This window comes from Pezoporus wallicus, unplaced genomic scaffold (assembly GCF_028554395.1).
Source record: "Pezoporus wallicus isolate ANWC-B61680 ecotype Strahan unplaced genomic scaffold, APGP_CSIRO_Pwel_v1 contig_8542, whole genome shotgun sequence".
In the NCBI taxonomy this organism is placed as follows: Eukaryota; Metazoa; Chordata; class Aves; order Psittaciformes; family Psittacidae; genus Pezoporus; species Pezoporus wallicus.
The window spans coordinates 2,896,824-2,954,530 of NW_026640148.1; the positions used below are offsets into that span (position 1 = coordinate 2,896,824).

A 57,707-nucleotide genomic window follows, 5' to 3' on the forward strand; every position below is an offset into this window, starting at 1 on the left:
ATAGGAGTTACACCTTGCCTGTCATTAAAACATTTTAATGAATCCTCAGACATTTGTATTCAAGTAACAATAGTCCCTAAAATTTCTTATCACCCTGAGAACTTTATTTATGATGCATACATTACTCAGGGACACCACCTGACTAAACGAGAGCCATTCACAGCATTAACAATAGCCACTTTAATGATCTTGGGGGGCATGGGAGTAGGCACAGGAGTAACCTCATTGATACAACAAAGCCAAGAATTCAAAGCACTGAAGATAGCAGTAGAGGAAGACCTCGTAAGAATTGAACAATCAATAACGGCTTTAGAAAAATCCATTAGATAGCTGTCAGAAGTGGTCTTACAAAACCGAAGAGGACAACAAGGAGGGGTATGTGCGGCGCTTAAGGAAGAGTGCTGTGTATATGCAGATCACACAGGGGTGGTACGGGATACTATGACCAAATTACGAGAAGGATTGGAAAAAAAGACGAAAAGAATGAGAGGCACAACGCCATTGGTATGAATCTTGGTTTAGTCAGTCCTCCTGGCTTATAACCTTACTGTCAACAATAGCAGGTCCCCTGATACTAATTATATTGGGATTAACATTTGGACCATGTATTTTTATAAAAATATTAGAAATCGCACGAGGTAGACTCGAAGCAGCTCACCTAATGCTGATAGGAAGGAAATATGGACCTGTAGAACAAGAAAATTCATTGCTGTTAAGCCAAGATGTGTTACAATGATTTGATGAACAAAAATGATGAAAAGAAAAAAGGGGGGAATTGTAATGCGTGGGGTTTGTTCATCAAGAAGTTTTTGGGGAGGGAGGCTCTCTGTGGCTGTCGTTATGTGAAACAGTACTCCTTTTTGACTCTATCTATTGTACTTTGTAAATAATGGGGGGGAGGTCAGTTGTATTGTTGCACAGGATTGCGAGAGAGAAAAGGGCTGGGTGGATTGAAGTGGTGTCTTGTTGCAACGCTGGAGGGGAGGGGGCTGCGACGGTGAGGATGCTTCTCGAAGCCTCTGGGAGCTTCTTGAAACTCCTGAAACTTCTTGGTAATGAGATCCCTGCAACAAAGGGAACCAATGGGGAAGAGCCGTGTCAACATCCGAGTGAGGAGGGGCGACAGGATTGGCTGGGGCCTTGAACCGAAAAAGATAAAGGACCACCTCCCAGGGACCGCGTGTGCGCATCTTGGGCAGAGCGGAGGGCTCCCCAGTGCACCCAGAGGTGTTTTATCTGCTCTCGCTTACTCAGTTTAATAAAACTTATACTTTAAACCAAAATTGGCTACAATATTGATAACACAATGGGTTAGGAGTAGGCAGAAACAGGTTAGAAATGGAAAAAAAAAAAAGTCTTTAAACATCTTGTAAATGGGAAAAGGGGGTTAGAAATGGGCAAAAAAGGCTTAAAATGGGTTAGAAGTTTGTAGGAAAGGGTTAGAAATGGAAAGAAATCCATAGAAATTGCCAAAACTGGCTTAAAATGGGATAGAAATGGGCAAAATTAACTTAAATACAGGTTAAAAATGGGGAAAAAAAGGCATACATTGTTTTCAAAATGGCCAAAAATGTTTTAAAACAGCTTAGAAGAGGGCAAACCTGGGTTAGAAATGGCCAATATTGGCTTAAAACATGTTAGAAATGCTCGAAAATGAGTCAGAAATGACCAGAAATGGCTTAAAATGGGTTGAAATGGCCAAAACCGGGTTAGAAATCTGCTAAGATGGCTTAAAATGTATTAGAAATGGGGAAAATGGGTAAGAAATGGCCAAAAAATGGTTTAGGAGGGACAAAATGGCTTAAAATTGGTTAGAAATAGACAAAAATTGCCTGAAACAGGTTAGAATTGGGCAAAACTGGGTTAGAAATTGCCAGAAATGGCTTTAAATGGGTTAGAAATTGGAAAGAAAAAAGTGTTAGAAAAGCTCAAAAATGGCTTAAGAAGGGTTAGAAATTGGGAAAAAAAAAAGCATAAAATGTCTTCGAAATGGACAAAAATGGGTTAAACCGGATTACAAGTGGAAAAATCAGGTGAGAAATGGCAAATAAAATGGCTTAAAACTGGTTAGAAATCAGAAAAAAAGGTAAGGAACAGCCCAAAATGTCTTAAAAAGGGTTAGAAATTGAAAAAAAAAGCATAGAACGTGTTAGAAATGGACAAAAATGGCTTAAAATGGGTTTGAAGTGGGCAAAAGTGGGTTAGAAATAGCCAAAAATGGCTTAAAACATGTTAGAAATAAGAAAAAAATGTGTTAGAAATGTCCAAAAATGGATTTGAAATGGCCAAAATGGCTTCAAACAGGTTAGAAATGGGCAAAACTGGGTTCGAAATGGAAAAAAAATGCTTCAAGCCTGTTTAAAATCGGGAAAAAAAAAGGTTAGAAATGGCCAGAAATGGTTTAGAAATGGCTAAAATGGCTTTAAAGGGGTTAGAAATGGGCAAAAATGGGGGTACAGGCAGCGGGTTGCTGTGCATTCAGCAGGCGGTGGTATAGTGTTGCAGGGGGCTGGATCAGCCAAGGTCACGTCCTTTCTGCTCTATGGGGGCTATGTGGTCATAGGCATGGGAGTGGGGTGAATATGGGATGTCAGTGGGGGATATAGATCCTTATGGGGAGCTGTTGGAGGCTATAGGGTGTCATGGGGGTATATGGGGTGTCGATGGGAAAGTTATGGGTGGCTATGGGGTGTTTGTGGGGGGATATGGGGTGATAGGAGTATCATAAGGATGGAAATGGGGGCTCTGTGTGTCTCTGTGGTGGGTCTATGGGGCGTTACAGGTGTCTATGGGTCTTTATGGATTCATATGGGTCCCTATGGGGCTCTGTGGAGCACTCACCCGTTGATGGCTGCTCTAACCGCTGACACTTTCCCTGCCAGCGCCATTGGGAGCACTTGGAGCCACTGCCCCACAGCAGCCTCTGCCCTGGGAGGGCAATGGGGGGTCTTGGGGGGGGGGGCAGAGGATAATGGGAGGCAATGGGGGGGAGGGGGGTAATAGGGAGTTAATAGAGGGGAATGGGGGGGGGGAATGGGGGTTAATGGGGGGCAATGGGGAGGGGTAATAGGGTGTTAACAGGATCTGTCCACTGGGTTGGACAGATCTGAGCTAGTCTAAATGGGGCTGGACTGGGCTGAATTGGAGTAAATTTTTCTGGGCTGGGCTGAACTGGGCTAAACTGGGCTTGAACTGGCTGATCAGGTCTTGGCTTGGCTGGGCTGAGCCAAACCGGGCTGAATTCTGCTAAACTGGGCCTAATCAGGCTGAGCTGGAGTGGGCTGGGCTGTAAACTGGGCTGAACTGGGTTAAATTGGGCTGGGATAAACTGGACTGAGCTAAACTGGGCTGGGCTGAGCTGGCCTAAACTGTGCTACATTGGGCTGGGAAGGGCTAAAGTGGGCTGAACTGTCCTGGGCTGGGCTAAATTTGGTTTAACTGTGCTAAACTGGTCTGGACAGATGTGAATTGAGCTAAAGTAGGCTGAACTGGTCTAAACTGTACTGGCCTGGGCTGAAGTGGGCTCAAGAGGGCTATGGTGTGCTGGACTGGACTGCATTGGGCTAAACCCTGCTGAACTGTGCTAAATTGGTTTGGACAGGTCCAAATTGGGCTGAGCTGGGCTGGGCTAAACTGGGCTGAAGTGGGCTAAACTGGGCTTGAATTGGCTGATCAGGTCTTGGCTGGGCTGAGCTGAACCCACAAGATCTGGGTTATGAATCAAACACTCCTCACAACTAAGAGAGGTAATGTTCCGGGACACGGTGCTCTCAACTCTCTAACCTTAGAGCAAGTTTGTGTGATTCCAGCAGCACAAGTGGAAGGTGAAAATAGATTGAGAAACTTCAGTCAGCTTCAGTTTAATCATCAACTCATTTCTAAACTGTTTTACTTAATACTATAGCACATACAGTTACTAGACTAGGATTTGTAGGTAGAAAAGTGCTCATTTTCTGCCTTTGAGCACTTGGTTTATTCATTTTTGTAGTTTCCCCTCGTTTCCTTCTGCTGATTGTGTTGGTTTTTCATACAAGAAAAATACTTTCAAACATACTGTGTTCATGGGGGGGGGGGGGGGGGGGGGGTGTGTGAGAAAAAGCGGGTTACTCCCTCCCTGCCTAATTGAGCCCAGTTTTGTTCGCTGATCTCAGCAGTGGCTACAGCTGGTTGAAAGTCAGCAGTTCTCTCGTAAATCATTACTCTCTATAGAAAGAAGCCAGCAACAGAAAGTAGCAAGAAAATGTGGTTGGGGGAGCAAAATAGTGGTTGGGGGAGCAAAATAGAGTAAAGGGTTTGAAAAATAAATGTTATTTTCTTCAGATGCTTTTTTTGCTATCTGTTATCTGTAGGCAAGAGTAAGCTTCCCTGAAGCAGTCCTTTCTGGGTTATTGTCTGGAAGTTGAGGTAAGGGAGGTTGTATCTTATTTTATGTTAAATATTTTAGGGCCTGGCTAAAGAGTGTTCTGAATTTCACTGCTAATTCTGATATTACAAAATACCCATTACCATGGAGCTTTGTCTAGCAAAAGAAGGTAGGTCATTGTATCTGATGTTGTATCATAGAATCCTAGAGGAGCATTTGGCTAAACAATATCTAAATGTTTTAAAATACAATATTCTGCCAAAATCATGAGTGCTGCATAAAGAAAAGGGTAGAGATATTATCCAGTTGCAGTTGATGTAGGTGACAAACCTGGAGCTTACTACTCATTGTTGACTGTTCTAGTTGGTTATTTTATCTAGCATGGAAAATAATCTAGTAAACCTATACAAGTAGATTGGATGTACGGAGGAAATTCTTTCCTGTTAGGGTGGTGAGGCACTGGAATGGGATGCCCAGGGAGGTTGTGAATGCTCCATCCCTGGCAGTGTTCAAGGCCAGGTTGGACAAGGCCTTGGGTGATATGATTTAGTGTGAGGTGTCCCTGCCCATGGTAGGGGGCTTGGAACTAGATGATCTTAAGGTCCTTTCCAACCCTAACTAGTCTGTGATTCTAAGTAGGATACGTGCTTAACAGTAAAAGTAATGATGTATTTTTAGTGTTAAACAGAATCACTTATGACAAACACAGTGAGATTCTGCTCTGTCATACTGAAATTTAATGAGGAGAGCTTGCCGCAGTGTGCTCATTTGTGCATTGCAAGGAAATTAACAGCACTAGTTTTAAGTATTACTTAAAGAGCATTCGTTGTAAGTGTTGTCCCTTCATCTGGTGTTTCTAGCATTTGAGCAGCATCTTCAGTGCATCTTCAGACCTAGACAACATGAGGGAGTGTTGAGAGGCACAAGAGCTCCTAGGCAAATGTGGATGGGAGCCAGGTTTAGAGCTGGGGTGAGTGTGCAGAGAAAGGTGCAGCAGCAGAGGCTGCATTGGTGCTGGCAGCATGTGAATCCACGCATTAACCCAGCTTGCTGCAGTGGTTTCGGCTGAGGAGAGCAGCCAGGATAAAATACTACCTTCACAGTCTTTATCTGGAGTAACTCCAATGTTCCTGGTATCTCAGCCTATATAGCCCAAATGATCGACAATAACAGGAAAGTGCAGTTTTTGTGAAGCTCTTCTCGAGGTCCAGCAGTTTGACAGGCCTTCCCAAAACTACTTGATTATTTTTTGATGTGTGCAGGATGTTTCTCATCACACACCAGAGTTTTTGCAGAAGTCAAACACATTGGTTTTCCTCTCTTCCCCCAACAAAGGGGAAGTTTGTGGCTGGTTGCAGTGATAGCACATGGAGAGGTGTGGCCCTGAAACAGGATGAAATGGCTGCATCCTTCCAGAAGGCTGTTTCCAAAAGGAGAATTGCCATGTGAGCTGGAGAGGTGCCCCTGCAGTGAGTGCCCATCCCCAGAGAGGGGTAGGGAGCTGGGGACTTGGCACCTTCCTGCCTATCACCAGGGATGGAAAAATGTCATGATATGAAATGGTTTGGGTTGGAAGGGACCTTAAAGCTTGTCCAGTTCCAACCCCTGCCTTGGGCAGGGACACCTTCCACTAGGGCAGGTTGCTGCAAGCCCCTGTGTCCAACCTGGCCTTGAACACTGCCAGGGATGGGGCAGCCACAGCTTCTCTGGGCACCCTGTGCCAGCGCCTCAGCACCCTCACAGGGAAGAATTTCTTCCTAATGTCTAATCTCAGTTTCCCTTTGGCCAGTTTAAAGCCATTCCCCTTGTCCAAAGTCCCTCTCCAGGTTTCTTGTAGCCCCTATAGGCACTGGAGCTGCTCTAAGGTCTCCCCTTAAGGAGCCTTCTCTTCTCCAGGCTGACCCAGCCCAGCTCTCTCAGCCCAGCTCCAGAGCAGAGCTGCTCCAGCCCTCGCAGCATTGCCATGACTGTGAGAATTGTTCTTCTGAGCCCTCTGCAGCTAAATAGGAATTCCACTGAAAAAAAGACATTTCTTGTTTAAATAAGTCCCTGCTTCCTATCCCGCCCCTATGGAAGTGACCCGAGTAAGAACATGAATACTAGTTATTTCAGTGGAGCTGAAGGCATTTCAAAAGTACCAGAACTGACACTCATGGTTAGTTTGCCTCACTCCTGTTTCTTTCCTCCCTCCCTTTCATTTAACCCCAGTTTGTGTTTCCTTCCTCCTCCATCCCTCTTGTGTGGCTTCGAGTTGAGCTGAGGTCCGGTTTCACTCTAGTGGTTTGACACTTTCTGTGCAGCCCTGAAGTCAAGCAGAGCTTGGGCCTTTTGAGGTTCCAGAGCAATCTCGACAGCAGGGGAAAACGCTTGGGCCTCTGTTTTGGGCCAGACTTGGATCCTGCAGCTAGGAGTTACGCGAGCTGTTACAACCAGGCGATAATGGAAAAGGGATGCCTAAACCCAGCTCTTATCCATTCCCTGTATAGTGGTGCTCAGGAGAAGGCAGCCAGCATCCTTGCAGCTCAGAATGCTTTTGGAGATACTCATCAAAAGGACAGCTGTCCTCTTCTTCATTCCTGAGCTGTCTGTGCATCATTTCTCATTAGTGATCAGAGCAGTCATTGACACATCTCTTACTAGTTTTAGCTGCCACTGAATAATGTCCTTGGTGGTAGCATTTGGTGGTCTGCAGCAAGAACCGGAGTCAGGGGTCTGCACGCTGCCTTTCAAGCGTTACAGCTTCTGCCACAGTTCCAGGCTCACCAGTGCCGTGGCAGAAAATGTGACTAGCAGCCATGTGAAATAAAGAGGAGAGCTGTGTCTGGTCTACTGAGTGATTTGATCACCCTGGATCTAAGGTCAGTATTCTGTTTGCCCTCCTGTTTTGGAGGAGTTAATGCAGGAGTATATTCCAGGTGCAATTGTTCATGGACAGAAAAGACCTGGGAGGTCTGAGATGTCTTTGGTTTTTCCCTGCAAGGGGAGCATGGCTCGGTGGGTGCAGGTTCCTGGGGCTCAAAAGCATCCTGAGCAGGCAAACCGTAGGACAGTGCTGCAGCATCTGTGTGCATCTGCAACTCTTGGCTAGCTTTGAAAACAGTGCTGCTGCAGGAATCAGGCCAGGAGACCAGGTGAGGGAATCATGCCATTCCCTCCAGGTGAGGGAATGTGTAACAGCCAATACCTGCGGCAGCTCTGTGATTTGGACACAAGGAGGAAGTTAAGAGCCCAGAAGATACAAGAATCGACCACAACAGGCAACAGGGAGAACTAGCAAAGGCTGGGACAAGCCTTAAGTGTACAAAACATGTCTAATGGGGCCAGTATCAAAATGAGTCTTTGAAAATACACCAGCTCCAGCCCTCTCTGTTTCTCCACCACAGCTGGGGAGAGGCAGTGCCTTGCAGAGCTCCAATAACCAGGTCAGCACATAGCCAGGAATTACCTGCTCACTCGCTGCCCTTGGAGAGAGTGAATGTTCCTCCTCACCAGATGTGGTGATGTGCAGGCACCATGAGCCCTTCTAAGCAGTGCTCCTGGTACATGACCAGCAAGGTGTCCTGCAACGTCCATTTGCTGGTGGCTGTGAGAGCAGTGGTGCTGGTCAAGGAAGCACTCCTGCTCCTCCTCAATGCATTTCCCTGCAGTTGAGCTTCCTCTGCCACCAGTAGCATGGCTGAGGAGCCTGCAATAGTGAGGTGAAATGCTCATCTGCTGTGCAGCCCTGCAGCAGTTGGCTGCCCAGGAATCAGCAAGAAGAGGTGATCTTCTGCCACTGAGTTAATGTGAGTGGCAAAATGCTTACTCTGATTGCCAAAAAGACCAAGAGATAACTGGGGATGAAGCTTGGATTTATATTTCCTCCTGATTGACTGGGAAAAAATATCTTGGATCACCAAACTTCTACAAAAAGGATCAAAGAAACTGTTTAAGAAACAAGAAGCATTAAATCTTGATTAGGACCAAGTCAATACAGGCTTCAGTTGAGATGCACTGATTTACCTCATTGCACAAACTAACCTCTCGAGTCTCAAACTCTGAAATGCTTTTAGAATTAATTGCATAATAAATTAACCCTCTATCTGTAAATGCAACAATTTTGCCTATAGAGGAAATCAGATTATTTTATTAAGTAGAATTATTTGAAGTGTTTAAGGGTTAAACGAAAGGATTTTATCCAGTCTGCAGACATGTGTTCATATGGTGTTTAAGCAGCCCTGCAAGTGAAATGTCACTATTGCATAAGAAGGGTGGGGAGCACTCTAGCAACATGGTTATTAAATGCAGCTTTTATATGAACTATATGTTACAGATTTTTTGACTGAAATGGGTTGCCACATAACAGAATCCCTTCTTCAAAATCCCTTTGTTTTGTGGGTTCACAGTGGGACAACAGTTCCACCCAAGTGAAAATACAACCTTCCCCAAAAGCGGGTATTTTACATATACATCCAACAACCATATTTGAAGTTACGGCTGTCACTTTACAGAGCTACTTCCTTCTCACACTTGAAGAGAAAATAAATCTCTGCTATTTAACCCAAACCAGATTTTATTCTCACAAGCAATAAAATACATGAAAGCAGGAGGTCTTGGTGAAACACCTTGTACCTGACTCAAGCACACAAAGCATCTTTATGTGCCACAAAGAGCAGCAACTTTGGCATTCCCAAAATTGCTGCAGCTGCTCCACCCAGCTTTTCAAAAACCAAGTATTTTCTCCATTTGAAACCCCAACTATGAAAGATTAACAAGTTTTCTCCAAGTGCTTTATTGAAATAACCCCCCAGGTTGCCCTCTAAGAGAGCCACCCTCCCTGCCTGCACTCTAGATTGAGGATGTATCATCTCCTCCCAGGTATTTTCAGCCATGCACTTTTTCCCAAAAGATAAATTCATACACAGTTGAAAGTCTCACCTGAGCAACTCTTTCTCCATCACTGTGCAACGATACAACTGGAATTGGCTTGAGAAATTAACATCTTGTGTTGGTGCTTGGGGCTGGAAGCACCAGGCCAGGCGGGGAATTGTGCTGCTCCACTGCTGCAGTTTTGGGTGTAGAAAACGTTTTCTGACAACCTGCTTGTGAGGGTGAGGGAACAGAGGCACATGTGCAAAAACAGGGGACCTCCAGGATACTGGGGCCTCTAAAAGGACCATCCTCAGATGCAGATGCTCCTCTGCTTCAGTGGAGCAGCTCCCATTGCAGCGCTCATGTCCACTGTGCCAGCATGCAGGCACACCTGCAGAAGGTTAGAGACTGGAATTATTGCCCTTCAGAGGGTCATTTGCTTCTCCTTTGCTGCCTGCATACCTGCACAGCCAGCCCAGTTTCTTACAGGGCAAAGGTATGCCCCACATTCCCACAGTGCTGCTGTCAGCCTTTCTCCTCTCTTCATCCCCTTCTAGCGAGCCTCAAAACATCCAGCCATCTGCTTCCCACTGCCCAGGCAGACAGAAGCCGGGATGCTCCGCTGCCTGCTCTCAGAAAATGTGAGGAAGCCCCGGCAAAGTCTGGCTGTTTTCTTCAGGAAGCAAATACACCAGATCCAACTTTCCCCAAGGAAAACCGGAGCCGTGGCCGGGCAGAATATGCTTCCGGGACCGGTTCTCTCTAGATGGTGCTGTCGGTCCGGGAACGGAGCTCACTGCTGGAAGGCAGCAGCACCGTCCTTGTGCTGCTTATGATAACCAAACCTTTTTCTGCTCGTAGCTCTCCTGAGCGACTTGCTTCCCTACATGCAACCTCAATGCCATGGAATTATCATGGAAAAAGTAACCAAGCGCATAAATCTGCTCCATGCTTCAAAGAATTACAGTGAAATACTCCTTGCTTTGAAAGTTTTGCAGTGCTCATCCATAACCACATCAGGGCTGTCTGCCCTCTGCAGAGGTTTAGGTAACACACCTGACATTGCTCAGGGATGCAGGTACAGACAGAGGATGTGCAGCCCTCCTGACTTATGGAGCAAGTCAGAACCCCGAGTCCTCATGTCTGTGTAGAAAAACACATAACATGTGAAAGTTTGGCTTCTTTCTGAACTAAAACAAGCCCTCTAGACTCCAGGAAAAGAAAATGTCAGTCATATTTAGGCTTTTCACTTTGTATTATGTAAAGTACAAAATACTGTACTCTGAAATGGAAAACTGTTTCTAAATCAAGGTTTGAAATATTTTGATAGCATCAAAATTCCCCATGTCCAGCTCTACAGTCTCCCATACTCTATTGATCCAAAACAAAGTTCTAGTTAAATTATTCCAATTTGATGAAATATTTAAGGCTGGCATATCTATTACCAGCATTTGCTTTTTTATTCAAAGCTCTGAGGAGCACATCTGTTCTTCAGTCACCTTTATGAACTATTCTTTTCAACTACTTTAAAGACTCTACAAAAGCTTTTAAAGAATAAAGACTATTTCATAAAAGTGCTACACAGCAGAAAGTTCAAACTCTTAGTCCTTACTCTGAATATACTCAATTTCTAGAGCTCCTGCACCAACCACCATCTCATTTAAACTGTTCAACATAAAGTTGGAGGGCTTACATCTGGTTTCCCCACCACCACAACTTTGTTTTCTGAACCAAGTAAAAAAACACCTAATCATTAGGTTTAGGATTAATATAACACGGTAGTTGGTATCAGCTCATTTGTTATAGTCCATCAATGACATTTTAAGGAAGGAAGAGCCATAGCCATGTCCCTGAAACATGCTTTGAACACTGGGGACTGACAGTGCTGAGGATGCCCAAAGTCTTCCCTGGAAGGCGGTGGTGATGCAGCCCAGCTCCAAAAGGTGCAAACCATCATCACTCCTCCTGCCTCTGGTCAAGATGTGATAGCTCAGCAGCACTGGAAACCATGCCAATAGTGTAGATTGACAAAAAAAGCAGTATTTGGCCCTGAGTCCCTCCAATATTTGTTTTTACTATAAAAGGAGAATTGGACTGCAGATGACACATGGGTTAGCTGATTTAGTTATACAAGTAACTGGGAAAGCAGAGCGTTATGTTTTCAAATGCCCTTTTCTGCTTTTGACAGTTCAAATTCTTTTTAAGCTTCACCTCAGGCTACACAAGTTGTTCTGTCCCCAGACCTGTAGCTATGTTGTTTTAAGCACTAATAAGCACAGCCTCGCTACCAGGCATTGCTCATCTCAGAGCATCTCCAATCCGACAACTGCCTTGAAGAGCTTGTCAGTAAACCCAGAGCTTGGGTCTTCTGCACACTTAAAAATACTATTCTTCCTAAAGGAACAAAGCCATTCTTGCAGCCACCTAGGTTTGGAAAGGAAGCCCCATGGGGTCTGACAGACCTGTGGCTGCCCCATCCCTGGCACTGTTCAAGGCCAGGTTGGACGGAGCTTGGAGTAACCAGGACTAGTGGACTGCCCATGACAGGGGGTTGGTCTTCAAGATACCTCTCAACCCAAACCAGTCCATGATTTCCCTCCTGATTTGCATGCTGCAAGGACACCACCAATCCCAGTAATCCAGGTTAACACCTTTCTCCTCTTCTTCTCCTGGATTTCCCAGGGTGGACACTTTGCCATCAAGTTTCTGCTTCTTAATGACAATCTGAAGGCCAGTAGCACTGAAGAGAAAACTGGAAGCTATTGCAGCAGATTCCAGCTCTGCTTCCAGTGTTAGGCTCAAAGCCTCAGAGTGTTACTGTTTTTATTTTCATTTTACAGCCATTTTACACAGATTACCAAGCAATAAAAACATACAGCCTCAAAAGCAATAGCAGTAAAAGCAGGATGGCTTAGAGTTTAATCCAAAGTAGCAGAGAGCAATCCACGAGCTTTGCCTCAGCTCCAGCCACTTTATGAACTCCTATCCAAACTGCAAGATGCGTGAGGTGGGCTCCCAAACAGAAACCTGAAGCTGCCTGGAGCTGCAGGCAAGTAACAAATACCCTTATTATGATAAAAGATAATGGGAGAGCCAGGGGGAAGCACTTGCAGTGAAGATGCTGGAAGTGAAAGAGATGGACCCTCAGCAGCCATGCAGCCCTGGCACCATCACTTGCTCTCCACAGGATGCAAGCAAACCTTGGACATGGGAACTCACACCACACACCTGAGCAGCACAGTTCTGCTGTGACTGCACTTACAAGCCTCACCCAGTCCCTAAAAGGAACATCAACACTTCCTGCTCCTCCTGTGCTTGTGGGTTTATTTAACGCCACATTTACTAGGGAAAGGAAGGATTTTCTGCCAGTGTAAGACCCACCTGAGATTTAACATTTGTTGTTAGCCTTGGCTTTGCACTTGCAGATCAGTGCAGCTCAGAGGCTGTTCTCGTCCTTTGCATATGGAGCAGACACTGCTCCCTCATCCAAAACAGGAGCTGTGTCTCATCAAAGAAAAGGAACTTCAGTGTCTGGTGAGAAAGCCTCAGAAGCACAATTTCCCATGTGTCATGTACCTGCATTTCACTTCACTTAGCATAGCAAGAGGGCTCCCATTCAGCTTTACAAGTGCCATACATCTCTATCACCATTCAGCCCCATGAGCTCAACCTCCAACAAGGAGGACCGTCACCACCCTCCATCCTCACCACTGGTCCTGTTCCTCCTAACACCCGACTCTTCCCCAGCACATTTAACCCTGTTATATTCTGCCTTGCTCGTAACAGATGTGCAAGTAGACAGAGTGACCTCTTTCTCCCATGCACCAGTCCTCAAAGCATTCGCACAATGTCACTGGCAAAATATTGAGCTCAAAATGTCAAAATGGGATTTTTGATTGCTCTTCTTTGGTGGGGGAAGGGCATTTGCAGCCAAGAACATGGCAAGACAGACATGGGCACACAAAATATTCACATGTGTATTTATATTTGTCTGGGAAAATCTGTTGGAAAATGTTGCCCTTCTGCTTATAACCGCTGTGTCCTGAGGATGAATAATTTTGGCTTTTTCCAAGAAAGGGCTCCAAATCTACAATAACAGCAGGGCTTCAGGCTACGTTTTACCACCAAGGGACAAGGGCTGGTCGATCTTCCTACTGACTCCTGCTGACGCTCCTTCAGGAAGGGCAGCTCAGCCAAGGAGGTGACTGTGGGCATCCCTGGACTTCTCAGCTGTCTACTACCAAGCTGAGCTGTTGAATCCCAGCTCACTGAGTTGGCCTTTGCCAGAACAAGGACTCACCTGCCCCTTTCAGCAAGGAGACATAGCATCACCTCTCCAAGGCACAAGGGCCCCTGCACAGCTCTCCACCAGCTGCATTGTGACACTTTGGATGCTCTGACATGCTTGGCTTGTTTTCTTCAGGGATGTGCAACTTTCCTCTCTCCATATCTATGTAACAGAGTTCAAGCGATGGAAGATGTCAGTCTTTAAAGTGATAAAGTTTTCTCACCAAATTCTTTCTCTTGTTATAAAAACAAGGGAAAGAATAACATTTATTTAATCACATGGCTATTACAGCGTCTATTTTTCTGGACTCTGGCACTGCTTGCCCTAAAGACTGAGCATTTTCTTCATGAAATACCAGTGAGTCTTGGGGCATGACTTTAGAGAACACCAGAAATAGTGTATGGAAGGAGAAAAGCAGTATTTCTTTCTTCCACATATGGATACCAGTTCCAATGAGGGATTTGCACAAATATAATCCCTTTTGATCCTGACTTAGCTGGGATCTTGTTAAACTCCCTTCTACTTTTTCCTTCCATCTATTATATACTTGTCTACTCATTTTCTTGTACTCTCTATTTTTGGCCACCTTTTGCCTTAACTTCAGTGTGGCTCGCTCACAGCTGCTTCTTGAGCCCTCGCAAGCACCCCCATTCTTCCTTCCTTGTCCAGCACAAACAGCCCCAAGGTGGACACATTTCCACATCCCTGCAACCCAGCCACGTCCAGGTATCACCACTCCTCTTGGAAGCCCTCACAAAGCAGTGGCTCTTCTGCATTGGACCTGCCTAACGTGCACTACAGTAAAGGCAATTAAACTGTCCTTCGCCTTCACTGCTGCCAACCTTCTCCCTTCATCCTTTGTCATGTCAAAGGTGGTCAGCCCTATCATAGTCCAGGCAGGGTCTTGGTGGCAATTTGTACCCACTCCACTGCGCTCAGTGGCCATGCGACTGTGGTGGGCTGGCCACAGAGCCAACGTACACTTGTACTTAATAGCTGTCTTCATGCCACTTCGCATAACAACCTCTAGATTTGAAGTCAGCCTCAAAGATCACTTTGTGATGCCTGGAAAGCCACTCGGGTCCAGATTCAATAGCCCAGAAGTCTCTTGTCTGCTGATGATCCCCATTGACCAGCTGCCACCAGAGCTCAAGAGATGAAGGGTCACCTTAACTACCGAGGCATGCACCAAGGACTGTAATCACTGTGATCGGCACAGACCTGCTCTGTCACTGCTGAAGGCAGTGGCAGCACTCTTCAGAAACCTTACGTTTGTGCACAATGACAGTCCAGCCCCATCTAAGCCATGCTGTGGTTTGAACAAGGGACACCGTCACAGCCATTCATGATTTACATTGTATAGTCTGGAGGCATCTATGAATATTAACTCATTTACTTCTGCTGTCGCAAATAGCCCTAGCCAGCCAACACCCACAAAAATACAAGCAGCCCAGTGTTAACTGTTTGGAAGCTTCAGCATTCAAACTGAGCAGGCACACAGATCACCATATAGGCTAACCCAGTTGGGGTTATAGACTGCAAACATTTGTAACCATGGCAGATACACCAGCACCTCACAGGATTTGGCTCTTTCATAATAGCAAAGAAAAACGTATTATAGTTTTCCCAGCCTTCAACATTTTGTCTTGCAGCTAAAAATGTTTCTTTTAATAGAGTACAGCTTGCTGTATAGAGCAGCTATCCGTCTTGGAGACCTAGGAAAGCATCCCAGGCTCTGGAGCTTAAAGTAAGATTTAAACTTAGGCACAAAAATAAGTCCTAGAAGGAGCAACTCTATCCAACTGGAGTATAGACAGCTCTGTGCCCCATCCCACCACAGAGGGACCTGGAGAGAGGGGCTCCTTGGAAAGTTGTGCCCAGCCAAGCATCTTATGTAAAGCCAGTGGGATGAGGGGAAGTGCCCTGACCTGCACTGTCAACATACCAGGAGGGATGTAGCTCCACCTGCAGCCTCCCCTCAACCCCAACATACACTTATCCACAGGTTTTGTTCTATGGAGATGACAGTCGAGGCTGAAATCCCCAGGAGTTTTCTGTAAGATACAGGCAATGGAACAAAGAGTATTACTTCTATTTCTTCCTTTTATCCTAACCGTAGTAATCAATAACATTATGCACTGAAGAATATTTCAATGAAGAAGGGAAATTCTGCTCAAGATCAGATACATGCCTTTCACTTTTCAGCTCCCCTTAGACACTGGTGAAATCATCTGTTTCCTATAAGGTCTTACGAACAGCCTTGCTTGCCCTGTTTACATTAAAACACCACAAATCAGGTAATAGGTACTGGCTATGCTCCAGTGGATGTGAGAGCATCCGCATTCCTACACGGTTACAATGCTTCCTCTAAAGGCTGGATTTATATCCACATCCAAGCTAAATAAATCATGTACCATGGTCCCTAAAACAGCTCACTTATCACGCTTAGTGTGAATAATGAAATGTCATAATATTTGTCCAGGACAGTGATTTATTTTGCTTTCAATAAATAAGGTCCAGCGGGAAAAAAAAAAGTAGTAATGCTTCCTCTCAGTGTTATTCAGTGTCTGCTGGTGGAAATGGACTTTGTATCAGTGGGGGCTGCATAGGAGAAAGGCACCTGGGTTTGGAATCCAGCTTACCCCTGCAAGGCACCGTCTTCTGTTCAGCCAAGCAAAACCTTAGAATGGGCAGCCTGGAAGCAGCACCCTGTGCTGAGGAGTCCATGACTCTCATCAGCCAACACTGGTGGTCACACTTCAGGGGCAGACCAGGAATTACCTGCAGGGACACGTTCTGGAGCCCAAGTCCCATTTTCCATACTGCGCAAATGTGCCTCTGGCTGCACCCTCTGAAGCAGCATGCCACTGCCAGCAACAGCAAAGAGGAAAGGCAAGTGTCAATGGGTTTTAGAGTCTTCAAAGCTGGAGGGCAGGCTGCAGGGACGTACAGCACTAATGGATGAAATGGCAAGATCAGAAGAAAATACCTGTAAATGCTGTCATTTATCAAGGGCAAAGAATTAGAACAAAACTGACATGGAGTTCTAGCAATAACCACTGGGTTTTCATTTCCGCTCAGAAGCCCATCTCCCCAGTTGTAAATCAGACTTAAAGTCATGAACTGTACTGAAGCTCTGAAAATGCTGTCTCTTGGCATGCTAAGGTCTGTGCCTGGCTCTCTTGCCATAGAGTCCTTACGGTACAGCAGGAGATGCTCAGGTTTAAGTTCTGTCCCAGTGGCTGCAGCCTGAGATGTCCACATAAGGCATCAACAGTGAAGAAGCCTAACATATATATTATGCTGCTAAAGCTCTGGAGGGAACAGAAAAGTGACTTGGTCCTGAGCACAATCAAACACCAGCCCCTTCCTGACAGTCTGATCTGCTGTGGAACAGAAAGGCACTTTTGACAAAGACTTTAAGGGTTAAGAGATCACACAGACCCTACAAACCTTGGCCACTGGTTTTATATATACTTTATCTGAGCAGACAGCATTTTTCTAGTTGCACACTGCCACGTGCAATGCTATAGATGAAACATTCACCCAAAGGACAGGGAGATGGTAAACTCTTTTCATGTTACTATATTTGCCATCTCTTTAGCACTGTTTTTTCGCAGCTGCCAGCATACTAAGCTGGGATATTAGGTGCTCACAAGCTTGTCATCTTTTCTTCTGGCTTAAAGTAACCCCACTGCCACTTTAGGGCTTATGCTACCGCAGGGAGCCCCCCAAACCCTGCCAGCCAACCCACTGGTGCCACAGGAACACTGCTTGACCATCAAACTTAGTTCTAAAGTTGCTATTTTGGGGGGAAAATGGTCAGCAGTTACATTGGATCCTGAGTCCACACCAGTACTTAGCTTTTAGACAGCCACTGCCAGACAGAGGAGTGCCACAATAGATCAGAACAAGAACAGGGCAGGGCAGAGCAGCTGAAACCTTTCACATGCAAAGCTCGCAGTGCTAGAAATAGGCATCTATATTCTGCGCTGGGTTATTAAGAGGTTAACCCCCCCCTTGAGGGCTTGAAAGGATTTTATCTGTAGGCATTAGGAGCCTCCTGGACATGTCACAGGCAAGCAATATTGATCAACACTGCAAAAATCCCTCTGCACTTCTTTGCCATGACATCATCCTAAGAGCATCATCTTCTCTTATTTATGAGTGGTAACAGGCATTGCTCTCTGCACTCCAGCGTTGGTTGCCTCACACAAACACTTCATGCAGCGTTTTACTCAAAGCCTAACTTAGCCTTTGTGCTTTCAAAGAAAGACTGGGCTTCTGAGCCCCTGTCTTTAAACCATGTTCCCTCTTTTACACAGGAGTATATAACAAGAGGACAGGCTACAGAGAGAGGTGCCACAGTTCTGTTTTCCCACCCTCCTCCATGGAGCCTGGGACAGTCACTGTGCTCCTGCTGCTGCAGCATGGCCCGTGCTCATGAAGGAGCACAACCAGAAGTGTATTTATGGTCTGTCCTTACAGCACAACAGGGGCTCCTCTGCACTGCAGCAGCTCAGGGCTGCAGGATGAGGAAGGATGCCAGGTATATCAAAGATGGGAGCTGGCCGCTGCAGCCAGGCTCCACCATCACATCAAGGCTCACAAGGCAAGCGGTACTGACCCCAGCTCTCCTACATGCACACCCGCTGAACACTCCTGCTTCAACTGATGGGGCTGGAAACATGAGAGTGTCTTGGCCTTGCTGTCCCTGAACACCACTTACACCAGCAGTCAGGCAGCTCCTGCCTAAACAGCTGCCCTGGGCTGTCATGGAAGCACTTGTTTACTTTCACAACTGCTGCTCTGGTTGAGCTGTGTGTAATTTTGGCAGTAGGTGCTGCGCAGCGAAGCTGAACAATACAGGGAACAGTGGAATTGGCCATTCCTAAAAGTATACTGATAAAGCAGCAAGGCATCTGCTCCCAGCCTCACCTCTGCTGCATCCCAACAACCTGGCTCCTCATGGGATTGATGGGCAGCAGAAAGGTGCTGGTGGAGAAGGGTGCTGGCCCCTGCACCCAGGATACGCTGAGGTCAGGAGAGAACAACATAACTGGGATAGAACCCGTCCTGCCGTCCCTGTGCCTCCCAGGGCTCGCTAGGCTCCGGCTCTGCCCAGGGAGAGCAGCTCCCACAGGAGAGCACACTGAGCTTGCCTGGCTGGCTCCCGAACCCACCCGGGTTTGCAAGCTGCAAATCCCTGTGCTTAGCATTGCCACAGGGATGTCTGTTCCACAGGAGGCTTTGGAGCTTGGGCTGAGCCCTTCTGAGCTCTGAAGCCCAGCATAGGACAGCAGCTAGGCCCTCTTCTTATGGGCCCTCCCCAGGGCATATACTGAACACATTCACTTTCTTCTTACCTTAAGCCTGTGTTGAAAATACCCTATTTGGGTCTGTTTTCTTGCCAGCAAGACAGTTTTAACTGTCTGGCTTCCCACTGCATTCACTGTAGCTTGATGCAAAACACTCCTTTAAGCCATTACTGCAATCTTCTGTACACTGGCAGTGCCTCCACTCATTACCTGGCTCCTGTTCTTTGCAGCTTGAAGCTGTGTTTCTCTTTGCTGAAAGGGAAGGCATTATTCTACTGTTACATGGTTTTTTTATTAAATAAAACCTAACACCACCAGGATAAACAATAGCCAAAGGCAAGGTTTGGACCTTGTTCTAATCAACAGCACACCAACTAGTTAAATCTGATTATCAGAGTACCCAACTGGTTATGTCACAAGTGATAAATCACAAAAAGACTCTCACTTGATAAGGAAAAGCCAAGTGAGGCTATTTTAAAATGAAAATCCACAGGAATTTAGAGAGCTGGTGTGAGAGAAAAGACAAGATTAAGAGGAGATATAAATACAAGATAAAGGGGGCCGCTCCCAAACTGTCCTCCTGTGCCTTCAGCAGAGAGGAACAACATCCCATGGGCTGCTTGAAGCTGTTTTTCCTCAGAGCAGGCTTGGCACTGTTCAGCAGCAGCTCTGCACAGAGCCCAGCTTGACAGGGGCTGGTGAGACCCTGCTGCTGGTTCCCCTACCAGGGCAGCAGGAGATACCCCAGCCCTGCAACACGCAGCGCATCCCAGAGCCAGGCAGGCTGCAGACTGTAGGCTTTGGGCATTCCCCACAGAGTCATTGCAGAAGGGTCCCAGCTCCCCCAGCACCTGGCAGACTGCTCTCCCTCTCATCTCATCGGGACACAGTCATTTGTTCAACATCTTAAACATTTCTTTGCCCACTGCCAGAAGAATGTGATTAAGAGGGAACTGGGAAATAGCTGGCTGTTGCTTACAGGCTCAATTAGTGCCTGATGAGCTGCATAACAAGAAATATAGATGTTTCACTTGATACCCAGTGCACTGGTATCATTAAACACAGTATTAAAAGCAGAAACCCTTCAGTACCTGGGGTGTCTTACTGTGTTACTATCTCCCCAGGTCTCCCATTGACCTGCTGCATCCCTGCTGGACGGCAGCCCCATCTCCGCAGCCCTCGGGCACATCACTCCCAACAGCCCAGACCCAACAGCTCTGACTGCTGCTGGTGTGCACACAGCATCCACACATCCCAGAGATCCAGGACAACTAAATCTAAAGTGAGAGAATCTCATAACTCAAATGCAGATCATAATTAATAAATGTTCATGATCAAAGGCAAAAGAAAGAATTTGACTGTAGCCCATAGGATGAAATGCAGCTTTACATCCTTTGTCTCACAGCTGACCTCTCCCTACCTACTCCACATTGAGAGGCTGCACTACAGATAAAGGCAAGGATTTCCACCAGGACAGTCCCAGCTCACATCTGCAGAGTGGCAGCTCCTGCCTGCCCTAAGCACTCACCCTCCAGCCCCAGCCTGATGCATCCTGCCGAGAAGGTTTCAAGCTCGTATCCCACCATTTACAGAGACAATAATGCAAAAAGATCAGGTGGTTGCGTATCCAGAGGGCATGAATTTGATATTCATAGACTTTCTCTTTTAAAGGGCAAAACACTTTGATTTGAAACAAACGACGATGATGACTTGAATGATAAATGAATGTCTGTACTTAGTGAAATTTAATTCTAATTGATATTTAACATGGCACAGCTTCTACTCAAACTTTTATTTGCCAGCCACCTACTCCAGCTGCCTCTGAAAAGGTAATGTCATTCAACCCCTACCCTCTGTATCTTCTGTACTCATTAGCACCTGAGGACTGAAGAGCAAGGACTAGCCAAAATACAAGAGACCCTGAGCCACTTGCAAGGAGGCAGGCACTGGTCTTGGGCAAGGCTCTTCATCTAAGGGCTCTGACACTATTAGCTCCAGCAAGACTGGATTCCTCTTTCACACTATCACAGAGGACATCCAGGCAGGAAAAGGGCAAGGTACCCCTTGTGATCAAGGAGAACCTTGGTTTTCAGTCCCTCTGAGAGGGGGGAGATCAGGAACAGAGGCATCTGAATTTGAGGCAGATGGAGAAGACCCATCCCATTCACTTGAAAGTATGTGTAATTCCCTCAGGTACTCTCAAGTTCACCAGTAAGAATGTGCATTAAACGGTTTTCTTAGCTGGGGCTTTTGCTTCTCTGGTGCATTTTAATCCAACTTGTTTAATAATTATTTCCATACATGAAACTCCAGGTGCTGCATGGTGCAAACTTCAGATGGCGCACAGTCACTGCCCACAGTTGGTGCTTTCAAGCCAGCAAAAGAAGACAAGGATCAGGTATTTGCAGATCCATCGCTAGGTTTGCAGACCTGTACCAGACCTCATCCCCAGCACTACCAAGCCTGCACATGCATTCTCCTGCCACAAAAGAAACCCAGCTCTTTCTTCTGACTTGCAGCACGACAGTGGCAATGTGCAAGGGAAAACAAAGACAGGATCACAAAGCAGCAGCACCACCACTTGTAGGTTCCCGATTTCAGGAAGGAGTAACACGAGGGAATGGATCATTAAAAGTGAGTTTTAACCTGCAACAGACAGAAGAGCTAAAAGGGTTCGTTTGCCTTTTTAAAAAAGGATGAAAGGAGAGCTCTGCTCCAAGCACTGAAGGCAGAGCTGATCTCTTACCCTCACTTCTATCTGGCGGCACCTTCCAGTTGCTTGAAATATTCCTTTGCTCTCATCTTTACACTGAGCCAAAGGATTAAAAGCCCCTGAGGTCAGGACTTACACACAGAATCATTCCTCCTGCTTTAACCTAACAATTTACCAGCATCACTTCGTACCTGGCTGTCTTCTCTTCCACGGCAAGCCGCATGCTCTCAGAGGACTCAATAGCGAAAGCTCCCAATTTCTTTACTATTCCCTTCACTGCAGTTCTGGTCTATTTATTTTCATAGGAGCTTTGATTTCCAAGAGCTTTATTTCAGCTTTATTCTTCTCTGCTCAAGAGAAATACATTTCACTTGCTGGGACCAAACTGCAGGTTATTTATCTGACCCCTAGAAGGCTTCTAAATTCACAGCACCAATCCTTCAATCCCACAGCCAGTCCAGGTTTTGATGATTTATTTACCAAAAAGCAATACCTCCCCTGAAATCACACCTGCGGCTGCTCAGGGACACAATGGTTACTGTTGGTTTCTGCAAAGGAAAACTTGTCACAAGGTTTTATAACAAATGTTCTCAAGATGAAAGTTATTGAGTGCAGCTGGGCTTGGACTCCCTCATGTGCCCACAGGCACCTGGGATATACGAGAGGAGTGGGCAAGGGAGCAGCATCCTGCTCCGAGCACCTGTAACTCTTTCCATTTTCCTAGGAGAGAAAAAGCCTTCAAGGACTTGGAGCGTAGGAAAAACATTCCAAGCTAAACAGCAGCAGTGGAGTCTTCCACATGTCCTAAGCAATGCCGAGCTGTACCTCCTCCTCTGCCAGTGCTGCAGCACAAAGCTTTAAGAGGAGCTGCTCTTAGAGCAGGAAAGCCTGATGGCAGCAAAGTGAACAAAAAGGGCTTCTCAGTGCAGTAGCCACCAGCAACACAGTGTTTACAGGGTAGGAACCATCTGCTGGTCATGAGCACCCCAGATTCCTGCACCAGGGAGGGAGCTGGGTTTTAAACCACCCAGGTGTACTCCACGCATGCAGAAACACTCCATCTGCCCAGCTGTCTGTGGGCTCCCGAACCCCCTTCCTTCATGCTTAATGCTGGACAGATGGACAAGGGCTGGCTGAGGGTAGCTGCACTCACAGGATGAAAGGAACAACTGGAGCTTAGGACTCACCTGGGCAGGCTGATGCATGAAAACCTCTGCAAGGAGAAGCCCCTCATTTGGAAAGAGGAATGCATTTGCTGTATGAAAGCTGGACTTTATACTGAAAGGCAAGACTAATTTATTGCACTAGTTGGTACTAGAGAAGGGCACTGCCAAGAAATTAATGTCTATTGGCATCTCTTGCATCACCAGCTTGGGAAAAGGTCTCCACAGGACAAGGCATGGCCAGCAAATTCTTTCAATGCATATCTATAACCATCCTCAGGGGAGCATTAATAATTGCTGAAATTGCTATTGTTTTATCACCTGTACTTAGCAATTAAACTTCTGGTTGTTATCAGTTACTAACAAACTAATATTATTGTTAGCCCACTGCAGCTTCTGCACACCAGCAGCTTTTATATTGTGTCCCATTCACAGTCTTAAAGTACTCGGAAATACATTTATTTATAGCATCTGTGGTGCAACAGAATATTCCTCCTCTCTCTCCTTGCTACTTGACTCTTACTAACTGCACGTTAACCGCTACGTGGGTCCACATTCTCCTACTCCCACGCCTGGGACACCAAAGCCACATGCCTGGGTGCAGACAGCAAGGACCAGCCCAAGCCTAAAGACAGCAAGTGACTCACGCTGTTAGAAATCCCACACCAGAGATGGGCAGGGCCCAGCAAAGCAGGGGAGAGTGTGTGTGGCACCCCACAACTGTGCTGCCATCCCCTCCACAGCGCCTGGGGCTCAGGGCAGCCGGCTAAGCCCCCCCGACCATGGGGACAGCAACCCCTGTCCTGGTGTAAAGCCTTCCAGCAGGATGGGTGGAGGAAAACGCAGCAGAACAAATACCTTGTGTAGTGCTGCTCCGTCTGTCAGGGGACAGCACTGCCAGGAGCAGCTGTGGCTCCTAAATTGGGTGCTGGGCACCAGCCAAGCGAGTGCTGCTCTTCCATCAGAGCACAGTTACTCACGCACACCGCCTCCGCTCACAGTACTGTTATGTGCCTTCAGCTCCGGGTAAGGGGAAACCAGCTTACCTTGCAAAACCATCCTGCACGGTCTATTTTGAAGTGCTCAGCCATGGCAGCAGTGGTGCTACAGAACTCTGATAGAGAGGAATTCAGCTGTGACAGAACAGGACTTAAGCTTTGGAGCATGGAGTTTTTACTTGCAACACCAGCCCATGCTGGGTTTGGGCTCTTGCTGCTGCTGAGCCAGTGCTGGCACTAAGGGCAGAGGGCTGGATCACCAAAAGTGGGTCTCAAAGCCCCACCAAAGGGCAGAGACCAACAGGCAGCTTGTGTTGAACCAAATTCCAGATACTTTTACACCCAGCAAGCTCTTGGCACTTTTTACCACCACCAGCAGCAGCAGCTCACTGCCTGCAGATGCCTCTTAGTACTGCAGCTGTGCCTGTTAACCTAGCAGGAAGGCAAAGGAACAGGACCAAACTGAGCCACCTTGGCTCAAGTCACCAGTGAGAGACCCAGGGACAGGGGACTGGTGCTGCTGAAGAGTTTTCCAGCATCCTTTCTCCTGGAGAAGCACAGCCAGGACAGGGTCAGTGACGGACACTCCCCTCCAGCAGCAGTCTGCCCAGATCTGAACCCACACCTCCATGCTCAAACCTTCACAGAGTTCATCCCTTCTCCGTAGGTGCCTCCTTTACTTTTGCAGTATCCCGTGGGTTTGTATGGTTACTTTCCCACCCCCAGTTCTCCCCTTTCTCTCCCTACAGGAGAGGTCAGAGATGTCTCGGACAAGATGCAGTCATCACAGCTTTAGCCATGGATGTGTCACACACCAAGGCATCACCACATCTCCTTCCACTAGAGCAGAAATCCCAAGAAAAACAGTTTTCAGACTGAGGTACCATCCTGACTCCTGAAAAACCACCTCGAGCAGGAGTTAGAGGAGCCTGGCAGCCTTCAACCCGCAGTAGTGTTCAGCCAGGCTCCCACCATCACAAGTTCTCAGGAAAAATGAACATGTCCGAGAGACACACCACACCTCAGCCAAATGAAAGAATACAATCCCATTTTTGCACTGTGTTATATCAACTCAGAGGGCTGGAACAAAACTGAAAGCTCCAGGCACCAAGCCACAAAGGTTTGATAAAGTCAGCACTGATGGTTTTGGAAGGCGGCAGCCTTTTGCTGTTAAAATACCTCCCTGCCATGCCAGCTGAACACATTAGCTCTGAAGTGGCCTCTTCCATGCTCAACAGTTGTATAGACATCTCCAGGACACTGATCCCTCCTCCTCAGTCACAGAAGCACAGCATGGTTTGGGTTGGAAGGGCCTTTAAAGCTCATCCAGTTCCAACCCTCTGCCACAGACAGTAATACCTTCCACTAGACCAGACTGCTCAAAGCCCCAAAGTCTTCACTCCTTTCACCACTTTACAGGTGTATGACTTGCAATACCTGAAGGCTTTTATCTGACAATTCAGATTCCGTGGTAGCTGTTTGCTTCCTGCTGTAATAGTCCTTTAAAAAGGCATTCTAGAAATTACACGTTCCAATACTGATCTTCAATTTGTGCCCAGAGTTTTTTGTTTTGTTGTTTTACATTAAGGTCTACTTCAGACTTAGGTTTGTTTCCCAATTTCACTTCACTAGCAGAGACTTAAGCAGGACACTGCACCCTTCTGGGTTTTTCCACTCAGGTCCACAAAGAAATACTGTTTCTTGATGTTAGAGCTACCCAGGCAATGTTTCCTCATCCAAGTAAACATTCCCAGACCAGACTGTGCAGCCCAGAATAAACCTAAACTTATCATGATAACTTGGCACTGAAGGATTAAGCTCCAGAAGCTTGAGGGTATTTGGACCCCACTTCACATATCTCCAAGGAGCTGTAAGTAGGGGTACCTGAGATAGGGGGGGAAATGAGCCAGAGCTGGGTCTGCCTGTGGGCCATCAGCAAGGCTTCTTTGGGTGCTCCTTCCTGCTCTGCTCCCACAAAGCGATGCTGGTGTCATTTGCCAGCGGCAATGTTCCATCCCAGCCACAAACCCCAAAGCACGCCCCAGCTGGAGGTACCACACACATCTTTGCAATTTCACATGTGAAACAGAAAAGAAATAAGGCTCAAGAACAGCTCAGACACATGCATCAATTGAACACTCAACATTAATGGAGGTTCATATACAGTCCCCACCAAAGAGGTTTTGCCCCCATATGCTGCAGTGTGTGGTGCTGACCCAGGGGTAAGTCACAACCACCTGCTGTGTCACCCCTACCACACAGCGAGTTGTCACCAACCATCACCAGCACTGCATGGGGAGAGTTCAGAGCAGCCGTAACCAAAGGGGCACACGAGGGAAGAACAGAGGGCAGTTATCCCAACACTACTTCACATGAAAATGCCCATAAACAACTGATTTGCCAGGAGCTTTGGGTGGGTGGTTTGATGGTGGTTGGTTGTTTTGGTTTGGGGATGGTTGGTTTGGTTCTTTTCCTACAAGACTGTTTGTTTTAAACAAATCTTCACTTGACAAGACCCAAGAGAGCACTGAGGAGATTGATGAGCGCTATCAAAATACAGCACAAGTTAAATAAAACATCATTAATACACTAAATGTCACTGTGCCCTGTGTCCATTGAGGAAATACTTTGACTGTTGTAGACCTCAGTTGGTCTTGTAGGATTCCTCAAGTTTCTCTGTATGAAAGAGCTGGAACTGAAGGAATCCAAACCGATACCGTGAGCTGCTTCTGGACTTCCGCAGGGACCCCAAAGCCTGCTGGCTGTCCCAGGACAATGTGGCTTCCCTGGGTGATCTTTATAGATGTGATTCCCATCTCCCCTGAGGCTCTTCATTTAGAGATCAGTAAACAGTGATTTCCCTTGTAAACAACCATTTCTCTCAGGCTTTTGAGGACTTTTGCCCTGGTTTGGGCATCATTTCTCCCATGCTGCCTCCCCACACGAGGGTCAAATCCCACCCGCACTGCTGGGGGTGCGTGCCCCCCCTGCACCACCCTGCCCTGAGGGTGCCACCCATACAGGTACCCCCCAGAGGTGACAGCGCAGGGGCTGTCCCCAGCAAAGCCCCTTTAAGGGACACTTGGGGCGGCCTCGGGAGGCAGGACATTAATTTTAGCCTGGAGCTGCGCCAGGGGCAGCTGCTGCGGGCAGGGGGGCCGGTGCCTCCACACCACGTCCTGCCCTGGTCCTCCTACCGCAGAGCCCCATTCCCTCCTCTGTGACCCTCCACGCTGGCAGCAGAGCGGCCATGGCCGAGGAGCAGACCGACCTGGAGGAGAGGATCATCATCAAGGACCAGCACACCAAGGAGATCGACCTGGTGAACAGAGACCCAAAGCACATAAACGAGGACGTTGTAAAGGTAGGACTTTCTCAGCGCTGTGTTTCAGAAGCATCACTGCCTCCTTAACGCAGCCGGTGTGCTGGTATTGACGTTCTGTGTTTGGCTTGGCCTCAGGCAGGGCTGCAGTTCCCCAGTACAAGTGCCTCAAGAGGTGGTTACCTCGGGTAACAGGGAGATAACCTGCTAGAAGCCACAGACCTGCTGCCAGGGGCAGAGAGATGCTTGCTTGATGACTCCGATTAATGCAGTATTCCCTGCTCCTTGAATGCTCTCTCCAACTTCACAGTCTGTAGCCTTATACTTACGGAGACGCCTTCCTTTGTACCAGTAAGTGGGAAGTCAAAAATAAACAGGGTCAGCCCACATCACTCACCTAAAGGGAACCTGGGGAAAAAGCTGCTAATCTTTAGGACGCGACTATGTGAGCACGGTTTTGATAGGTGTTGTCCTATTGTGAAGATTGTTTTTCCCCACAGCGGCAGGAGGGTGCAGCAAGTCTCCTCCAGTCTATTTTTGATCAAGAGGAATTCTCATTCTAGCCGAACAGAGAAACTTTTTCCGGAGCGCTCACCACTGAAACACAATTGCTCTGAGCTTTGTTAGTGTTATGCCAAAGATAAGTTTGGACCAAAGGAGAACAGGAGGAGATGGAAAGGTTTTGTTAAAACTGTATTTGAGAGACCAGAGTGGATGACGTGCTAGAAGGGACAGCATTCACTGAGCCTGGCTTTGTAACATGCCACGAACCTAATTACACAGTTGAAATGTAAGCCTGCATTTATGCATTAAAACACTATTACAGCTAAACCCCAGGTCAAATTCAAAGCCTCTGGGATGAGCTGACAGTGACAGCCATAGATGGGCACCCTTCCGGCACAGTGAGACGTGGCTGTGACAGCTGCCAGGCACCTCGCTATCTCAAGCATGTTCCCAGCAGCGTGTCCCACATCTGTGTCACACCATGCCAGTGCCTCATCAGCCTTAGCCCATGTTTAGAGAGGTGCGGGGCTGCAGCAGCACCACCCTGCCACTGCTCTTGCTGGTGAGGACTGGGACAGCCTTCAGCCCAGTGGCACCCCATGCCCAGCACTCAGGAGCACACCTACCTGCTCCCCAGCTACTACTGGGGGTAACAGGAGCACCTTCCAGACCATCGCTAACCCTTCACACCAACCCCATTTCCCCACCTCTGCCTGTTCCCACTCAGGGATCCCCAAAAGCCTGTAAAGGATTTCCAAGCTCACACACTCACATGGCCACGCTGCTGCTCCATCAGCTTCCATAGCATTCCTCCCACCTTAAAAATAGCACAGACGATAAGGCTGGGGTTGGGGGGCAGAGCCAGCCCCAGGATAGGAAGCACAGCTCACCCCATGGCTGCTGCAGGGAAAGCCAAAGCCTCCCTGTTCTCTTGTGGGCAGCAACACACTCAGAAACACCCAGTGCATGAAACCATATAATGCTCCTAAAGCACAGCAAGTAGAAAGGCATCTAGTGGAGGTAAGGGGAGAAACAGAGTGCTAAAGCTGAAGGTTAAGGCTGGAGGGTTCAGGTGGCCATAGATAAACCCATCCTGAGCATTACAGTGCGACAGCCAGAATCTGAGACCACATTACAGCTACAGTGGTGGCACCAGCCACAAAGGCTTTGCGGAGCTTTGAAAGCCTCCTCCCAGGCAAAGTATAAAACAACAGAGCAGTACCTGCATGTAAGCACGTTAGGGCAGTGCCTAGGTTCAGCTTGGGATCCAGCACTCTGCCTCCACCAGTCCTCCAGACCCTCCTGGTGCACTGTGAGCAAAGGGAACAGCACTCCTGAGACTCTTCTCTTATAGCCTGGTGCTCTCTTCGTTAACCGACCCCTGATTAGCTCCCCAGGCAGCTGTGCAGTGACCTGCAGCTCAGGCCCAGCCCCTGGGCAGCAGGGCTTTCCCCAGCACCAGGTAACTTGGCTGCTGATTCTTTATCCGTAGCAATGTTTTCTCCCTCCTGCCCACTCTAGGAAATTAAAGATGATGCAGAATGATTTCATGATCCAAGTGCTTCCAAAACCCGAATGGAGGTTACAGTTTAACATAAATGTACAAACAGACACGTTAACATCCCAAGGAAATGCCTTGCTATTTTTCACAACAAATAGCATGGTTCACGTATTCCCTGGAAATCAGTTACACCACATGAAATGAGATCTTTACACGTAGGTCAGAGGCTTCTGAAAGCATTTATCACAGAGACACTCCCAGTACCTGCGCACAACAGCACTATCCCTGTAAGGGCATGGCCCAGCTGATCTCTCTCCCTCTGCAGAAGGAACCCAGACAGACAGAACAGAGCACTTTGCCCTTGCATATATAAACTAATATATCACAAATGAAGAGGGCAGTTGGATTTTTATCATCACAAGCCACCTTCTGGCTGAGCAGGCAGCCCATGCGCCTGAATGCTAAAAAAGGGTAGGAATGGGCTCTGGCTTCCTCTGGAGTAAACACTCCCATGCACAGCTCCCGTTTGGCAGGCTTGGGCCTGGAAGCATCATCCACAGCTCAGGGTTTGGGACCAGAGAATGTGTCCTGAGTGGTCATGCCTGGTTTAGAGCATCCATTTCCCCAGCACAGCCCTTGCTCTCCATAGCCTCCCTCCATTCAGGTTGTGCTCTGATGTTGCAATGGATCCCCATCCTTGCACTGGAGCCTTGAGGTTTCATTCCCCAAACCACCTTTACCTCCGTATTCTCTCCTCCCAGGTGGATTTTGAGGATGTGATAGCTGAGCCTGTGGGAACATACAGCTTTGACGGCGTCTGGAAAGCCAGCTACACCACCTTCACCGTCAGCAAGTACTGGTGCTACCGGCTGCTCTCTGCCATCCTGGGCATCCCCCTGGCCGTCATCTGGGGCTTCCTTTTTGCCCTCATCTCATTCTGCCACATCTGGGCAGTGGTGCCCTGCATCAAGAGCTACCTGATAGAGATCCAGTGCGTCAGCCGAATCTACTCCCTGTGCATCCACACTTTCTGCGACCCATTCTTTGAGGCACTCTCCAAGATCTGCAGCAACATCAGAGTTGCTCTCCGGAAGGAGATCTAGGTCGCTACAGCTGCAGTACCCAGCCCCTTGCACATCCACCCTTCTACACAGAATTCCCTGGCTCCCGCAGTGTGCCCTGCCCTCAGGCACATGGACATCCATGCACAGGGACCTGTACAGTGCTGCCAGGCCCTGCAGCAGAACTGGAAGTGAGGGATGCTCTCTGCATTCAGAAGCATGCTGGGCTGCCCATTGCTCTATCCTCGAGCCAGCAGTTTTAGGAGAAGAGAAGCCCAACAAGGCTCAGTGAGAGCCCTTGGCCCTCCAGGACCCCCTGCATTGCACCCTGCTCCCATGGGAAGGACAGCAGTATCTCCTGGACCACAGCCCCGGGCTGCAACAAGAAGCCATGGTGCAGAGATGCTGATGGACAACAGACCAAACCCTGCCTGCTTCTCCATCCCTTTGGTCTAGCACGACACTGAGAGAAATACTTGCATATGGATTATTATTTGCTGCAAATAATTGCTGGTGTGGAAGCTTCTGTATTAAGTCATGGTGCACAAAAGTTTTATGGATAGAATAGTGAAAACAAACCTTTTTTCATGTGTGCTCGCATTTCAGCAAAGCTTTGAAATCAGATCGATTAGTGCATGAAATGTTGTGTCTCCCTTCTGGGAGCATGTGCCTGGGCCACCGGCAATGGCAAAACCATCTGCGGCAGTTTGATGCTCACAACTTAATCTGAGGGAATCGCTATGCTCTGCAGTAGGATGTTGAACTATGTGGGCAGCACTGGGGCTGCAGAGGGGGCAGCCAGGCAGCACTGTGGGGAGCAATGAGAACAAGTGGCCCTTGGTAACTTAGCTTGAGACACGACAAGCTTGGCTTCAAGCTTTAGCTTGGTTCTCAGCTAAAGCAGACGTGCTTACTTTGATGCTGGGTAAGCTCTAGCCTGCAGCAGTGTGTGTATATCTGACACAGCAAAGGCAGCAGAGGAAGGAGCCTCCTCCAGGACATTGCCTGCACCCAGCTGCTCTGGCTCAGTGAAAACACAGGGATGAGGGGGAAAAAGTCCAATTTGGAGCTATGTCCTCCCCTGTCAATTAATCTGTTTAGTCCATTGTCCATGAACGGTACTTTAACTCTGAGGCACTCAAATCCTTCTTTGGCTCTGGCCTTAAGTGCTTTGCTGAATCAGGGCCCAGGAGGTCCCGTTCTTCAGAGGTTATTCTCAATTGTATCCATGTGCTTTTTTCCCTTGGCTTCCAACAAAGACTTGGAGCCAAAGTCCCTTCTAGGGCCATGCCAAGGACAAGAAAGAGCCAGATTTTCTTCTGGTGCTCGTCCAATGGCTTGGGATTGTGGACTGCATTATTCCATAGCAATATAGCACCCATGGTCTAGCAACACCGGGCCTCAAGAGGGATGGAGTGATTTAAGATATTTGTATGGAGAAAAAAGTTTCCAAAACCACTTTTATCATGAGCGTTTTTTAAAGCTTTTTTTTGTGGGAATAAAAGAATTAAAAACAATAGTGGGATTATATTCTTTTTAATTTTTTAGGGTTTTTTCTAGTAGTTCACAGCCAGAAACGAACAAACCTCTGAAATCCTGGTCTCCCCACTGCAGTGATGCATGGGTTCACGTGTCAGCACCTCTATTTTGCTTCTGACCCCTATAAATGTCTTTTTGCAGAACATCTGATATCCTTCCACTGTGACAAACCTGGAGCTCTGCTCCCCATCCCCTTCCCACTGCAGCCTGGGGATGCTGCAGGAGCCTGGCTGTGGGCTGCAGCATCACTCAGCCAGAGAGAGGGAGGAAAATGCTATATGCTTTCATAAGGATTTAAACCCACCTGGTAAAACATACTGAGAGTGCACGTACTGGGTTGTGTTCAGCAAATGCACTGAGAGCTCACTTGAAGCCACTACAGAAAAATAGAAGGAATGCCATGATATGAAAGGTGAAATGTACTTGTTGATGACAGGGAAAAGATCAAGTTCACATTTAAATGAATTTTTTGTATTCATTCCCAACACATAAGGCCAAATCATATTACCCTTTGCATGCAGGCCTCGCTCCTGCACATTCCCTGGCTGCAGATCCAGGAGACGGCGTGAGCAAAGGTAGGCTCATCCGTCTGCAGCCACTGGATCCCACTGCCACCAAATTCATGGGAAAGCTCCCACTGCCTTCAGCAAGAGCTGCCCTTCACTGCATCCATCCCACCCAGCAAAGGCTGTGGCATGGTGAGATCCATGTTATGGAATAAAGGGGAGTGTAGGTCTTCAGTGCTTGGTGCATTCCTTTCTAAAAGCATCCTTACTTACTTGGGTCTTCTGTTTAAAGCGTTGCTTCCCATTGATTTCCTTCATTTTCTTCGTCTATTGCTCCATCTGCACTTCCTCTCCCGCTTTCCATTAAGACGCAGTCAGAAAACTTTATTTACAGGTATTTCTTAACAATAAAAAATCCATGCCATAAGCATGACCTTGTGCGTTACAGAGCAAGAAAATTGCATTGGTGTAAAAGACTAAATGCAATCTGCGGTAAATCCAAAGCAAAAGCTTAGCCTCAGGGGACTCTGCAGGAGTTCCTCTGTTAAACCCCATGGAGTCCAGCTGTAATTCCACAGGCCTCCCTTCGGAGAAGCTTTAGAGCACACTCAGCAAACAAGTTATTGCACAGATCCCCTGGCCCTGCAGTCGTGTCTGCTCCCCTGGCTCCTGCTGACCCGTGTGCGCAGCCTTGCAGGAGCAGGGCACATGGAGCAGAGCTGGGCAAGGGTAGGGGCACCCAGGTGTTAATGTTGCCCCGTGGCAGGCTTGTCCCCAGCCCTGTCTCCACTGCTGCCCTAACGCATGATGGCAGGACTGCCCTGCTCTGTGTTGGCAGTGCCACTGGCAAGCCCGGGCAGCACTGCACAGGGATGCAGGAATACAAGGATGCGGGGATGCAGGGAGAGGGCTGCCTCTGCCGCACAATACTTCAAGCAAAGCAAATATACCCGTGTTGAGAGCGTGGTGCCTGCTGCTCTGCCCCAGCCAGATGCTGGCAGCCTGTGGGGTTCCTGCTGCAGGAGGAGGTGGGGCAGTGCCCAACGCTGTGTGCCAGGGCGGCATCTATCACCCTGCCCCTTGCATCCAATGGGAATAGGGCACACCTGCCCCAGCAGTGTGGGATAGCTTGGGGCAGAACCTGTTCTTCCCAGTGCTATCTAAAAACCACCTATGTCAGTGATTTGGGGGCTTGGAAGTGGGTTTCTGGTGTCCAGTCCCAGGCAGTACTGAAGCCTCGACAACAGCAGTCCTCCCCTCACTCCTGCCTCAGTTAAATAAGATATATCTGTATATTACCTGTACATGCTTACACAGACATATATACACCTATTTATATAGACCCCCCCTTGCTTGTCCGAATCCGAGCTTTCCACAGGGAAGGCAGCACGGTGGCAGCACAAGGCGATGCCCTCACATCATGGATGGCTGCATGAAGCTCCTCTGGCTCGTGCTCTTGCAGCTGAGGACGAAGGAGGAGGAGTTGCTCTTCTTGCTGACGCTCAGGTCGCACGCCGGCTGCGACTTCAGGTAGTGTGTGGAGCAGCAGAGGAAGCGCCGCATCAGGTCGTGAAAGAGGTGCCCCGTGTACAGCATGTAGATCCAGGGGTTGCAGCAGCTGTTGAGGCTGGCCAGGAGCATGGCGATGATGAAGGGGGAGGCTGCAAGGCAGAAAGGACGTCGGCATTAGGGCATGGTGCAGGGGGGGTGAGAGCCAGCACCCTGGGGAAGTAGGCACCAGGCACACACCACCAGCATGACACATCCTCCCATGCCAGGGATAGGCTGTCCTGACTGTAGAAACACCGTGGTTGATGCACTGGTAGAGAAGAGATGGTGAATAAAAAGAGAGAAGCAAGTTTTGGTTTAAGCAATTTGGGTTTAAAGGGTTTTTCCCTCAGAAAGGCTGCATTTCTCCTTCAGCTCCTGCGCTGCTTGGCATTACCCTAGAAATGCATCACAAGAGGAAGAGCTGCTCCCGGCATCACCTGCACAATTTGCCCTTACCATGCCCAAAGTGGGGAGGAGGGAGCATGGCCTCTTGGAGTTGCCATAGCAAAGAGTAGGATGGGAACAAACATTTTTCCCACCAGTAGCTGATTCAGGGCAGACTGGCAGCTTCCATCTGCTCGGGCTGTGGGGAAGCCACTCTCTCCCCTGGCCCCAGAGCATCCCCTGCTCCTGGGCTCTCCCCACCACCAAAACCCAGCCAACAGGACGGTGCCTGTTAGCCCTGCCCCATCCATGCATCTTTGCCCAGTGCTATCCCAGCCCTGGTGACCAGCAGAGTTTTTCTTTCCCCCAAATTAGTTTTTCCCATACGATGCTGTGCCAGGGAAAATGACAGCCATTCCCATTTCAGTAATGAAGCCTGGGAGCATGGCAACGGCTCCTGGCTGCAAGCATGGTGCTGGGGACAGTGACAGCAGGGTGCCAGCACCTCCAGTCCCCAGCTCCTGCTGCTCTTCATTCCCAGCCCACAAAGTACCCAGTTGTCCACCAGAGAGGTCAGATCAGCACCACCAGCTGAGTAGGGGATGGTGGGACTCGCACCCTCATGGCAGTCAGACAGGAGCAGGGAACAGAGCTTTTATTCTGCCCATCCTCTCATCTCCTTGTGCTCTCAGGGGACACGAGCAGTAAGGATGCATATACGTGTTTGGCTGTTTCTGGTCCCTTTCTGCCTCTGCAAAACTTCACTTGCAGTTTTTAAACTGGAGAAGAAGCGTGAATAATGAATGCTAGATTCCAGATTCACCTTTAGCCAACTCATGCATAATTCCTGCTCTAGTGATGTCTGGTCCAACCACTTTTAATTTCAAGCAAACGCTAAAGGAAATCCATGGGGAGTGGTTTACAAATCCTAGGCACAGGACCTGAAATACATCACAGCAATTCCACCCACTAAAAAAAACCCTAGCCAAGGCTGACAGCTCTTCCCTCTCTGCAGGAGACAAATTGAATTTCATGGAGCTTACAGCAGGGCAGGTTTTAAGTGTGGATCTCCCCCTCCTCTGGCAGGACTGCCGGAGAGCCCTGAGAGGCGCTGCAAAGAGCAAGCTCTGTCCTTTATAGAAGTTCCCTCTCCCCATGCTCTGCACAGCCCCCTGTGCGGGCCTGTGGATGTCCTGCTGTCAGGAAGGATCAGCGGAGGCAGAAGGCTGTGCCTGGGAAGTGCTATGGGACCTCTGCTGCCAGCACTGCTACAGCGGAGAGATGAACTGAGGATTGTTCACTAATTCCCACAAACAGATAGATGCCATCACTCACAGCCCACGCTTCAGGACACCAGTTCCCAAGATTAAAGGATCAATATAACAGTTACGCTGCTTCACAGCCTTGCTATTATCTTCATGACTGCTTTAAGCCAACTCTGACTCAAAGCTCAAAATGCCACATGCAATGTGTATTATCTGTAAGGTGCCCGCAACAGAAACCTCGCTCTAAGCAATGGTCTGTGAAGGATCCCTGGTGCTGAAGCTGGCACCTGAACCATAAAGTGCAGATCCAACCCACACTTACAGGGGCTGTAGGTTTGCATGGCCAGCAAAGGTGGAGATCACTGTGGTGTGGAGCAGGGTGACAGCAGGGCTGGGGGAGACAAAGATTGGGGCCAGGCAGGTGGGCAGCAGCATGGGAGCCCAGCCCCATCCTGACACTGGCACAGCAGGGGCAGGGGTGCAGCTTCTGCGCCTCACTTGCCTTATTTCACTGAGGCTGTTTTGTGAAGTGATGAGGACTCGTGTATAGAGCTACGGGGTTGGTATTAGCAGAGTGAGACCTCTCTGACCATCACTTTACTAGCTCAGAAAGGAGGGCTCCCTCTGTTTTCTTTACAGTCTTATCTCTACCCCCAACACATGCTAAACTGCAGCAGACTTCTCACCCTACAGAGGTGAAAGCACAGCCCTGAACAGCACTGGAGTTGTACCCACGGCAGACCAAGCACCGTGCATCCCTCTGCTAATGCCCAAGATCTGCATCTCACCACGCTCCAGGATGCAATGCACACAAAACCGCAGGGCCCCTGCTCAGCATTAATTAGGATTCAGTAAGGTATAAACAGACTCATCCTTGTCAGGGACATTCTTGATGACATCCTAAGTGGACAAAACTAAACGTTTTCTAAGTAGCTGACCCTCCCTCACACAGCCTTTGTGATCTGCGCATCATCTCCCAGGGTGCAGCCTGCCCACCATCTTCCATTCCTCTCTGATGCTATGCCCATGCAGGCTGCAAAGCCTACAAGATAAGAAACAGCCAAACTCCCTTCCTGTTGGGTACACCTCTGTCAGGCACCCCACCACACTGCCCAGCCGAGGCAGCCTGAGCCTCGGTGCAAAGGGAAAGAGATGCGGGACAACACTGTCTGGAGCGTTGCAGGCAAAGCCTCTTTCTTCTGCAGAGAGGTCTCCATCCCCCTCATGCCTCTGGGCAAACAGTGAGGAGGAGGGTGGGCCTGGGAGGAAGGGTTGGAGTCTCCTGGCTTTTGCTATCCATAATAACCCACCCGAGGCTTTTTCTCCTTGTGCCACGAACGCCAGACTCCCACCCTTTACAACAGACACGGGTTCCCGAGCAATGGAAACGTGAAGGGGAGAGAAGTTTGTTACAGCTCGGCAGGGCTGGAGCTTTCCTCTCAACCTAACAGCAAATCAAAAGAACAGCATCGCAGGCCCAGTTGCACAGGGTGAGGAAAGGAAAGTTCCCGGAGCAGGAGGTAGGGTGCCATCTGTGAACCCCCCCCGTCCCCCTGCTCCGCGCCGCAGGAATCAGCAGAGCGGCAGAGGTTTGTTTGCTGATGAGTCAGGCAAAAGCCCTCGAGATTGCAGGTTTAAAATACAGCAAAGGGGAGAGACGCTGCTTCACCCCAGGGTGAGCTGAAAACTAGAAGTTTAAACAGCCTAAATCAGGTGGAAAACGAGACAGACACAGGGTGCACGTAGGGAGGCTTCAAGAGATGTGCTCCTCTGCCTGAAATAAAAGAGCAGAGAGGTGCAAGAAAGGCGAAGTAAGCCTGCCTGGCTCCTATCAGCTTTGACCCAGGGAGACAAGACATGCGTGGGCTGCAGGAGACATCATGCTCTCCCACACAGAAGGTTAAAAGGTGAGGGTTAGAGCTCAGGGATAGGCTTAAAGAAGGGAAAAGAGTTCATAGTGTAAGCGAACTGTGCCCTACACTGTGAAGCTCTTTGCTGTGGCAGGGCTGCTGGGGAAGCCAGGAGAGAGCTGCAGCTCCTCACCCCTCTTTGGCATCGCCAGAGTCAGCATCTCTGCTGAGCTTGGTAAGCACCCCAAGGAGCTGCCATCCCTGGAGGTGCTTTTTTCCCTTTCTCCCACCTCACAAAGTTGTGCAGAGTATTTCTTCTAAGCTTTCTGAGCAGTTTTCCTTGCAGGTGCAGAGGGACCATCAGACACCTCCACCGCGTGACAGCACAGACTTGCACGGCTATAAGTGTGTGAGACTAATGTATTTTACTCTGCCTCAACCTTAGTGATGACAGGAGCAGCCAGCACCAAGTGTAAGAAATGACAAATCAGTGACACCACATCCTTTAGGGAAAGTCTTTGCTCATAAATCAGTGGCTTTCTGCACAAACCATGCTCCGGTCAGAGATAAAGTAACAGCAACATGGTCCAGGGTGGATGGAAATGGGAGGAGAGGAGAGGGAAAAGAGGGCAAAAGAGTAGAAAGCAAAGAAGTCAGTGAGGACAAAAGAACAAGAAGAAAACTGGGGCACTAATGCTGCTGTTTTCTCCTGCCTCATCCCAGTACCGGGGTGGGCAATCAAACCACCACAGACCCCAGAGCACTCCAGAGGGCTGAGATCACGCCCCCGGGGACAGTGGAAACCTCCCTGGCCACCACAACCACACAGCTTGACCAAACCTGAGCTGTGGTGGCCCTGAACCTGCCAGGGCTCAGCCAGCCAGCCCTTGCTTCCCCTGGGGAAGCTCAGGCACAGACACTGCTGCCTGTGGGGTGGGTTTTCCATGTTCAGGACCTTTTCCTGCCTCCCTCCCAGCCCCCTGAGACCCAGCCTGGAGCAGAGGTTCTGGCTGCCACTTGCAGCTTGTGAGTCTGCTGCTGGTGTCCCCGCAGCCACTGAGCTAAGCAGTCCATGCAAACACAGGGCTACGGGAAGAGAGAGGACATACCTTCCTTCGGAGCATTCATGTCCCACACAGACCACATCTGCACAAAGAAAAAGGGAGTCCAGCACACTATGAAAGCTAACACTATGATGAAGGTCATTTTGACTGTTCGGATCTTGGCTTTGGAGATGAGCCTGGTGCTGCTGACCCTGGCAAATGTTGTCCCACTGTGGGAGCTGGAGCTCACGCTGGGCCCATGCGCTGTCTTAAGCTTCACGTTCTGCCAGATTTTGAAGCTGATCAAGCCATAGCAGATGCTCAGCATCAACACAGGGATGATGTAGACCATCAGGGTTATCCAGGTGACATAGGCTTTAGGTCCCCAGGGCTGGATGAAATCTGCCCAACAGTCGTAAACCCCGTTCCCTACATCCCTCAGAGAAAATATGTGGATCTGTGGGATGCTGACCAGCAGGCACAGCAGCCAGGTGAGGAGAACAGAGACCCGGTCCGCTCTCCTGTGCAGAGACCGCAGCGGCTGACAGATGGCCAAGCACCGGTCCAGGGACATCAGCAAGAGCATGTAGGTGGAAGCAAACATCCCCACTACCTGCAAGTACTTGATCAACCGGCAAAGGAAATCTGGCCCGTAAAACCTAAACGTGATGTCCCAGATGAGCTGGGGCAGCACCTGGAAGATGGCCACGACCAGGTCAGCGATGCTCAAGTGCTTCATGAAGAAGTACATGCGGGACTGCTTCTGCCGGGTGGTGTGGATGGCGAGCAGCACACACAGGTTGCCGGTCAGGGCGAGGAAGAGGATGAGGCAGAGGACCGTCACCTCCACCTTGGCCATGTCCTCGTTCCTCTTCAGGGGGTCTGTGGTGCTGTTCCTCCCGGAGGTCTGGTTCTCCATGCGGAGGCTGCCGTTCCCCAGAGAGCTGTTGATGGTCCATATGCTGCTCCCCGCGAAGTACAACTTCTCCATGGCCAGCTCCGTCCCACATAGAGCCTGGTACAGAGAGGGTGGGTGGCAGATCCTCTGCGAGCGCGTCCCCGTTTGAGGCAGCCGTGTCCTCTGCGGCTCTCCTCTCCGGCGCTCACCTCGGCGGGCAGGGCTGCTCTGCCTCTTCCCCCGGAGCTCCCGTCCGTCCCTGTCCCTGTCCCGGTGCCCGTGCCCTGGGCTGAGGGCTGTCTGCCGGCTCCACCCCGGCCCCTCCCCGGGCTCCCGACGCTCCCGCAGGCTCCTGCCCCCAGACAAAACCAAGGCGCTGGAGGAGGATCAGCGGGAAGGGTCGGGACACGCCGGATCCCCGGCGCAGCGCTCCCGCCCCCCCGGCGCTGCCGCACCCGCACACCCGTCTCCGGCACCTCCTTCCGCACCCCATCCCCGCACCCTCCCCGCTCCCCTCGCCGCCGGGTCCCGCGAACAGCCCCTCGGGGGTCCCGCTCCTACCGCCGGACCCTGCCGTGCCCCGGGCCCGGCCGCACCCGCCTGCGCTCGGAGCGGCCGCCGCGAGAGGGAGCGGCAGCTCGGAGGCTGCCGGCGGGTCCCACGGTGATGGGCGGGGGCTGCAAGAGCTGCTGGCGGGCGGTGTTCCCGGTACCCCCGAGCCCCCCGGGCGTGCGAAGCGTGGAGGGGTGGGAGAGCGCCCATCACTCTTCCTGCCCCCGCCACCCCTCGGTCCCGCAGCCTCGGGCCGGCGCTGGGGAGAGCAGAACCGCCGGGAGCAGACGGGATGTGTCAGACCGCAGCGAGGGCACGGCCCGAGCCCGGGCTCTGCTCCCCGAGCTCTGCCCGCTCCGGCTTGGGGGTTCCGAGTGCCGGGGGGAGCTGCGCTCTGACTGCTGGAGCCGGTCACGGCCACCACAGCAGAGTCCCACTGTATCCACCAGCACAGCCTCATGCAACCAGGAGGCTCCTGCTTTCATTACTTGGCAGTTAAACAACCACCAGGAACTGGTTTTTTTTCTTTTAGGAGAGTATTTTAGATATTATTAAACCATTCCTACGAAAGAGGACAAGGTGGTTGTGTTTAACATTGTTTGCAATCAGTGCCAGTAGCTCGGCAGCACATGGCACTGTTTTTCCCGTTGTTCCACCCCCCTAACAGAACAGTAGGGACCTAAGAGTGCAGGCAGGAATGTTCAGGAGAGCATGGAACCACTTTATCTCCACTCCCCGAGCCCAGCAGCCGCTGGGTCACTCGCAGGCTTCTAACCAAAAATCTGGCTTCTGCAAGAACACTCCTGGCTTGGCTGCTGCAGCCCCCAAGGTCCAAACAGATCCAGCACGCTGATGCACATTCCCCTGCGCTGCCTTCCCCAGAAAGCCACATCTCCAGCTCTACTTAGCCGAGCCTTAGGCCTTGGATAAACATCCCTGCAGTTATTTTTAAAGATTTTGGGAACCTTGAGCTCCATGCAAGATGTAGAAATGTTACATACTTTGGCAAGTTCTTCCCTCCAGGGTTCATGTTCTTCCTCCTTCAGGCAATAAAACTGCTGTGGGAATCGCTGAGGATAACGGCTCACCATGTGCAAGGCTTTTTTTTTTCATTGTTCTGCCTTTTTGGGAGAGTTCTGTAGGAGGAGGTGACTGGGTGAAATCCTGGCTCCAGTGAAGTCAAGGAGAGGTTTGCCTTTGGCTTCTGCACGGCTCCTTTAGTGTCTTGCAGGTCACAGAATGATGGTAAATGTGCTGTGGGACCTGTCTGGGACAGCAGCACTGGTGAGAGAGAGCAGACACTGTTCCTCTTTACCCTCAGATGAGGTGTCACTTGTAATGACACAGGCACTAATTGCTTCACAGACCAGACCTGAGCCACTTCTAATGCAGAAAAGAGGCTTATGCCAATTGTGTTGCTCAGACATGCAGCAGCCTAGTGCCTCAAAGCGTGGTGTGTAACTGCAGAATACGTTTTATTGCAATAGTGAATCATCAATGCTAAGCTGTGAAAGAGCTCTCCTAGGATTCATCCTGTTTGTCCCCTTGCCAGGGGCAGACTGCTCCCAGGACTGTTTCTAACGCGCTGCCTGTTGCGGTTCAGAGGCGCAGGAGCGGCTCAGTGAGCCGCGCACTGGTGAGGTGAAGGATCATACGCCTTGAGCCCTGAACTTTGGATTAAAAGGCTAAGTCACGGAAGGTTTTCATTAGTTTTACTTTAAGTGTCTTGGCTGCAGTCTGGGCCCTTTGCTCCCGTTGCACTTACAGCGGCAGGGTCCTCCCCTGCCCTGCTGGCAGCGGAGGCTGGATGGGAGCACTGCAGCTGCAGCGGGGAGCACGGAGCTGGTCATACAAGGCACAGCCCAGCCCAGCCCCACACCCAGAGGAGCAAGAGGGAGCGTCTCTGCTCTCTCATGGAAGGGGGTGCAGCGTTACCCCTCCGCACCCGAACAGGGGCTGAATTTCAAGCAGTGCAGATGCTGCTGTGTGCTTCGGGTCCTTGTGCTCCCACCAGCTGTGACAGGGCAGCCCCTGTCCCCACTCTCAGCATACAGACAGCTCCCCATGTCCATCACTTTCCTGTCTGCTTTACTAGACCAGCAAACAAGCTCCTCAGCAGCTCCAGCAGCACAGGTCCAAGCTCTCAAGGCAGCCTAGCCATTGCTGCCCACCGGCAGTGCTCCAGCCTGCAGCATTGCTCTCCAGGGCTGCCCATGATCACACCCTGCATGGAAACTGCCTGATTTGGCGCTCTCCTTGGAGCCCAGACCCGCACAGAGGCATGAGAGCTTTTCCAGCTCTCTCAGGATGGCTCCAGAACCTTCCCCCTTCCTGACCATCCCAGAGCTCCCCAGTGCCCTGTGTGGTTCACGGGTGATGAGCACAGCTGCTGAGGGTGCTCTTCAAATCATTCATGAAGCACAGGCAGCAAAAGATGCATAAGCAGAAAAAAGAGGCTTTTTATTCCTGTTCAACCTTCCTTGGCTTATTTTCTTTTCCTCAACTTCTGCTAGGGGAAAAATTCCAACTGGTTCTCAAAACCATTAAATCGAGTCAAAATAAACTCACCCTGTGGCTGCCATAGGAGTTCACATTCATGTAAATGTTAATTTGAGCAAATTACCATCGCACCGACCCGCAGCTCTGTGCCACATGGCTGGTACCTGTGGCCAGAGCCCACTATCCCAGTGCCTGTGCAGCGGAAGAAGGGCCCTCTTGCAGCGGGTGATGCAGCTCATGGAGCTGGCCAGCAAGTTCAACACTGTCACTGTGTGGAATTAAAATGCTTTACTGCTAATTGTGTGGGGTTGTCGCCTGCTGTGTGTCGGTGCAGCGAGGGAACAGCTTTGGTTCTGCAAATGGAAACTGTTGTACTGGCAGACACCGCTGCTGGGGGGTTCCCTTCATCAAGGTGTGAGAGGCCAATCTGAGATTTCATCATTCCATCCATACGTCAGTTCTCTCACATAAGTGACCACGTACAGAATCCCACGAGGGGCTCAGTAAAGAGGCACTTAGTGAAAACAAGGTCAATGCTGTGCTGGCACAGCCCTGGGCACAGCGATGGTGGGAAAGCAGCCTCACGGATAGACATGAGCCTCGCAGAGCTTCTCCATGGGCTTTGAATGGCCACAGCTGGGGTCTAGTCCTGGTTGGATTGAAGGATCCAGCCATGAGGTTTTAATGGCCACTCCCTTTGCCTGCAGTGGGAAGAGAGTGAAGGGAACTGCGGTAGCAAAAACCTCATCTATGCCAAACAGGACACTGGGGGCTTGGGACAACATCCAACATCATCCAGCAGCAGCAGGAGATGCTCGTGGCCCCTTGCAGCCCCTCTGTCCTTATTCAGGCAACGCTGTGGCCACCCCACAACTGAAAAACAAACACACTTGATCTTACAGCAGAGAATCCTGTGAGAATGAAAGGGTTTTCTGAGTCACCCCCAGCTCCTCCCAGCTTTCAAAATTCAGAGCTGCCATGCACTTGGAAACATTTCTATTTAGAAAAAACATGCTTTGGAATAATCAAAAGCACAAACACTGCATCAAGCTAAATTTAATTGCATTTCGGTTTACTGCTGCATCTGAAATAGCTGTTTTTCCAATAGCTCTCTTGAATCCCAACTTTACAGTCCCCATGATACAAGAGGTCTGGCAAAACTTCAAGTCCAGGCCACTGTTTTACAGCTGTAGTTGCAGCCGCTCAGGAACTCTCGTGTATGGATGTGGCCCATTGCAGACAGTGAGAGCAGGAAAGCCAAGATATTTTATCTGGCTGGTTTTGCATGGGAACTTCTCTTTATCCTAGAGCTTTTTCCTAGTCCTCACCCCCTGCACTCAGTCTGCAAGAGGCCCAGCTTTGGTAAATTCACTAAAATACAGAGATGTGCAGTCGCATGCATGCACCTCCCTGGAGAAAGCAGATTAGTGCTTCAATAGAAAGCTGCTGAATGTCATAGGTGTTGGATAAGGCTTGGGACTATACTAAGGACAGAGATAATTATGAGTGTTTCCCCGTGTCTCCTAAATGTGCACATGAGTAAATCCCCAGCATGATACCTTCATAGCTACCCATCTGGTATACAGATTTTCATACCAAGAGTAAGTATTGTAAAACATACCCTACTTAGGTCAATGAGTCTTTGGTGACAAAAAAGAAACACAAGCAATGCACAGAATTATTTGATCTTGAACACTTATTCAATATTCATTGTGTTAATGAGTTTGCGGATCAGTGGCAACATAGCACAGTGCTACATATCAATTTAAAAGTACTATTAAACTCTTTGGTAATGTCATACCATAGATTGCATCACCTGACTGCATAAACTGTGCTTTTTGCCATGGTATGTCTTTTTGTTAGTTAAAAAACCAAACCAAACCCAAAAAGTAGTCCTCAGATTGCCTGTAGTAAATAAACTCATGGAAAAATACAGCAGAAGCCCATTGTCATCAAGCATTCCTGCTCTAGCGCACAAACTGGCTTGTTGTTGGGGCTCTGCACAGGGCTGCTCTGATAGCTGTTGTTTTGTTTTGGAAACTACATCATCAAAGCATTACTGGGAGGGAAAAACAAGCCAGGAAAGCTGACTTGCACACACACCAGCAAGAGGGGAGGAACAACTTGGATGCTGCAGACTCACTCAAGCTTTAGAAAACGTTTGCAGTAGAGAATTTCCATAAATTCATGCCACGTACCAAAAGCATTTCTCTTTTCCTTTGTTTTCGTTTATCTAGGTACACTGAACTTGCTCAAAGAACTCAATGTTAAGATGCTTCTACACCATGTCGCTATAAGGTTCACAGGATTCAAACAATTTCTGTCAAAGAAATCCTTTATTTAAACCCTCCAGCCCCTGCTCACACAAGTGCAGAACCCCAAGTCATGCTCATTCAACTTTTGGAGATAAAGTCTTGAAAAAGAGCCTGAATTTCTTGGCGTTAAACCAGCACTGATTTCCATAATCATTACCATTAATACTGCAGCATTGCAAGTAAAAATCCCCACCAGAGCCTCTGAAGATGCACATGTTTTTTGCTTAGTGCAAAGAAAGGCAGAAGGATGCCACCTCCTGCTCTAGAGCCCAATTCCCCTTGGGATACAGCTGCAAAGCTCCATTCAAATCATGATTTTAAGCCTATTAAAACTAGAGTAGGGTGTGGGTCATGCTGATCCCATAATCCAGGCTGATCTGATAGTCCAGAAAGTTGAGTTTAGGTTGTGGCAGACCTTCACAAGGCAGATGCCCAAGGTTTCTGCAGGGAAACCCACATGCTCCCATCTTCTCCCTGTCACATGCAGGCTTGGGAGTACCTGTTACAGGCAGGGGAGGGACCACAGGGCATTTCCCCTGGGGAGAGAGGAAGGGTGTCAGGGGGTTACGTGGGCTATGCCCAACATATATAACCTCTGCTAAGGGTAATAAACACTCTCACCATGCACCTCCTTGCAGGAGCTGAACCTGCCTGGCTGTGGGGTTTTTACATGGCTCCATAATGACATTGTTCATGCTAAAATGTTTCTTGCTTCACCTCATTATGGCCTCAAAGCTCATAAAAATCAATGGAGCCTGCACAGACCCTGAGAATAACAAGCTGGCCTAACACAGGATGCTGGAAATACATATACATAATGTTTTCTAACAAAGAGTCTCCAGTTTCAAGCTGTTGGGAGATTATATAATAATTTTTAGTACTTTTTTTTTGCTCGTTTGACTGTTTTTTACTGTGCTTCTGTGTAAACTCATTTATTTCAGTTGCCCTGAATGCTCACTTGTCAGCAAGGAGGAATAAAAAGCAAAACAATTCCAGTGGGATCCGGTACCCTGCCTCCATCATCCTGAGGCTGCTCCAGCTTGGAGGGTATGGCTGTGCCCACGGATATGCTGGGCAGACAGTGTGGCCTCGACCCAACCAAGATGCTGATAAACAGCAGTCAGAAAAGGGCATGTGCAGCAGGAACCAAGGTACAAAGCAATGTATTACTGAGCATCGCCTCCTAACATCTGAGGTATTAACTAAGTATTTCTGTACACATAGCTATGGATCATTCAGCAAACACCAAGTACGTGACGTGCAAGCACTGGCCCCATGCAGTGAGCTTCAATTTATGCACACAAATCGTTACAGAGGAATGCTTTTGTCCGTTAAAATGAGGTGCATTTCTACATGAGCAGAGCATCTTACCTTGTTACAGTAAGGATAGAGGAGCCAGAACAAAACCAAAATGCATCTACCTAATGTATATTATACAATTAATATATATGTAAAAGAAAGTGAATCAACTTTGCTGCTCATCACTACTTGAACAAAATCTATGCCGAGTGATACAAAAGGGACTGCAGTCCTTCCCAGGATAATGAAGTATATATGCGTGCCTGTGTGCATGTATGTGAGCATAGAATTGGGCATATGCCTAGAAATACCCATACATGTGTCCAAGTGTAAGTTTCTATACACCCCAATCCATGACTCCTGTGCCATTTCTCTCACACCAAATACCTGCCCAGGACCCAGGAATGCATCTGTGGGGTCAAATAATTAACCAGGGCAGTGAGCTCCGAAAATGAAGCCCAGCTCCATTTATGCAACCTTTGCTGCCTTGGTAATTATTCCCCTTTTGCAGTAATGTGTTTACCTCCTCCTTCCTGAAGTCAGTGATTTGTCCTTCCCTTTATTTACTTTCAGGTGCTTGATTTTGAGCCAGCTCACCAATTTGTTAGAATCACTTTGAATTCAGGTCCTCTCCTTCAGAGCACTCGCAGCGACTCCTCCACTGCCAGGGGGTGAAAAAACATGATTATTCTTTCTTCTGAACAGAAAATGACTGGTGTCAGGCTTGCCCAACAGTGATGATGATTTGAATTCCTGCACCTGCGTAAGGCATTCCAACTCTGCTCTAGCAAAACGGACTCTCCTTACACCAAAGGACCGTCGATTATTAACTCCTGCTGTCAAATACACAGCCCTTGGAGAAGTCACCTCGACACCACAGACCCTGCCTGTCCCTTGCCCACCTCCAGCCTCCGCAGGTCCATGGCAGGGGCATCCTCAGCTCCAGCCACCCAGCCCTGGCTGCAGTTTCTCAGGTTCAAAGCAGAACCCGGCCAAGTGCCACAAATACAGCTGCTGGATGCAGGATGCAGGACACAGGATGCAGGATGTAGGCTGCTTTTGGCCAGTGCGTGGAAGCGCCCCTACAGCTCTGCTTTGTATGCCTGTAGTCAGTGCCAGCTCTGTGGGATGGGGCTCGACAGCTCCAGGGAAACCTCCCAAAGGCAGGAGCAGTGCCTGCAGGACTTGAGCAGAGACAGCTCAAACCTCCTGGGAATAGTGAGCTACCTTCCTCAGTCTTTATTACTCCAGGCAGGTACTCTTCTATGCTTCTGCTGTGTCAAAATTAATACAGAATAACTTATTATGAATCTTTTTCTCAGCTGAAACCTTGAAATGTGTAAACCACTTCTGTAAAAACACAAGACACCCACCTAAAACCACAGCATGCACTGAACAGGCAGATTTAAAGGCATTTTTTAGGATTATTGCATTAAATTTTCAAGACCACATGCATTTCTCCCCAGTCATTGCATGCTTCATGCTCTGTGTGCTCACAGTTTCACACTCTGTTTTCTCATCTCACACATTGGTTACCTTGCTAGCTCTGGGTCTCTCACCAGCAGGGCTGATCCCTGCTTCCCAAGGCAGGATCACAGTGCTGTTCCCACTAAAACAACAGTGCCTGCATGCACTTTTGCATTCGACCAGTGGCATTGAGTATGGCAAAATGAAAAGATCACACTGAAACACCACAGTGGACGACTTCTACTCAGGCATCCTTTTTAACATCACAAGTTAAAAAGCTGTTTCATGAAGAAAGGCATTGACTGGAAAAATTCCTAATATCAAAATTAATATTTCTGCTGATTAAATATTTCCATTTAAAATGTCTGTTAACACTGGGCAAGAGTTAACTCACTGCAGCACAGTGCCCCAGCTCTGCAATGGATGGGACCCTCCTCAAACTGATTCCCACAGAGCCACGACGGCTTGTATGAGAAAAGGGTCCAGTCACAATGGTCCTTCCAACAGATCAAGCTATGCAATCATAATTTTTTCACTCTATTTGATGTGTCTGGGTGGGTTTTTTAAAACTTAAATGAACTTTTCTCATGTATGACCATTGCTTTAAAAGCCAAAACAACGGGGTACAAGACAGCAGCAATTTTTCCAAAAAGCCCTAATGTTACATGTGCAGCAGTTTTCACTTGTACAAACTGAGTGAAAAGAAGTATTTCTTTTTTTTCATATACTGATTATTCCTTACCTATCTACACGTACTCATCAGGCTTTTAAATCGCAGCCGTTCCTCCAGGTCAGCAATGGAGTTGCCCTCAGGTGAATGCAATCCATCACTGGTTAACTCCTAGCTTCATTAAAAGGGGTCAGCAGCCAGAGATGTCTTAACCGGTGTGAGTGACAACTGAACAAACGAATGCAGCAATTAATGAGCCAATCAGAAAACCAAGCTGTGATTTGTCACCCATTATCGAGGTAACAGGGAATCAGCCAGCTCATTAGTTAATTGTCACTAAGTGTGAACAGGAGCACAGCATGTTGTGGTTCCCTGCCAAAGGCTTTCCGGAGCACAGAGGATGGAGAATGGCTGATCTGCCATGAAACATGGAAACTGGGAGCCTTACCGGCAGTGGCGTACCCTGGATGAGAGCCGTACATGGATTTGCCACGCATGGATTTGCCGTGCGGACCCAAGCCACAGAAATCCTCAGTCACAGAGGCCTTCAAGACCTGCTCAAAGCCCCACTCTGATTCTCCTGAACTGTGAAAGCTGTTCCAAGTGATGGGGATGTAGCACCCTGGAAGACACAACTGTGCAATATATCATCTTGCTGCCTTTCCTTGGGCACCTGCAGCTGAAGCTACAGCTCCAGTGCAGACACAGCACAGCACAGTGCAGGACAGCACAGCGCGGACAGGGGCTGTAGCCTGGCATGTGCCCTGGTTAGTGCAGCCCTGCGAGTAGGAGCCCATCCCTGGCCAGCAGCAAGGGCTGCTCACAGGATCCCGTTGTGAGAGCAGAGCCTGTGCACAAAGGGCATCCCCAGAGAGAGGATTGCTTCTCTGGGAAAGGAACAAAATATGTTCTCTTGTGCCCCGCATGACGATGGCCGTTAACCCAAGCAGGCGCTGGGTTTGGGCTGGGAGCTGCAATCTCAGCATCCCAACTGCTTGGCTATAAAAAGAGACATGATTCAGATGTCAACCTAAAAAAAAAAAGAGGTCCTTTGTAACCACAGTCAGACACAACTCACTGAGCTCATGATGTTACCAGGGGATTTCCAGATCCCTGCAGGGATGAAATGAGTGGGCTGCTGTGCCAGCCTGACCTGCCGGACCACACATCCCTGTCCCCGAAGCAGCCGAACCCCAGCACGGCTCTGTTCTCCCTGGGGACGCCCACAGCCCCTGGCCTGGAGCAGTTGAATTCCACACCTGGAGATTCTGGTGTGCCCACGTATGCCTGGGTGGATCCACTGGGATCACAGTGTGGTTTAGGGAGGCCAGTGTACTTAGAGCCACCAACCACGTGAAAGAACCTCTCCCACCGCTGCCCAGCAGAGATGTACCTGTGACCCACCTGCCACACAGGTGACAAAAGATTTTTGTTGCCTTCATTTTTACTGCAAAATCACTTACTAACAAAGGTGCTTCACTGACATTTCATCACGCCGCTTCATATGCATAAAAGTAATCGCTTAACAGGTACGGCCAAAGGAGAGTCACCCAGAACAACAAGATGAGATAGGGACAAAAAGACCACGTCTGTTGAAATCCCAATCCAAGCATAAAAGTAACTGCTTAACATGTACAGCCAAAGGGGAGTCACCCAGAGCAACAAGATGAGAGAGGGACAAAAAGACCACATGTGTTGAAATCCCAGGTGCAGATCCTCAGTGCTACCCACCTATAGCCTATTCCCATAGTTCCAGTGCTGGGGGAGCCAAAGGTTTTGCCCACATCTTCCTCTGTGCACAGCTTCACCCGCTGCATTGCTTCACCACCTAACTGTGAATCAAGTATCTCACAGCAAGTGAGGGCAAAGCAAGAAACCAGGTGCCAGTTTTAAAAGGTTAGACTAAACGTGATTAGAAACCTTGTGAAATTCAGGGCAGAGTGTGCAATTAGAATTCATGCTCCACCTCGAGCATGAAATAAGCACAGGGGCAGCGCTGGGCTGGCTCCACTTCCACCCCTATTCTGCCAGAGGGAGCACAGGCTGCAGCGAGCAGGTGAGGATGAGCTTCATTCATCAGAGACAGGCTGAACTGTAAAGCGCTCTGCAGGAGCAGTCCTTTCTGCTGCCAGCATCAAAACCTTCCCGGTTTGGCTTAATCTGCTTCCTGCACACAATGTTGCTCCAAGCATAAAGCCTCTTCTGCAGGAGCACAGTGTGGTGACACGCCGCAGAGCGATGCCATCAGGCTTGGTCTCCCCCACCCAAACGGTGCTTTTTCCATCCTCTCACCTTCCCACAAAGCAGCATTACGGGTGCCATGCCCCACATTTGCCCCTCTCAGATCATACTGGGTGTTTCTGTGCTACCTTTGCTATGTGCCATCCATCCCCCTGTTCCCGCTGCTCCCATAGCAGCTTTCCTGGAGCTTTGACCAATGCAGAGCAGCACACACTGATTCCAAATACCTGTCAAAATACCTCCTTTTATAAGTTTGGTTTGTTTGCTGAATTTTGATTTAATGCAAGCTACGTTGTATTTAGTGTTATCATTTATCCAGTTGGTTTTTCATTGTCATTTTAATGTAACCCTATGGCTTTCAGCATTTCAACTGAGTGAGAAGGGGGAAAGGAGATGCATCCACACAGACACACATCTGTCTCTTCACAGTTCCTCTTCTCCTGGCTATGCGCTGCTAGATCCCCTGCCCTGCAGGTGAACTGCTCCTGCTTCATTTCCACATCAGGTTGGGGTTTGTTTTCCCAGGAAGCAAAGGTGTGTTTGGGATTTTTATCCCTCTGCTGATTCAGTGAAAGAGGAACCTGCATTTAGAGCAGGCTTTCATCACGAGCTGATCACCAGAAACAGGACAAGTATTCACTGCTTTCACACTTGACAAGAGCATTTCAGACCTTCTTTGAAGGCCCACTGTAATACTGGTGAATAAACACACTTTTGCCACAGAAAACATTGCCTGTTTGTTTTAAAGAACATGAACCACCAAAACGTAAAAGAATTCAACCAGACATTAGAGCTAGAAAGGCAAGAAAAGAATCATCAGCGTTAAAGAAAGCAAATACTTTCTGTAAAAGCTTCCATTAACCGGGAAAACGAATGCTCCCTGTGGAAAAAGGGGAGATGGAAAATTTCCCAATCACACCAATTTTCAGAAAATTAAACCATTTTTCCTCTTGTTCAGACTCTGAAGTACCTACAAAACACAGCTGCTATCCTGTTATTTCTGACACAAACCAAAGACACGAGGAATTTGACCATCAGCGCAGTTCTCTTTTCAAATCAGACCTAGAACAACAGTAACAGCAGCACCTCCATCCCGCTGCAGGCACATGGTCTGCTCTGGAACAGAGCAAGACAGGGCAAGAGGAGCGAATTCCTTCTTATTTCCTCCACAGCACCAGCGTTCCCAGGGACCGGGAGCGATATTAGAATAACCCCATTGCTCTTCTCAGCGTGTAAAGCGGATGCAGATGCACCATTTGCATTTTCCCCAGGTCAGTTGGTGCTAGAGTGTTTCAGCCCAGGATGCTTTCCCACCATGTCCAGCACCTGGTCACTCACAGGGGCATGGAAATGGGTTCAGGTGTCACGTCTGTGGCAAGTCCTTTTGTTTCCAAAGATATTCCTGCCTGGCAAAACTAGTCTGATAGGAACTGCCCGTACTCTACAAAGCAAAACCAGATAAATGCCTCCTTCCAATCCCCTACTTAACCCACCGGCTATTGCATCTCAGAGGGGTACTTGAGTGGGAGCAAGCAGGGAGCCCATGCCCCATCAGAGGCGACCTCCATTGCTGCTGCTCCAGCATTCCCAGGAATTGTGGCCTTTTCACACGGCTCCAGTGCCGGTCTGTAGGAAGGGAACAGGACAGGACATTTTTACTGTGCCTGTGATTGTTTTGTTTCAAGTTCTGCCCTCCTGCCCTGGCCTGAGGGACTGCTCCGTGACTAAATCAATTTCCTCTCAATGGATGTTCTGCCTAAAGCAGCCGTTCCCAAAGCTTTCTGCTCATGGCCCCCCACATATCCCAGCAGTGTCCCTAGCCCCGGCTGCCAGCAGCAATAGCGGGTTCCCAGGAGCTTCTGCTCTTTTGACATTCCCCCATCATCCCTGGGAGCTGCAGCAGCCGGGGTCTGGCTTGGGATCTGCTGACTTGGGGATGTGTGAAGGGGTCAGGATCTGCAGTGGGGCAGGGCAGAGGGTCCCCAGGACCCTGCATCCCCCTGCACTCACCAGCCAGCACAAGGGGTTAGCCCTGGATGATCATAAAGCACCTTTCAAAATCAGCCCAATAAGGAGGTGTGCAGAGAATGGGGTAACCTGCTTCGTGATCACTCACTTCAGAGGCACAATTGTGCTTTTCCCTGCTTTTACCACCCTCCTTCAGGCTGAGGGCTCTGCTGCAGTGAAGGCAATGCTCAGCAAGCGCTGCTCAGGCAGGAGGAAGCATACCAACATCCGTGCATCACCACTTCTGAGCTCTGCCTTTGCTCCTCTTTGCAGTGACTTTTGTCCCCAGCCCAGTTGTTCACAAGTCCCTGACTGCTCCCCAATTGCCCCTTGACTTGGTGACGGAGGAGTGGAGCTGCCCAAGGGAGCGAGGGGACAGGACAGCGCGCTGAGGACACTGCGTTTCCTTCGCCGTTGTTGTTTTTTCCCTTACGTTATCCAATTTATGTGAATTTAGGGCTGGTGAGAGAAGTGCAGCAAACGGCCCTGGAGGAGTGCTTTATGGCACCCAGGGGACCAGCAGACACCCGCGGCAAGGGCTGTACCCGGCAGCACTCACCCATGGCCGGAGCTTGGCCCCAGTGCTGCATCTGGCAGCGTGCAGGCAGGACTGCCACAGCCCCTGCCCATGGCCGTGGATCCTGCCCAGGCTCCATCGGGATGGGAATGGGAGGCACCAGCCATCAGATCCACATGTTCTTCCTAAGCTTCCACATTGTCAGAGGTGTCTGCTCCATGCAGCCTTCACCCGCACCTCTACGGCTGGTTCATGCATCCAGACACCTCTCTCGGGTTTGTCATGTGTACAGACAAAATCACCCACCCCTGGTGCTGACGCACGGCTCATTACAGAAGGGAGAACAAACCCCTTGTCCACAGTCCTATGTTGATGTTCCATCTATCTCCACACCAGAGCATGGGACCATGACTGTCCATGCCCCATGTGCTGCACATCTCCAATGGGACCGAGACCTCAGGGTCTCTCTCACAAAGCAACTCACCTGCTGTAAAGCCGTAAGAGGAGGTGGCACAGGCACAGAGTAGCTGATGCGCTGATTGCCTTTGAAAGATCCTGAACAGTCTCTTAAACTCAGAGGTCTGTAAGGACGTCAGTAAAGATGCTTACCACAGGCACATGAATGAAAAAGTCTCTATCTTCAGCAAAGAAAGATAGCTATTTTAGACATTAAATGGGTACTTCAATAATAAGTGATAAAAAAAATGTATCACAAGAGGTTGTCAGCAAACCAATTTGATTATGTCTGTATTGAACACGTCATAGCTGGTTCTGTCTCTCTTCTTTATACCAGGTAATTGCTTCATTTTCTTAATGCTGCAATTATTGTGGTAGCATGGCTCTTCAAATTATTTTCAGTGAATGCACCCACACCATTTCACTGACCAAAGGTGTTGTAGAACTGGTGACCTGCTTCGTCCTTGCATCCTTCCAAGTGATGACCCAGCAGTGGCCTGCCTTGTTTGCCATTGCTTGGAGACAGCCCTTTACAATACTGTGGCTCCTCTCACACGAAAGGTTTAACAGTTTACTCAGTGGTGCATGGCAAGGAATCACTAACAGCTGAATTTGAATGAAAGGATCACTAATACCATGCCAGCACCCAGAGCCTGCAGGTCCAGGTTTTGCTAGGTGCTCCTGCAGTGTGGAAGAACATCCTGAGGAGGAAACTTGTCTTTCCAGGGCAAGGCAGAGATGTTCTCCATGGGGCTTGCTCAGAGCTTTGTGTGCTAGGTAGGACCCACATTACCCGGTAGAGCCAGTGGTTTGCGGTAGGTGAGAGTGCCCCTCAGAGGCGCCAGCCAGGCCGATGTCAGAGGCTGCATAGAGGAAGCGTGAAGAGGGCCAGTGGGATGCATGCATGTAGCAAATCAGTGCTGCTGTCTGCCCTGGGATGCTGCTTGTCAGGCACACAGGGCACTAGGTTTCTTCACCAACCGGCATCATCAAGCCTTAAAAGAGAATGGGGAAAAAGAGGCTGATGTCATTCCAGCACCTGCAAATACTCCCTGGTTTTGCTGGGTCAGGAGCACGGTGCCTCGGAACCTCAGCAGGTACAGGGTGTATGTGCACAAACCCCCACCAGTTTAGCAGCAATTATCACCCAATTCCTCTTTGAGTAAGTACTCCTAATGGTCAGATTAGTTCAATTCTCCCTCATTTCACCACTGAACACAATAAACAGGTCCCTGGTGGGTCAAAGTCCGAGCAACTCAGTTGACCCTAGATGGAATTAACTTGAGCTTGTTCCACTTGGAAAAAAAATCCAAACACCCTTGATTTGCAACGCTTTAGTCTCACTGTCATGTGGGCAACGGTCAGCCAAGGCAGAGGGTCCCTGCAGGGGCTGGGAGAGGGGCAGGCAGCAGCCCAGCCATGCCCAATGTTGGCAGGGAAATAATGAGAGCAAATCACAGGTGGAAAATCACGAGACAAATACAAGATTTTATGGCATGTCACAAAGAGCACATTTAACTCTGAGAATACCAATGTAATCCCTGTGTGCTACAAGTCACCGAATGGTTTGGGTTGGAAGGGACCTCAAAGCTCATCCAGTCCCACCCCAAGCCATGGGCAGGGACAGCTTCCACTAGAGCAGTTTGCTCAGAGCTGGTTTCACTCGCACCAACCTTTAACACAGCCAGAAGAAAGGGCATCAAATCCCCTTAACTGCCATAGGCACCAGGGAAACTGCTCACTGGCCACTGATCTACAAAACCCTGAAAAAGCCTTTAAAGAAAATAATGTGAGCTGTTCTGTGTCCAGACCTGAGGGGACCCTCATATAATGAAGTAAAATGGACTTTTGCAAAGGGGAGTCCCAGCCTAAAGCTTGCTGCTACAGAGAGGCTATAAACCAACAACAATGCAGTTTGAGATGGCAAGGGACATCATTTCTCTCACGGAATGGCTCATGGTGCCTTAAAAGCTGCTATTTCCCCAGCACATTTGTGTCATTCATCACCAAGCTCTCTGGCAGAGATGGTGTTTGAGGGGCAATTTGACTCATGGAGTTGAAGAATTCCTGCTTGTGCTCCTGATTCCTCCTTGCAGCAGCAGACCTGGGATTTGCCCTTTCTTAAAATCCTTTCCCAAGTTGTATGGGAAACATGGTTCAAACTCAGGCAACTCAGAGGTGGGGAGCTGAGTTGCCAGAACCAAACAGCCTGTTAAACACACCTTGGAATGTTTTTATGGAAAATTAAATGTTTTGATAATTACCACAGCTTTAACATGTGCACAAGCTTTAGCAGCGTGGAGGGAACGGTCGTTTTCCAGTAACATCAAAATCTGCCAATCTGCCTTCCTTAGGGCATTCAGATCACTTTGCAAGGTGCAGTCTTCAGAATAACACTGGTCTCCCTCTTCTGGAAGTCAGGTTTGTGGTTACCTTCCGCTTGGTGTGTGCATGCGCTTTCCCAGTCACCACATCATATTCTTGCTTGAATAAAATGGGGTTTAGTAACTTCTGAACCAAAAGAATCATAGACTCATAGAATGGTTAGAGTTGGAAGGGACGTTAAAGATCATCTAGTTCCAAAGCCTCTGCTACGAGCAGGGACACCTTCCACTATAGCAGGTTGCTCAAAGCCCCATCCAGCCTGGCCTTAAATGCTTCCAGGGATGGGGCAGCCACAACTTCTCTGGGTAACCTGTCCATTACACATGGACAAATTAAGCAACTCTGGAAAACACCAGTACTGGTATGCAAAGACCCATCTCCAGGTTAGCCAATGGGGAACAATATAAAGGATTTGGATAACCAAGCACAGCAAAGAAGAGCTCAAAGCTTGGGTAATTCTGTCTGCATGACCCCAACATACAGTAGGAAAGCCATCAAAGCAAGAAGCTTAGACAACAGTACAACCTTCATGCACATAAACATCTCTATTCTAGCATTTTTATCTGAATGTTCCACAACACCACACATATTCAGCAGTGATGGAGAAACAACACTGAAGAAACAGCTCCTGCCAAACAGACCGCTGCCAAGTGACTGTCATAGGTGAGACAGATCATTTAATAATCAAACTTACTTTCTACCTTCACACACTGAGTGCTCAGATTGTGCACATGGGTCGAGGAACAGACAAGCCTCACATTCAGGGGTTTTCACCTCGAAATCCTATTGCTCAAGTATTTATTCGGCAACCATATGGATTAAAAGCGAGGCACTTTGATGTTTAAGGATTTCAGTTCATTTAAATCTTAAGCTAAACATATTGTGGCAGTCTCCCCATTGAATAAGATAATATTTCTATCAATTTTTATTTCATAAACCCCCAAATCACTCCAGAGATATGCTGGGTCTATAAATACTCTCAGACATATTTTTCTCATTTCACTGGTATGATAAACCTTCATTTCAGCCAGTGGAAGCCCTTCAAAACAGCCTTGTTTAACTTCCTAGAAATTAGAGTTTGCAACAAATATCTCTATAAAAACCTTTTCTCAGGCAGACCTTCTGTTTCTGATCACAGAAACCAGACTGGAGGCTCTGGAGGAGGGGTATCAGTGTGCTGGGGAAGTCCTTGGGTTGTTCCAGCCCACTGCAGGCAGGGGTTTGGTAGCAGAAACCACCGCTGATGAGGAAGAATATGAATCCTGCTGCTCCCCTCGCCTCTCCTTCAGAATCTAACCTGTGGGAGCAGTGATGGGCAGGATGGCCATGCGGGCACATTGTGACCCACCAGCACCAGACTGGCTCAGTGGAGCCTCGGGCACATCTGGCTGATGAGGATCTCTTGGAAACCCAGCATCTTGATTTCGTTCAGCTGCAAGGCTGGAGTCAGGCCATGAAGGCTCTGGTTTCCTACAGAAAAAGAGACCGCAAGAAGAAAGCTGTTTCAGGAGTGCCTCTCCCATGCCTGGGACCTGGCCCCGGGGGGCAGGAGAGGCTGCTGCCTGTGCCCTGGTTCTGCCATCAGCTCCAGTGTGGGGATGGCCACCTCGGGAGGCAGGGATGCTGCAGGCACCACTAGGATGCTGTTAAACCACTCAGTGATGGCTTTAAGAGCTCTTGGTGGCTCACATCCACCACCAAGGATTACTGAGTCACTGCCACACGGCTGCTCCTTGGCTGAAGAGAAGACTTGCCTGGTTTAGGAACATGGCTTCTTTATGAGCATTTTTGATAATAAATCATTTCCTTTGTGGCAGATATCCCCAAAGATACCTGGGACCCAGCTGCTTGTGCCAACAACAGCTTGGCTTTGGGCTCCCACCAAAGTCAAAATGGGACCAAGCCTGCAGGGGACCACCGCGACAGTGGAGCTATGGAGATGCCCTCGGATCTCCCTCAACCTCTGTAATGCTGCTTGCACTGCAGGGTTCATCTCCAGGAGGGCACTCCATGGGCACTGTGTGTGTCTTCTGACTGATGAGGTATTTTAAGGAATCTTTCTGAGGAGCAAGATGACATTTCCATGAGTATAACTGTCATGTCTCGACAGTGAATGAAGCTAAAAAACATCTTCAGCTTTACAGCTATTTATAATTACTTGCGAGTCATTTGCTTTCCAGT

The 57,707-nt window shown here is 48.8% G+C and overlaps 2 protein-coding genes across 2 annotated transcripts; one reads left to right on the forward strand and one right to left on the reverse strand.

Annotated features, from left to right (window-relative positions):
• The first annotated feature begins 26,438 nt into the window (after positions 1-26,438).
• On the forward strand, positions 26,439-30,297 carry CAV3 (caveolin 3). Its single transcript, XM_057417501.1, has 2 exons — positions 26,439-27,058; positions 29,783-30,297. The coding sequence occupies exons 1-2, from the start codon at positions 26,945-26,947 to the stop codon at positions 30,122-30,124; spliced, it is 456 nt and encodes a 151-aa protein (XP_057273484.1). The 5' UTR covers positions 26,439-26,944; the 3' UTR covers positions 30,125-30,297.
• A 2,193-nt stretch (positions 30,298-32,490) lies between these two features.
• On the reverse strand, positions 32,491-39,760 carry OXTR (oxytocin receptor). The gene is made up of 3 exons (XM_057417499.1): positions 39,680-39,760; positions 38,287-39,470; positions 32,491-33,788 (listed from the first exon to the last, which is right to left on the reverse strand). Exons 2-3 carry the CDS (start codon positions 39,209-39,211, stop codon positions 33,541-33,543), a joined length of 1,173 nt encoding a protein of 390 aa, XP_057273482.1. The 5' UTR covers positions 39,212-39,470; positions 39,680-39,760; the 3' UTR covers positions 32,491-33,540.
• Between the last annotated feature and the right edge of the window lie 17,947 nt (positions 39,761-57,707).

What these genes read in the sequence shown, in the direction of transcription:
- CAV3 (XM_057417501.1), top strand. Translation starts at nt 26,945, where the DNA reads ATGGCCGAGGAGCAGACCGACCTGGAGGAGAGGATCATCATCAAGGAC. An exon ending in TAAACGAGGACGTTGTAAAG is followed by an intron (nt 27,059 to 29,782) that starts GTAGGACTTTCT and finishes CTCTCCTCCCAG; the next exon opens with GTGGATTTTGAGGATGTGAT.
- OXTR (XM_057417499.1), bottom strand. Translation starts at nt 39,211, where the DNA reads ATGGAGAAGTTGTACTTCGCGGGGAGCAGCATATGGACCATCAACAGC. An exon ending in CATGAATGCTCCGAAGGAAG is followed by an intron (nt 33,789 to 38,286) that starts GTATGTCCTCTC and finishes TCTGCCTTGCAG; the next exon opens with CCTCCCCCTTCATCATCGCC.